This window comes from Dermacentor silvarum, chromosome 1 (genome assembly GCF_013339745.2).
Source record: "Dermacentor silvarum isolate Dsil-2018 chromosome 1, BIME_Dsil_1.4, whole genome shotgun sequence".
NCBI classification, from domain to species: domain Eukaryota; kingdom Metazoa; phylum Arthropoda; class Arachnida; order Ixodida; family Ixodidae; genus Dermacentor; species Dermacentor silvarum.
Window position 1 is genome coordinate 106,212,495 of NC_051154.1, and position 72,089 is coordinate 106,284,583.

The 72,089-nt window shown below is 46.2% G+C and overlaps 1 protein-coding gene across 4 annotated transcripts; it reads left to right on the forward strand.

Moving 5' to 3' along the window:
• Positions 1-3,010: 3,010 nt before the first annotated feature.
• On the forward strand, positions 3,011-53,323 carry LOC119434321 (alpha-(1,3)-fucosyltransferase C). 4 transcript variants are annotated; one of them, XM_049671832.1, is made up of 2 exons: positions 3,011-3,121; positions 50,875-53,323. In XM_049671832.1, the coding sequence occupies exons 1-2, from the start codon at positions 3,043-3,045 to the stop codon at positions 52,041-52,043; spliced, it is 1,248 nt and encodes a 415-aa protein (XP_049527789.1). In that variant the 5' UTR covers positions 3,011-3,042; the 3' UTR covers positions 52,044-53,323. The 4 variants fall into 4 exon arrangements, with proteins under 4 accessions (XP_049527789.1, XP_049527799.1, XP_049527798.1 ...); XM_049671842.1 differs by lacking the exon at positions 3,011-3,121 and adding an exon at positions 22,572-23,158; XM_049671841.1 differs by lacking the exon at positions 3,011-3,121 and adding an exon at positions 27,485-27,740.
• The last annotated feature ends 18,766 nt before the right edge of the window (positions 53,324-72,089 follow it).

The window sequence follows — 72,089 nt, forward strand, 5'->3', positions numbered from 1 at the left end:
ATTCCCTCCTCCTGAAAGAGTAGGTCTATAGGCGTTGTGCCCCTCTCGGTGGCAGTTGTCAGCTTGCTCCCTCCCTATTACGTTTATGTCGTTGTGTGTATATGTGTACAAACCAAATAATAATAATAATAATAATAATAATAATAATAATAATAATAATAATAATAATAATAATAATAATAATAATAATAATAATAATAATAATAATAATAATAATAATAATAATAATAATAATAATAATAATAATAATAATAATAATTGTTGTGTATGACAAGCAAAATAGTTCTTCAGGTTATGTAATTCCTCGTTTGAATGACAAAGATGTAGGCATCATTTTGCCAAGCATCAATGTGTTCCAGTGACTCAAACGTTGCTTCGGATGTCTGAAAGTTTGCAATTGACTTGAGACGTTACGCAGCGTTTTCCTGTATACGTGTCGACATCGGGAACGGCAGTTCCGCTGAACAGAAAGCGCCTGATAACAAATAGAATTATTTAATTATTTAAGTGATGCTTGTGAAGAAAAGTGCAGGAACCCGGATTTTTGGTAAGAATCGAGGCAAAGAGCCTAAGGGTTGGAGCGAACGTGAGAACCACCGTGTCCGTGCGCCGGGACTCCCACTCGGACTCGGAAGTTTGTTCGCGGCGGGTGACTTTGCATGCGGGATAAACGCCTTGTAGCCTAAGGTTGTCTATCAGGTCTTCGTCGGCGTACAACTTTGGCACCCCCTCTGACGATGCAAGTGCTATTCTCTCAGCCAGCTTCGAGCAAAAAGGTGTTGTATGAAGTTATGGATGGCTCCTCCGGCTTCAGGCGTCTCAGGCTCTCTTGGCTCAGTTGTAAGTCTTCGCCCAGAAAGGCCCTTCCTGCCAGGCCACTGTCTAGATGCCAGGCCACCTTCAAGTTTTTATGCAGCTCTAATTAACCACGCTTCGCCCATTAGGATCGCCCTGTGCGAGACAACAACCGTCCTGGACGTTTGAAGATATCTGCAGTTTAAACCCTCGTACTAAGACTGCCTTTCAAACAATTCTATTCTATCTGGAGAAGCAAAGTCCTTCGTTCTGGAGCACTTGACCACGACTTACTAGAATCATTGCCAAGTGTACAAAGACGGATCTATCAGAGCGAATCAGACCTCTGCGCAGCTGCGTTCTGTAAACCCTCCCTGAGAGCAACGTGGTCTGGCCGGATGTAGGCCATCTGGTCTCGTTAACGGTTGTCGTGGGCGCGGCAGTAGTTGCTGCTCTACGCAAACTAAGGACGTTGCCTGCGCAGAATGTTGTACTCCTCAGTTAAGGACTCGAAGCCATGGCATTTATTTATTTATTTATTGCTTCATACTGTCAACCCTTTGGCAGGGTTATTACAAGAGTGGGGTTCTGAAAATAGAATATTCATAAATAACAGTAATTGGCGCAAGCAAGAATACAGTTGGCCAAAGTAAAAAAAAGGAAAAAAAAAGAAGGGAGGAATAGAAGGCATGCACAATGCATAGTGTCATTGTAAGCATAGCAGTTTACACAATGCAGACATAAACAACTTTATTAATTAGAGAATAAACACAACAGTGAGCACAAATACAATAATTAGCAGCTCACCATTAAAAAAAGCATTTACAAGTGGTGGTGGTGGTGGCGGTGGGTTGTAGCAACAGGCTGGTTTAGCCTGGCGATCAAGGCTGGCAACTGCTTCGCCCGAGCGTCTCTTACAATATCACTGAGGTGTTTCACCACATGTCCATCAAACCAGTCTCCCTTAACAGTTCGATAAGGAGGCGTGAAGTTTCTTTGCGGGCTATAACTGATCCTTCGGGGAACAGAAGGTTTGCAGGAACGCATGCGGATGGTCCTTCTTCTGCAGATCTCTTGGTTACGCAAAGCATATCGATAGGGTAAACTTGAGTACAATACGCTTACAAGATCATCAGTACGTATAAACTAAACTGCTTTTTGTAACAGATCTAGAAAGTCATCTCTTGTACACTGTTGTAATATAAGCCGGTCGAGACCATTCCATTCTTGTATGGATCTAGCGGGAAAAGAATAGAATGTGCTGTTGCTGCACGAATATTCTTGAAGTGTGAAATGATGCATTGACGTGTTTGTCTTGTTTTCTTAGTTGCAACGAATCGTGTGGTATATCTACAGGGTGTTTTTTTTTTTTTTAGCTGCACCAAATTTTTTTTAAATGTCCTGTGGCAAATAGCACAATTCTAACCCTTGATCTGAATTACTCGATGAGGCGGCCATTACTTCTACGATAAATCAAAATGCGCAATTGCATAATTAATATAATTACGCTAATTAATTTTAATTAATTACGTTACGGCACATATTTCAATGTACGAATTGTAGCGAATATGCCAGGCATATCGACTTAGGACGATTTCTCAGGGCTATGCCAGTTTCGAGATATTAATTTTCAAAGTGTCCGACGAAAAGCATTGGCGTTCCAGTTACGTTTGTGCTTCAACGCATAAAACAGCGTTTTCTTTAAAAAGGTAAGTGAAACAAGAGTGCATTTTAGCGCAAGTTTGACGGTGCATATCTCGAAACCGGTGCTATCCTCAGAATTCGTCCCTCCGCCGCTTCTTCGTTCCCAGGGGCAGCGGGGAGGTCGGAGCAACATCGCTGTTACCAGACTTAATTCAGCTGGCGCACGCACGGGAGCACGAGCGGGCGAAACCGCTAAGTCCACTAAATACTGAAGCAAGCATTTGCTCCGTCACGCAGTTTTGACAGTGACGCGCTTGCCGTTGCGCGCCGCTCTTGCTGCCTCGGCGTATGCTGAAGGAAGACAATGCCGCCAGAGTTGCCAGACCTGCGAGCGAACCGCTAAACCCGGCTCCTTCGACGCCCTCCACTCGGATGGCTTCTAGCGGCCGAGCAAACACCCTACGCCAAAATTAACACCCGACCTCCTTGCGCGAGTGACTCGAACGTAATACACTCTCTTGAAGGTCCCCCATGCACAAGCTGCTCGGAGCAAACCGTCGGGTTTCTCCGCTGTGCGAATACCGCGCCTTCTGCGCACTTCGGATGTCGGGACCCTTTGGAAGGCGTATCTGGAAATGCGTGACGCATACCAAAGGCTTCACAGCTTTGCTTGTGGAAAAAGGTGAGATCCTTCACTGGACATAACGCACTGTTTCGCCAGCAAATGTACATGAGGAGGATACTATCGATACGAGTCGCGGTGATCTAGCCGCTAGGCTAGCTGAGCTCTCAAATGAACGTCGCTGTTAATCTCGCAGATCCGAGAATTTCGTTGACGGGCGGGCGGCTCATGGCGCAGCGCACGGGTGCTTGGTGGAATAGTTGGCCCCGAAAAACCAGAATTACCAGAACAGGAAGCGGAGATGAAGAAAAAGCCGAGGTCACTAAAGTTCACTGGTCGATTGGGGAAAGACTATACAAAAGAAGGGGCAAAGATTGGTGCGCAGACACATTCGCCCAGCAGTAAACAACAAAAATGGGGGAAAAAAGAAAAGGAAAGAACAAAAGCTTTGCCGTTTTGCAGCTCACTGAAAGCAAGGGTGGCTGAACGGGCGTGTTGGTAAAGTTTCATCTTTGGTTAGCAGCGCGACGATCTACATAGGAAGCGAGAGAAGGGATAGGAAAGAGCGCTCTTTCCTTGCCCTTCCCATGTATAGATCGTCGCGCTGCTAACTAAAGATGTCACTGAAAGCGCCGCTACTCACTGCAGGCATGTGATAGTACCGCAAGTATACTATATAGAGCAGGCGTGTGTGGCCACTGCTCCTGTCAAGGTTGTCCTAGAAAGGCGCTTGCGCCCTGCGCTGTAGCATTAATTTAAATTGTTGTTTAGCCAACTATATAGTAGGTTATGTGGGACCCCGTTGTGATGGGCTCCGTATTAATTTTGACCATTTGGGCTTATTTAACGTGCACCCAAAGCACGGTACAGCAGAGTTTATGCATTCCACCCCCTTCGGAATGCGGCAGCCGGGAATCGAACCCGCGAGCTCCTGCTCAGCATCAGATAGATAGATAGATAGATAGATAGATAGATAGATAGATAGATAGATAGATAGATAGATAGATAGATAGATAGATAGATAGATAGATAGATAGATAGATAGATAGATAGATAGATAGATAGATAGATAGATAGACTTTATTACAAAGATAGAGTTTTGTCTTGCCACGATGGGGCATCACTAATGGTCGGGGCCCCTAGTCCAGGGCTCCGCTGGCTCTTGCCATCTTCTCTGCTCTCTGAATCAGCTTGAGCTGGTCGTCGAGGGCTGAGCTGGACGCCAGTGCCTCCCATTGCTCCCTCGTGGTGTTCGTGTCATGGTGTTCTATGTTGTGTAGCATGCACTCCCATGCACGTAATGTGGTATAGGGTTGGTGTGGCCACACGCCACGGGCATTCGTCCCTGTAGGCTGTGGGGTGCATGCGATGTAATATGTGTAGATTCGTATAAGTGCCTGTCTGGAGGGCCAGGCAGCGGCATCCTCCGTCTTTAGTATTCGATGGGGTGGGGGATATCGCAAGCGACTCCCTCTGTGGTAGTTCAGGATTGCTGAATACTCGGGGTCAACTGGGTCAGGGTCATCTGCAGTCGGCGTGATGAGTGCTCGATTATGTGCAAATTCTCGAGCTGCTCTGTCGGCATACAGGTTACCCGTGATGGCAGCCTGGCCCGGTATCCAAATGATGGTTTGGATGGTGTTGTCGTCAGTGTCCTCCTTGGGTATTTGGGCTGGGACTTGTGCCGCAGGTCTTGCGATTCTTCCCTGTAGGAAGTTGCGGCAGGCCTGCTGGGAATCCGTGAGGATCGTCAGTGGTTTGTTTGCGTGTTGGCCTTCGCGGATGGCTAACGCGATGGCCAGCTCTTCGGCTTCCGGCGGGTCGATGCACTGGAGGTGACGTGTCCTCGGTGGTCGCAGACCACTGCCACTGCGCCCTTATTCTTCGTTCGGTGCATAGCGGCGCCCGTAAAACGGGCCGTGGTATGGAACCTGAATGTTTTCTCTATGTACTGGGCCCTTGCTTTCCTCCTTCCGGAGTGTAGGTTAGGGTCCATGTTGCATGATATTGGGGCAATGTGATACCTGTCCTGGACGGGACGAGGTATCGTGCAGGTTTCTTGGGTTCGTATATTGTGGCTTTGAAGCCTAAGGTTTGTAGGACCTGTCGGCCCGTGGGAGTCCGCGCAAGTCTCTGTTCTTGTGAGACGTGAAGGGCTTCTGTGAGTTCACTGAGGGTGTTGTGTAACCCCAGCGCCAATAATTTCTCAGTCGATGTACTCATCGGCAGGCGAAGAGCGGTCTTGAAAGCCATCCTTAAGAGCGTGTCGGCCTGTTTCGTCTCGGATTGTGTGAGGTGGTAGTAGGGCAGGCTGTATGTGATTCTGCTCACCACCAGGCTTTTGACCAGTTGGAGGGTGTTCCCTTCCTTCATGCCTCTATTCTTGGATGTTACATGGAATACCATGCGTGATATCGCCTTGACACTGGTTTTGAGGAGCGTAAGGGTGTGGGTAGCACGCTGGTTAGACTGCAGCCACATGCCCAGCACCCTGAGCAATGACGTTTCTGGTATGAGGCCCCCGTTGAGGTTTACCTCGAGTTTTCGTGTTGGGTCTGTGGGGACTGTGTGGTTACCCCGGCCTCGCCAGACTCGTATGAGTTCAGATTTCTCGGGCGATCATTGTAGTCCCCGTTGGCTGACGTATTCTTGGATGAGGTCAGCTGCAGTTTGCAGCCGTTCTTCCTTTTCAACTAGGGACCCTGTTGTGGTCCAGAGTGTTATGTCGTCTGCGTAGAAGGCGTGGCGGAGGCCTTCTACGTCCTGCAGTTTTCTTGCGAGGCCGATCATGGCGACATTGAAGAGCGTGGGTGAGATGACTGCTCCTTGTGATGTGCCCTTGTTGGGAGGGTGGTATACTGCAGTCTGGATCTCCCCAATCTTCAGCTCTTCCGTGCGGTGGCTTAGGAAGCTCTAAACGTACTTGTACGTTCGCTCGCCGCAGTTGGTGTTGACGAGCCCTTCTAGGATTCCTTGGTGGCTGATGTTGTCGAAAGCTCCTTTGATGTCGATTGCTAGGAGGGCATGTTCGCCGCTGCGGGGAACGTTGCTGAGGACTTCTTCCTTGATTTGGAGCAAAACGTCTTGTGTGGACAAGCCTGCGCGGAAACCAAACATGGTGTCTGGCAGGTCAGCATCAGAACGTCATAGCCACTGAGCCACCACTGAGACAGTGGGTCACAGTGTTGTTAAACAGAGCGGGTTCTTTTGCGTCTGTGCGATGGAATGTCGACTTCAGGCACCGTAGGAGAGAGACGAAAGGAGTGGAACGGTCGGAGGTGTGGGACAGTTCAAATATCTTTAACAACATTTTTGCTACGCATTTCAGGAAAACCGTTAAAAAGTGCGTCACCGTATACATACGTTTTCCGCATTAATTTGTCGCCACTTCGCTATGGAGACGTGCGAGTCAACAAAAAATCACAGTTCCTACTGCACAATGCAAGTAAATAGAAGTTTTGTTGTTACCCCTCCGAAGCCAAAACAGCAGTGCAGATTTGTTGCTTAATCAACGGCTCTTCCACACGGAAAGTGATTTCGATCTGTCATACGTCCTTGAAAATAATATTACAGCATAAAGGAGGGAGAAGTTGGGCGCCTGCTACGTTACGTTAATCGCAGAACCACTTTCTAAATTTGTTTTCTTGCATATTTATAACTTTCTCCTAAATTCCTTTTAGAATGCAATTACTACATGTAAGCATGAACATTACGGGATAAACGAAATGACCCAGGAATCGCGGCGAAGAAATAAGGCGTGGGAAAGGAATGTAGACGTTCAAAATAGAGCTATCACATCTAGTGACAAGTTAATTTTCTGACGTTTAAATAAAACCGAGATGAACAGTGCCTCCTTGCAAATGAGCTTCAGAGCCACCCAGCAATCAAATTTCAGGGGATCCCGTGAAAGTTAAGAAAACATTACGTTTTTTTTTTTTTTTGCGATTGTGCGTTTGCGATTTTGCGATTTGCGATTTTGCGATTTTTTTGCGATTTGCGTTTTTACGATTTTTCAGAAAAATACCAGTCATCTCTTTTTAAGGGCAAGGTCAAGAGCACTGATGGCATGTATATAGAATATCATTAAAAGATGAGGAGAAACATGGACACTCTTCTTTCCTGCCCGTCCCGGCGTATGTTAAGTATCAAGCAAAAAGATCGTGCCAGAGCTGCGAGAGCGACAACTTGGCAAGGAGCAACAAAAGACTTTGGTCCTTGTTTGTATTAGTGTTGACCTGCTCGTGTATAAGGTCGCATATACAAATTTTATGATTATATATGTAATATGTCTCCTTCCTCCAGCGTGATGTCCCACTCCTCCCAATAGAAAGGGTGGAACGGGACATAATTCGTTGTTAGTATTTTTTTTTCTACTAAGCGTCCAGAACGTCCTTGAAGAAATAGTTTTCGTGTTATTGTAGCGAAATGTTTGGCGTAAATTTAGAGCTGTTCAGCCTTGTATCTATCTGACAAATAAATTCGGGAAGAAAATTCAGATGTAAAAACTGTCCCGTTCCTCCCGCCTCTCCCCTAATTTTCCGAGATATAAAAACAGATAAGAGGAACCGCAGGAAGGGTTTCCTTAACTTGGCGAATTATTTAGCTTTGTGGAAGTGGTCCACAATAACCAGTTTCGACAGCAACGTAGACATTGGTTACGTCGTAATATGAGCGCTTTCTAACATTTTTTCTTACTCAACATTACTCAACGTATGGTTGCTTCACTGAAACGCACACCTGCATACGTTCTTTAAGCGCGTTCGTTGAAGATATTGGAAATGATGGCAACTCTAGTCGCCAGCTTTTTCACAATACTTGTGAAAAAGCTGGAGTGTTTTATGAGCAGACAGAAATAATATTATGAAATGCTAAAATGTTTAAAAAGAAACACATGCAAACACAGACGCGCACGCCCGCACTCTAAATGACGAGCGAGCTAAAAACCGATTATGAATGCGGAATGCGCGGATAAGACGGGAAAAAATATATCCGTGGTGATGACGAAGGTGAAGCGACAAAATCGCTACCTTTGCATTAGCACACGACAGCTTAAAGTGAAAGTCGCGCTTCGTCATCTATGCAGTACATGCAAGCAATTTATACGGATACTATAGACGCTTTTAGCTGACCGTCGCTTACGGACAGCTCCATTCAAATTTCGCGCGCTGAGGGCCGGGCTGCCTATCAGAGTTGCCAGATTGGGCTATTAGTAGCCCAATCTATGCAGGTTGGCGTCGAATATTCTTAGTTGGCTACATGGCTATTTTTGTCTGAAGGACTTACGAGTCACGAGGACCACGTCAACACTTCGGGAACGCCGGTTTATGAAAACTCAAAGCTCATTGCTGCTTCAAAATTATGTAAGTAATTTCGAATGCTGTGTTTTTAGGCAATGTCGGCGATGGGATGATGGTGTTAAGTCATGGCTGCCATGTTTATACGTTATTCCAGCGCTAAGCTCTCTTCTTTTTGTTTTGGTTTCGGCGCCATCTGCTGCCGGTTCACGCGTGGTTCAGTATATGAAAAACGGTGGGGCTGACAGCAGTCGAGTACGTGTTCCGTTCGGGCTGCTATACAGCAAAGTATTATGTGGACTTACACAAAAAAGCTGGAGTATTCGCACGCAAGTCGTGGCGCGTCATTTTCGCCCGTGGTCCTTCAATGTTTATCAAGGGTTCGTCGAAGCCTGTTGCTTGGTTTTCCCGCAGATAACCGCGTTATCTATTTATTCAGTAACTTTACGAAAAAAAATTCCCAAGTCGTTTTAAACGAGAAATGCGACCGTTAGAGTCTTTATGTACAGTTGCAGCGGAAAAAAGATTAGCACAAGTGACCGATCACCCGATCAGATAAATTGCGGCACGCAACGCTGTTGTTACCTAGCGCGCCGAAAACGAGTGTGCCAGGCACCCCCTCTTTGAAACTTGAATCATGTGGCACTTTAGACCCTTTAGATACTAGTGTGCACGGGAACAAGAGCGCCGCGTACCGCAGTTTACCTGCTCCGGTCATCGGCCACTTGTGCTAATCTTTTTCCGCTGCAGCTGTACATGCTCAGCGAAGCGCAGTATAGTCTCGACTGTCGATCAAAACGAAATATTCTGCTCTAGTTGTGGTCTGCATGTTCGCGAGAGCACTGCATGAACATGGTCTTCGAGTGAGAACACTGGCAGCTTTTGATGGGGAAAGCTTCTCTCAACAGAGAGCAGTGCGCTGCGTAAAGCACGGTAGCGCGCTGCATCATGGCTTCCACTACGTGATAGCGCTAACAGCCAATCAATAAGGCGCGTGCCTCATCAGATATTCTGGTTCAAACAAGCGTTGCGCATTCTGGTGGGAGTTATAGCCACATGTGAGTTGGAGGGCACGAACGTGTTCTGGCTGCTGTAGCCGTCTGGCTCAGAAATCTGAGAAGAAAAACCTTCTAGCCTTCTCAAAACTCAGCATATGGGCAAGTGGGCGAAGTACAGCCGTGCATGCAAGAAGGAATGGGAGGAGTCTCCCCTTTTTTTTAAGATAAACTTTACTTTATGCGCGTCTTTGGTTTTAAAAGGGTCTGCTGCTGCTGCGTAATTTCACAATGGAGTAAGAAACTCGCCTAGTTTCTTACTCCATTCCATATTTCCCAAATTAATCCTGCACTGGAAATTGATCTTTCATCTTCGATGCACAAAACCATTCAAAATCTAAAATATTTCAGTTGAGAATGAGGATGTTTTAAGGTAGAGTCAAGGTCTTGTGTGGGGCTCCCACATAATCACGAAATATTTTGCCCGACTGTTATAGAAAATGCCTCGGGGTAAAGCGAGACGGGACCTAAAGTGAGCTCAGAACATGGCTCAGTAAATACCGATAACGTCATGGGTAAATCGGAAAAGAACTCTTTCGGCTCACTGTAACAATAAGTTGTGTCCAAATCCACGTCTGAGTGCACGGCAGCTCTCACTAGAATTTACGCAGATCTTGAGGCCAGTGTTGTGCTGGTTGCATGCGGCGGAAGTAATTTTGGGGCCGGAAATACGCGGTGAGGGCCGGAAATACTCGGTGCTATAAACGAATGAAATTCCCTCCCTGTTCATGCATTACAATCAAGGAACTTCACAAAAGTGTTGGAAAACCATTTGTCCCATAAATTAGCACAACCTTAAGCAGTGTTTGCAACTATTTCAGCGTTCTTATGTGAAATTTCTTGTATTTTGTTATGTTTAGTGCCATATTTTTGTTTGGCACAGCTTTTTTCATTCACGTGTAATTTCATATGTGTGGTCCTTCTTTTTTATTCTAGTTACTGTACCAAGACCAGAATTTAGATGTTTTGTAACATGGCTATAGGCTGCATCCTTTTCATGCGTTTTTATATTTAAATTGCTTTTTTTTGTATTGTCATTACCTTGTCACTGTATTGCCCCTCCTTCATGGGCCAGCATCTTGGCCTGCAGTATGAATAAATAAATTAAATTAATAAAGAAGTATGCGCTATCTAAGCCTCTATAGGCTTTCCATGTTTTTCTCTGGCTTTGTTCTAAGGCAGGTGCACTTACGTCCTGTCACTTACATGGCGTTACATGGCTCACAGCAGAGAAATAAATGTTCCTTCCACAAGAACAACTCACAAGATTGGGCTACGCTGCACGATCTTTGGACTAAGATACATTCCTGCGCAAACGCAGGGCGCACACTAAGTGCAGTTCAGTTCGGTGATTCCTGCTTCACGTGAAATGCGTAATCGCAGAAAAACGTCTTGTCAGGTGTTTCTTGCTCATATAAACGTTCAGGTTCCTTCTTCGTCACAGCATAAATAATATGGGCAATGAGCTTCGTCGCAGTTCGTAAAAACACTACTAGTGACTTTGTGCGAAAGTGGAACGAAATAGATCGCGTGTTTTGGGATGCTAGCGTGCCTCGTGTTGACAATTTCTCGCTGTGTGTGTGTGCGCTGTCTTCGAACACGTTGCCTCTACGCTACTATCGAATCTTGTATACATGTTACAGAAAAACAAACCAATTCTGATTACAATTATGATTACTTTGTTCACAAATGTAATTGATTTCAGAAGTCAATTACCGCCTAAATGTAACTGCAACGATTCCTGAAAAGTAATCGCTTACTTATCCAGTTACTTTCGGCATCCTAAATGTGGGCAAGTTGGTACTGAATCCTGTTTAGAGAGCGTCGCGAAAATTAAGACAGAACGAAAGAAAAATACAAAACAAATCATTTGACGAAATTTATTGAAGGAAATAATTTTGTTTAGTGGTCACATGATATCTTACCGCGCACAATTCACAAATGCCGGTAAAGAGGACGAGCACGTGGTATACGCACATGCATAAGCAGAAAAAGCTCTTTTGCGTTGCTGGGACTATCAAAGGTTCAAAAGGGCAATTAATACACTATATTTACGATGGCAACTATTAATTGACTCATACAATCGGCTTCATTATTTCTTCACAAAGAAAGCCTCCGCAATTTTGTCATGCAGTAGGGCGCATGCACGTGTTATATAGCACAGTAGCTGCGCTCTCTCGAATTGGGGTTGGCATGTGTAGTTCTGATAATGCACTGCCAGATGTAAGCGGGCGGCAAGTCAGCATTTAGGCTTGTCGTGTTGAGTCTTTCTTTCGTCCTGCCTTAATTTTCGCGCTGCTCTCTATCAACATATTTGGTAAAATGTCATAGCATTTCGAGTTGACTTCCATCGTACAATGCCAAAAGTCTGAGTGAACCGGTGATTCCGTGAGAAGAGCTATTTTCCTGAACTTCACTTTGCCAAGCTGCTAAGAGTAGCGTTTTGTCTAGGCGAACGTCCATACATTGAAAAAATAAAATTTAGGTTACTTTAATTGACCTTAACTGAACTGAGTGAAATCGAGTGAGTATGAATCCATGACCCCATAGTGAGCTGCCTGAGTGAGTGAGCCTGCCTGTGTGATTTTGGGAGCCTAAGTCCGAATGAGCCTCGCAATTCTTGGTTAGTTTGAGCGCGAGTGAGCCAGGCTGGGTATGATTTTGTGAGTGAGTGAGTTTTCTTTTGCCTACCAAAGGCATTAGTCATCTTGCTTAACATTACCCTAATTTTGAAGGAAAAAGCTCAAACACTGCACAATGAGATCATTAATATTATTTGTACGCTTCATTTCTTTTTAACTAGTCTACAACCAAACAAAACAAATATTTACTGATGATAGTTTGGCCACCTACATGAAAATTTGCTTTCTATAGCAACTATAGGAACGATAGGAACTCGCTATGCCAGCGAACATCCGACATCCTAGGAAATTGAAAAGAAAGAAAGCCTCCTCGAACCTTCCACATAGCGCCCGGAACCTAAAGCCCAGAGAACCGTGGCCCAGAGTATGTTCCGTAGTGGTTCCGTAGTACACTAAAGGAGAAGCATAATCGAAAGCTGAATGAGTTGGCTCGACTGCATGATGTGAACTTGGCGCAGACAACACGGAAGTAAAGACGAAAGGCGCAAATGGATGCGCACTCCCAACTAAAGTTTATTGAAGAAAAAAGCAGACATGTATATACCGGGGAAAAAAGGCACCAGCCAAGACGCACGTGTGGAAAAGTTCAGACATACTGTATGACAAGCAGGAATAATTACTTAAAAAAAGCAGAAAGAGCACGTATTATCATCCATATACACTTATCTTGTGCACCAAGTCAAATAATACACTTTAAGTACGTGACAGATTTTTGTATCAGTGATGTCGAAATACAACGCAATGATCCCTGTGTTGGGACAGCCTTTATGACCAGGATATCGCACTTTAGCTGCTCACCTGCAGGTCGCTCTGAGCTATCGCACGAGTCGTCGAAACAAGCACACGGCAAGTGCACTGTGCATGTGTGTGGGAAAGTGTATGTAGACGTATAGTGACTGGAAACAGGGCTCTGTTTTAAGTGCTTGAACTGTTGAAAGTTGGCTCGTTTTGGAACCATGCTTGGTCATATTAATTAGTGGACACCAGCGCATTGGACGGCATATGGTCTTCGTAACCTTTTCTCTACGTTGGCCCTTCAGTCCAAAGTGTGTCCTGGGTTGAAGTCGTTTTCTTCGATTCCAAAGTTTTACAAACAATAATTTCATAATTCGTAAAACAAGCATAATTTTCAAAAAAAAAATGACGTGAGTTCGTGCGCCAGAGACAGGGCGATATATCGAAGCTTGTATATAAAATGAGCCTGAATATCGACGGCTGGATATTTCGTCTTGTTGGATATTCCGTCTCGTTGAATATAGACCTTTTGCAGTGGTTAGATTGCGGAACGCAAAAAAAAAAAAACGCAGTGCCGTTTCCCACGCCATATGACGCCTTCTGAGTGCAGCCGAATGTCTGAATCGCAGCAAAAGAGGAATGGGATTGTGCTAACTTTATTGAGGGGATATGATAACAATAATGCACGTATGGAGCAAAGTGTGGCTTGGTACACCTGAAAAGAGATTCTACGACACTATGCGATATCAGGGTATCCTGCATAACCGACAATGGGGAAGCGCGAGTTGGCCCGTTGCGCGGACAGTATACCTTCTAGCAGATAATGCCTGTCATAGAAGAATGAGTATTTCCACAGATTAGGCTAATGAGCTTAAATAAAAATGATGTTTAGCTCGGATATGAATGGCAATATGAACAGCGACATGCGTGAGTGAGCGATGAATATTTGAGTGTCCTTTCGTGCACTTTTGATGTCGCCTCACTGTATTGGTTCTCAATGAAGATTTCACGTTCGGTAATGCACATTTTGTTAACAGGAGAAAAAGACTAGTCAGGGCTTGTGCATGCGCTTAATCGCAGCGGACTGAACATGCAGCCGTGATCGTATACCGAGAACGTATTCCGTGTGAACATTTTTTTTTCCTTCTATACGTTGTGACAAGTAGAGGTATTAAAAAGGTGTTGTTTCACTGCAAATTTTGTATTGAGAACGTAAAACATAACGAAATGTCTTTAACCGACTGCTCTTTCGTTGAACCGCAAAACACCGAGGTACTTAGTTTGGGCGCAAATTTTAATTACTTCTATCCCTTTCTTATCCGAAGGACTAACTCGGTGCCCAATAAGCTAATATACAATAGTGTGGCTAAGGAGACAGACCTTCATGTATATATAGCTTTGACTGTTGCGCTGCTTATGCATCTCCGAACACTATCAGTCTCTCGCAAGAACCGATGGTTGCGAGAGGCAGTAAAAACAACAGCTACGTTTTTCATTACACTGAAAACAATGTTATCGTCAGATTAGAGGCACGCAACGAATGTCACGACGAATTGCATAGTACTAATGCGGTAAGAGCTATCTGCCGTTACGTGAAATATATATGGAAGAAAAGTAAGTACGCGCAATCAGGTAAATCACTTCATTGGAGGACACACACGAGCCCACTTCACTCACCGACATCAGGCTAAAATAAGGCCTTGTGTAAACTATTACAAGTTTGTGCTTTCGGTCGCAAGCGTCACATAACTGGCGAACAATAATTCACTCAGAAAGCGAAAACAGACTTTTTACGCATTTACTCAGCATGTTGGCCGCTATCGGGAAGGGGAAACCAGAAGGCGCTCAATGTAGGCGTGGTCACGTGTTCAAAGATGGCAGCGCCCATGCAGTGACGCTTTAGCCAATCGTTTGCCGATTACAGCGGAATGCACCAGCGCCTAATGCACCCACCGCTCTGAGACTGCAACTACACTGCGAGAAAAAAATTTCAAGGTGCCTAATTGACATCAGTCTAAACGCCGAATGTGCCGTCATTGCGCTAAACACACAAGACATCGATACGTGCCTGGACAGCTTCGAAGCGCTGCACGAACCTACATCGGTTTCTTTTTCTGCTTTTTTTTTAAATTGAACAGCCGTCTTTTCTACGCTGGATACTAGAGTGTACTAGAAATATTTTATTCGACACCGATCCGATTCTGCCCGCTTTCTTCTCCGTGCCTCGATATGCTTCCTCCTCGCGACTCTCAAATCTCTCTCCCCTTCCCCCCCCCCCCCCCTTATTTTACTCACTGTAAAAAATAAAACCAAAATGCAGCAGAGTAGTCGCTGCGCCGAACTATCTACGGTACGTGTGCGAGGGAAACGAACAAAGAGGTGAAAGAATTCAGGCCACACTGCTGGCATGCAGCTGCGAGCGCTGCTCGTTGTTAGTATAGCTGCTGAAAATTGCGCAGAACTCTCAGCAGTAAAACGTCTCTCTTCAGTGTACAGAGCTCTAATACGAAAACGGACGCAGGCCATCGCTTCTATAGGGGACCGCGCAACTATGAAATCATACGACGTCGAGAAACATCATGCTCTTTTGATGCTGAACAGACGGGACTAAATCAAGCATGGTACCGATGGCGCGGTCGTATCTGCGTAAGCATTTGAGCACGCATGCCATGTACTACGCGCACTTGTTTGTGTCTGTGCGTGTGCGTACGTGTGTATGTTTCGATCATACCATTTATCGCCCGTGCACTCCTAGAAAAAAAATTTAATTATGAGGCATGCCGTAGTGGGGGACTCCGGATTAATTTTTCCTACCTCGGGTTCTTTAACGCGAACCCAATGCACGGTACACGACTGCTTCTGCATTCCGGCCCATCGTAATGCGGCCGCCGTGGCCGAAAAAAAGAAGAACGAATGCAGTAAGGGGTGTTACTAAATTTACCACCCAATACTACCACTTTACTAGCTGTTTATAGCCTTAGATAATTCATATATATACTAAGTGCTGACTTAACCAAACTGCTAGTAGGTTTCACAGACAAGATAGCAAAGGTAATATACCACCGTCACCTGTGGTCTATTATGCTGTGTAGTGGCTGTCCCAATGGGAATAATAAGTAAACTATAGTTTATATCATTATGTTCGATTAATAGTTATGTACTACGTTGTGGCACACATATGTGCATACTGTACGGTGTACAAATTCATAACTTTGGTCAATTATCCAAATACATAGGTGCGCACTGGTACAACTTGTGCCAATACAGGTGATGGCTATATACATGTATACTCACAGGGTCGTTCTTAAAGCTTTGTCGCATGTAGTATCCCGATCGTTGTATAGTGCGATGCGTTGTTTCCCTTCGTCGTTAATTTCTGTGCAGTGCAGTTTGTTGCGCGGAACGTACGTTCCCGCCATGACCCTTACGTGTCATTATTCGATGTGTTTCTATAAATATTATCAAAACTATATAATAATTACTAAACTGTGTGACAATACGGCTGTCGTGTTCATTTTCTTTTTTTTTTTTTTTTTCGCGCACGTATTTACAATACACGTTTCTTGGCAATGGAAGCGCAGCAATTATAAACAAAGGCCCCACTAACTTAATTGGGTAGTCAAAGATGCCACTGTATCGGTGCCATTACTATCTATGGTTCGTAAACCGACTACTCGTGCTAGTCGTATACGCACCATCTCCTTTGGTATAGTAAATCTAACTACAAGCGCCGCTACTAACTGCCCTTACTAGAATCTTAGTCAACTTTGTGACGAGTAGTTACTATATCTTGGTTAGTAACTGAAGTGACCTTCTGTCTAAGAGTGTAGAATATAGCGCGATTTGATGTCTTCAGTTGGATTACAAATACACACACGCACGCACACGCACACGCACACGCACACGCACACGCACGCACACACACACACACACACACACACACACACACGCACACACACGCGCACACACACACGCGCACACACGGTGGCACGCCCTTGGGAAACATTTCCCTTTTATTTTTATTTTTCTAACACCTTGAGGCTTTCATGAATAAATCACGTAATCTTCACTGTATTTATGCACTTAAATTTACGCGATAAAAATAATTTGTTGCAAAAGTAAACCACTTAACATATTTAAAAAACACACACACAATGTAACAATGTCAAAAAAAGAAAAAAAGAGAGAAAAAGGTGATTCAATGTGCTTTTTCAACAGACATGCCAAATATCATATAAACATCTATGTATACTACTGATCACTCGCGCGATGGCTGAATGACTGCCGTTATGGACGTTTCACTAATAACCGTAAGTGTAACCACAGAACAGCTACAAGGTACTCGTATAACTCTACGGAGCCTATAGCCAGGTAAGTGTACCCAGAAATAAACGGAAGAAGAACGGCGGGATGGACAACCACACACGCTTCTGGTTTGCTCTCTTTTGCACAGGAAGAAGGGGGATAAGAAGAAAACTAGGAGTGAGAGAGAGAACACTCACTGTGCGCATGCGCGCACGGTTGTACATATCATGACATTTTACGCTAGAATTGTTCGTAAGAGAAAATTATAGTTAATCCGGATGTTGGACTTGGTCGTCCGCCATCGCTAATGGCGGACGACCAATTCCAAAGAGTACTTACGAACTGAAAGATTTGTGAATATGGGCCCGTGTCTATACAACCTTGATGTGCACAGCAGCGTAGGCCTAAAAATGTACATGCAAACGTTTTGAAAGGACACCTCATATGGCTTAATAACCAGGTCAAATTAATGATAGTTTCGGAATTAATTAAGAAAGCCCCTCTATTAGTCGCCAAGTCTAAAAATACACCGCGTTACTAGCAAGCTTTCTACCTACTGGGGCGGCAGCACAATGCTCGCTGATGCATGAGGCACACAGCAGTCAAGATTTGATGGATATATCGAGGAACAAAGAGCCTCCCTTCAGGCGTGAACCAAGCGGGGAGCCGCAATGCGTTATACGAGGCTATAGGCAAAGAACGCGGCCTGTCATTTTAAAGCTTAATACTATTTTTTTAGGTGCATGCTAGGATAAAAATAAACAAATACGTTCACGCTTCGGGAACTTATCAGGAATCGCTTCAGTTGGCACGCCACTATAGTTTGTTTGCGCTTTAGCGAACGTGATACTCTCTATCCGCTCGCTTTTGCGGCCAGGGATAATAAAACAAATGCGCACGCGCAAATAAAAACCCAAGTTCTCTGGCTTCCATAAAACGTCGATACTATTATAGTAATTGCGGTTATAGTAACAATTTCTGAGTGCATGACGTTTCAATATTTGCGGCATGGTTTAGTGTTAACCGTGGTTGCCATGCGCTTTCGTCACCCGCCAGTCTCAGCGCGCGCGCGAAAGTCGGGTCGTCCATGCACACGTTTATTTGTTGCGTTACTAAAAGTACCAAACGCTGCTCACATGTGAGCTCCCCGCATAATTGTTGTTTCTAGCAGTTGTATAAACTACAAAAAAAAAAAGAAATAACTGAAGGCGAAATGGAAGACGCAGAAACGTAGCTGCAGGGAAATAGAGAGAACGTACGGAAACAAATACCAAGTTTACTATAGGTTTACGTATGCATGCGCACACGCACGCTCGCACGCGCACACACACACGTTTGGTTCAAGTTAAGGTGTATTTCTGAATATGGAGGTATTTTCAACCCCAAATGTGTGTCGTAATGAGCAGCCGTGCTATATATATATATATATATATATATATATATATATAGTCATTAGACAGGAATATGGAAACCCTTATTCATCGATTAAGGCTAGCCACTGCCTACACAAAACATTTCTTACATAGAATTGGCCGTGCGGAAACCCCCGAATGTGATTGTGGATTTGTAAATAAAGATATACAGCACCTCCTTTTAGACTGCCCACATCACGACACACCAAGACGCCGACTTAAATCAACTCTAATGACATTAGACCGCAGACCTTTCAGTTTAAGGAAACTTTTGGGCCCTTGGTCAACAACGGCCTTGCAAAAGAGCGCTTTAAAAGCGTTAACAACATTTCTCGAAGAGAGCGGCATTGTTGGCCGTTATTAACCCTTATAATGTTCCTTTTATTTCAACGTCGCTGTATATGTGTATGTGTTTGTGGATTATGTTATGTTTGGTATTCTGTTCTGACTATATGTGATAATGCATTTACACGTACGATGTGCAGCAGCACCCGCTGATTAGAGACTGTATTGTAAGGTGACATTGTTATTTGCATTTTTTAGACTTTTAGCTGCAGTGCCGTGGAGTTATTGAACTTCTTCATTGTATGTATACCACGTTTTTTTTTCTTTTTTTTTTGTCGTGTTGCTGTGAAAACGTTGGTCGAGAGGTATTTCTTTATGTTATAACGCTTGTATGAGAAGGTTATTTGACATGTATTCTTGTATGTTGAACCCTGTATGTTGTGGGTTAGACCCATTCAAGAGCTAAGGAGTAGCCGGTGCCTTATTTGTGCCTCAACATCTCCTTATATCATATCAATAAAAAAAAAAAAACAGAGCCCAACTCAGTGGACGCAATAAAATTCTAAGAAGCAGGAAGCACCTGCAAACTAAGGCTGCAGGGTGATTGACATATGTTGTATCGCCCCGTCCTACGCTCGTACATACGTATAACCATCGGAACATCCGATAGCGTAGTAATTGCAGGCCGTACGTCAACGAAACTGTCACTGCGGCGCTTCAGGCTCGCGTACACTTGGCGAGTAAATACTCCATGGAAGTCCTCATCTGTGATTTTGTGCTTGGAAGCATATACGCTTCCAAGCGCATCACCTGATCATGTCGCCTTGTATACATATCCAAACACAACATGATCAATGACAGACGTAGCTGTCGCCGCTCGCCGTGTCTCTCACGTGGCGCGGTGCGTGAGGTGAGGTATAAAAGAGCAATACCAGCACAAGGTTAGTATATACGAATATGTAATACACGCCGCGATGCCCTCTGCTGCTGAACGCGAGGTAGCGGGTTCGATTCCCGACCGCGCCGACTATATTTCGATGGAGCGAAATGCAAGAACACTCGTGTATAGCGTCTGCCGTGGTCTTCTCCGATGGCACTCCGAGACAAGAGGTTCGTGTGAGTTCAGCTTTACGTTTAAGAACCCCGGGTCGTCAGCATCAATCCGGAGCCCTCCACCACGGCGTCCCTCATAATCCATAGTGCAGTTTTGGCACGTTAAAGCTCACATTTTAGTATGAACGGAATGCACTTAGCACGGGCAGGTAGAGTGTAGCACGAAATACTTTTGATTTAACGGAAACAAGGGAATCTACAGTACATTCTATCCGTATTCAAGTAGGCCTATATACCGTCAAGTTCTCAATCTATCGGCTCGACACGAGGATCACCCGCTTCAAAACAAGCTACGGGTCTGCGATGTTGCAGTGCGAGCGCATCAGATAAATCTGCCCCAGTTTCGTCATCCTCTGCGCCCTGTTTCCCAACACCCTCCTTGGAGACTTTCCCGAGCCTTCTGTAACTTTCACCTTTCCGGGCATTCACAACAATCATCTACTCATCCCCTGGAAGCGAAATGCATAACACTTCTTCAAATGAGTCGTCAGCAATATTGCTTTACGTTTGTTTTCACACACGGTTCAAGAACAAGTGAAAGTTGGACGGATGCGTTTCACGTCTCTAAAGAAGGTGCGAGCAAAATTTACCGATTGTCTCACCAGACGCACTCTTCAGTTATTCCAAGCGGCGAAGTTCATATCAGAAAGTGTTTATGGGTAGCCTACTATGACCCGAAGAGGACTGCGCAGACGCAAACTCCATAGCCCTATAACGATGATAGTTGTTTACTACTTCATGGAATCTCAAAAATAGTACAGATTGCATCTTTGGCTTGACATCAAGTCCGTTGTCCGTGGATTCTGTACCACGTCGGCATTGAAGGAAAGAAGGTGGCTAACAGATTGGGAACCACGACGCGTAATTTGGACACCTTGGCCCCTGTTGAATATTACATAGCAAATGACAAGCATTTCTTATCTATACCGCGACACAAACTTAGTCAAGCGACGCGGTTCGAGGGCTAGGCAAAGTCATTTATGCTACTCAGGAATGACCACAACTGTCGCCTGCACGGATGGTACCATGCTCCAGGTTTACCTTCGTTTTCTTCGTCACGTGCTACGCATATACACTGGCTACGACACTATGTCCCCTGTATTGTGTACAAGGAACCCGTAAGGGTTGCGTAACGTCTGTAATTTTGACTTGGCAAGTGATCGTAATTTTTCGCTTTTTGTAAGACTGACACCCTTTTGCACTTCAAAACACGCGAGTTTCAAGGCATTGATCACGCCTTTGATAGGCTGATATATCGTCTACGCCTGGCGGTGGCCTACACGCCTTGCTTACTACATAGAATCAAGAGGAGGTGGTCCGCAGCTTGAATCCACAGTAACACGCCGGATGCGTCTGTAGAGCACCTATATACTCAAGTGGCCGCAATACAAGCGGCAGCGAGAGACCTTGCACAGCCGCTTGAACCAACTTTTATCCGTGGCCAAGGTCGGGGCAGTAGTGCACTGCCCTGACTAACAGTGCGCTGACTAACAAGGACACGCTGTTAGAATACTTCGTGGCTTTCTTGTAGATAGTGACCCCATACAGCCTCTTTTAAGGACAATCTATCTTGATTCTTGAATGTGTTCAGAATTTGACTTCGTGCGTGCATGCTCAAGTGAACTTGCACCAATCTTCTCTCTCTCTTTTAAATTATTAATTTTGAAAACGAATATTTTCTGTCTTTGGTGAACTTCCTTGTCGATGCATGCCTTACGTGCAGTATCTTTATAGTGATGGGATTTGTTCTGCGCTGTGTATACGTAATTTTTTTTATTATTTTGTTCGTGTACTGAACAGATGTTCCGATGATGTGCGCTGACGATTACGGGATGTCGATATATCGCGTTCTGACTATGCATATAGCATAGCGCGCTACGGCTTAGTTGTTGCTCTGATATCTATATATATATATATATATATATATATATATATATATATATATATATATTGTAATGAAGAAGAAGAACACAAGTACAAGGCCAAGGCCAGCCAGATCGGCTGTTCAATGCCTCCAGTGCAACCAGTGGGCCAGCCGGATCGCCAGTGCTTAGCACGAATGTGAGCCGTTCGGGCAACCAGCTGTTCCTGCTCTGCGTCACCTACCTGCTCGGTCACGAACAGACGCTACCCTCTGAATTGTTCAGCACACCCCTTTACAATATATATATTTTCTTCGTGACATTTCGAATTCACTGGGGTTTAGTCATTTTTTTATGTTTGGGATAGCCGGTGGCAGGATTCTCATCATTTATTAAAGAAAAACAAAAATTACGACAATTAATGAATTAATTATATCACCACGAAAACGAAATTTACATTGTACTACATATCAGGAGCTTCATCAGAGGCTCTGTCAAGCCACGTGAGAAATAAAATCCATTGTCACTGTTGGCTTTGACGGACAGTTTTTGACAGACAGTACAAATACATTTTTGTAAGCAAAATGGGGACAGTGGCATATTCATGAAAATATGCCCTCCCGAACTCCTGCGCCGCTGAACTCAGAGATGCCGTCCGTAACTATTGTCGCCTGCCACGAGAGTAGAAATCGATGAGGAATTCCGCAAAGCACGAAGTTGTCATCTCTCGTCCTTGCCTTTCCTTACTTTTCGAGCTTGGTGGATTCAGTCTTCGCGTATGCCGAATCCCTTCCACAAACACTTCGTCCCAGCAGATGCGCAGTCGCGGCGTTCTCGGGCGGCTTTCATTTCAGGAGCTCGGCGCCTGCCACATCGGCAGCAGTTGGCGCGGGGCGCAACAGGAACTACTCAGCTTTACGAAGCGACACTTTCGGTGGAGGCGGCAATCAAGGAGGCAGCTGCGCGGGTGGCTTGCCGCTGTCACGCATCAAAAGAACGTGCGTCGGAGCGGGCGTACAGGGGGCGTCCGCGCGTTCTCCTCCCATCGATAGAAGGTCCGCTCATTTTTAGGGCCGCCGCGCGGGCCCACCACGTGACTATGTTGACCACGAGACAAGGCAGTGCGAGCAGTCCACCGCGTCCTCTGGAGTGCCGTCGAGCTCCTGTTTTCTCTCCCGCTCCGGAGAAGAGCCGCGTGCCCACGACTGGGCACGAGCGTATCGCCTCGAACTGACGGTGCGACATGCAGCACCCCGAGTAAAGAGCGTCAGCCTGCTACCAGTCCCCGCAGCCCGTACACGCCCTACGAAAATTTTCTGAGATGCGCGTCCACGGCAGCGACGCATGACCGCTGCTGCTCTCAGGACACCTCTGCAACCCACCTGCCTTGAAATGTAAGTCTCACTGCGACACGGTTTCATTTTGTTGCTTGCAGATACTAGCTACGGGCATTCGGTACTGCATGGTTCGGTTGCGACAGCCCCAATCGCCATTCTTATTGATGTTTGCGCATCCCACGCGCAAATTTAGTAGCGGAGAGGCGGAACCCCGTTAGAAGGGAGAGATGGGAATTCTGTCCGCAAGACTGGCTAGAGTGCGGACAACTGTCGTCTGCTAGCAAACGCATCCGCCGCTCGCCGCCCTGGGCAGCGCGCGCTCGAGTGTCTGCATGACGCATACGGAGGAAAGCAACTGCGTGACTTTAAAGGTCACACTAAAATCGGAAAGCCGACTAGGAATGGAATTCAGAGCGCAAAACTTTGATTTCGGCGTCATCCGATGCCTTAGACGCATATTCGTTTGACTCGCCGCTGTGATTTTTCCAAGGTTGATTTTACCTCATCAACGTTCGTAATTGGCATAGCAGAGGAGGCGTTACAGTGCGTAAGCTTCATAATCAGATCGTGGTTTTGGCACGTAAAACCCCACAATTTATTTATTTTTTAGTGCGTAAGCTTGGTGCAGTTCCTTAAGTTGATCTTTCATATGAGACAGGTTTGCTGACAGACAGAGAATGGCTGCTGGCAGGCACGTTAGTGTTCGCTGGCCACTCCTGCCACCGTCTACATGCCATGCGTTCAGGTGGCGCACGTGCAGCTCCGCGCCCTGGTGAGAGGCCTGAAAGGTATCGCCACCTGGCCTTCGTACATGAAACTACAAAACTGCCGCTTCTTCAGTTCCATTCGTCAGTGGTCTGCAGCCATCCGATACCGCGAAACGGTTGACCTGATTTTCTTGGACGACGCATTAAGTACCGTACATGCATTACTCCAGGTAGTTGTATAGGCTGTTAAGAATTTTGCCATCGATACTAGTATGTAATAATTTTGTTAGACAGAGTTCTTTCCGAGTGGGTACGCTTAAAGTTGGCTTTCTTTACCTCTTTTTCTGGGCTGCATTGATTCATGGTGTTCAACGGGTTTGACGTCCCAAATCAACACACTTACCATGAGGGATGCTGTAGTGAAATGCTCCGGATTAATTTTTATCCCCCGTGGTTATATAACGTGCACCGAAAGCTCGATGCACGAGCGCTTTTCTTTCTTTCTTTCTTTCTTTCTTTCTTTCTTTCTTCTTTCTTTCTTTCTTTCTTTCTTTCTTTCTTGCATTCTGCCCCCATCTGAGTGCGGCCGCCGCGGCTAGTATTCGAACCCGTCACCTCGTGCTCATCGCTCATTCATCCGCAAAACGCCACAACCACTGATCCACCACGGAGGTATTAATGAGCCGGAAAGAGGAAGAAAAAAGAAAAAGAAACGTTAACTTCGTGCCTCCTCCATGTGCTTGTTAATACGAACTACTTTATATTTGTGCTCAAATTTTCTGTCACGGTTTATCGTTGTTTTTAATATTTTCTTAGTGCTCAAACAAAGACACGCATGAAAGCGCACTTCTGCCTGCAAATGTTTATTTTACATGCAGAATTATGCAGCTGATCCTTGGTCAGCTTGATTTGTAGAAAATGCATTCGTTTTATGTACCTTTTTTTTTTTTAAGAATAAGTCTGTGAAGTCTGTGCGTGATCAGAAACATGATAAACAGCATGTGCTGACTGGTGTTCGCCATTTCGAATACAGCGCGCGGCGACTCGGTACCGCGATAGGGTGCCTCGATGCCAGCGCCGCCGTTCAGGGTGGTGCCAACCTTTGACCGCCCCCGCGCCGCCGCTTTCTCGCTGCGACGCCATATTGTGTCACAGCGAGCCGTTGCGATTGCTTGGTGCCGGTGCTGAGTTCGAGGCACAGTGCGCGCGGATGCTTCGCGGACGCTTCTACTTGCTAGACAGTGTTCAGCCGCATGACTGACAAGCTATCAAGTGCATCGTGTCGACATGACGGGCTGTTGTGTTCCCAAGTGCGCCGGATCGACGCGTAAAGGACTGCGTTGTTTTCGCTTCCCCCGGGACCCAGAGCAACGGAAGAGATGGGAAGCCCAAGTAAAGCGCGATCACTGGAAGGCAACGGATAACTCCTGCATTTGCGAGGTAAGTGTCAAGAATGTTTAGACTACCGCACCGTGTTTTTCATTTAAATAAGAAAGTATTCTCTGATCCTCGCTCACGTACCTACGTTCGCTCACGAACTAAGTAAGCACTGCACCGATGCTGTCTGAGTAGCGTATGGTTTGCGAGCGCGCGTCGCATAGGCTTTTTTCGTTTTGATGGGCGCAGTCTGTACCCTTATTTTAAGGACTGACGAAGATGCTTAGCCGCGAAATAGTCTTACATTAGCTACGAATCGTCATGTAAGCCACCTATTTTCCTTTTTCACGGGAAGCACACATCGTGTGTGTCTCTTGTTTCTTTTTTTTTTTCGGTACTGGTTATTTGGGACTAAAGAACGCAGTGCTTCGTCTGGGGAGAGCGGCTGTTTTGTACGTGGTAAGCGAAACATTGTGATTTTCTCTGATTTCTCAGGAGATATCTTGCGGACCTCAGGGTGTTACGTTACATAGCTGATTTTTTAGACTTGTACATATTTGTAGCGTGGTGATCGTAAGCCGATGGTCATTCGTGCTCACTCCCGATCGTAGTGGGTACTGTGACGGTCTTTAAATGCCTGTGCACGGTATGCCCAGGTGTAGTAGAGTTAAGGGGCATCATAAGACCAAAATGTTTCGGCGCTTTCTGGCATGGTGTCTGTTGTAGCCTGTGCATTTCTTCGAAACGTGTGAAGCGAGGTAATACAGCATTGCTTCTGCTAAAATTTATTTTTAAGCACTGTAATGGGTTCTTTGTATTTACAAGGCAACGTTTCATATCAATAATCACTTTTGTTGTTTTACCTGTACTTAGAAACACTTTGAAGAGGACCAGTACGAGGGAAATCGACAGGATGGGCGCCGTCTGTTAAAGTCAACAGCCCTACATCATCATGGACTATATTTTCGAAGTGAAAAACATTGCTAATCTGTATTTGACTGTCTTAGTTTCATTTACGGTTTTTGTACGTGATATGTATGCAGTGTTGTTTATTTTTTCAATGTAGTTATCAGTGTTCTAATGGTTATTTATGAAATGTTCTGTACTCGCCATCGATGTGTTTGGCTGATGCGACGTATTCGATGGTAGCTGATCTATGTATTCTGGCTGGATATCTTGATTAATATTACCCGCGGTTGCGTTTTCTTGTTTGCATTCTTGTTTTCGATTTATATTGTGTGTAATAAGGTTGATGTACTCACTTGAAACCCCCATGTAATGAATAAATAAAAAAAAAACTCTCTCTATGCCGAATTGTTGTCGAGCCTACCTTGCGAATTTTTCTTATCTCGTCTTTCAACATAACCTTCAGGCGCCACACAGTACATATAATTTTTCATGTACATATCTCTTTCATGATTGATTGTACTAGACATTATAAGTAAATGTATTTTGTGCATCGTTTGATTTCTTGTGTGTACTACGCAAGATTGACACAGACAAGTTACGTTACATTTTTCTCTACAGCACTAACTAAACCTTATTTTCACATCACAGTTATTTTTACACCAGCTTAATCCTGTCAGCACACAGTTTTGTGGGGAAAAAAAAGCAAAAATTGCGCGTAGATATCGTCAAATAATTGCAACGAACGCGAAGAGCACGCGCAACGCAAGGGAAACTAACCGCCGTGCGCGAGTGGCTGGCTACGGTAAAGGAGGCGTGACGTGTAAACCAAAATACAACAGCGAAAAAGAAAAACTTCCACACACAGGGGGTCGCAAACCTTATATACCAAGCATCAAAGCGCAAAAAAAAAAAAAAATAGTGCGTATTTTAAACATACACACGGCATATTAAATGTGATTGAATTAGGCAACTTGGGGCATGTTCCCGGCGCCATACATTTACGTCTTCGACCTTCGACGAGTTAACGGCTATTGGTTATAAAGATATGCAGATGGGACACCGATAAAAAAATCCTCATCAAGGCAAAGCACTTGGAAGCGCGCCGCGAGTAACACTTTATGAACGCAAGCGTAGCTGAGTCTCAGCTCGTGTGACACAATATGGCGGCGCCAGCGGGGTTGTCTCCACCCTGGACGGCGGCGCTGGGAATCGAGGCACCCTAGTACCGCGATTTCACTGTGCGCCATCTATCGTAGGACCGCCACGTTACAGAGCCACTTGGACGGTCTGGCGGCGCGTTCTTTCCCCACGGTGCCGCTGTTGACATGCACCACGTGAGGGCGCAAAGGTGGGAAAGGAGGATGGGCCGCTCGCGGCTCATGGCCCTCGCTAGGGGGCAAACTTTTTCTTGGGACAGTTCGGCAGCGCTAGTGCGGCGATGCGGTGCTGTTGCGCGCAGATTCGAGAGGCTGTTGCCCATCGTCCGATTTTGAGTCTGGACTCGCGGGGCAGGTTATGAGTGTCTCCCCTGTATTTTCAACGCCACGAAAAGTGTGCCGACACACCGACCCACTGGACGCGCCGAGCGGCCCGTGCTGGCATTTGATGAACTCGGCGGGCCGCTGGCTTCCTCTGCGGGCTGACGGGTAAGTGCGGCTTTTTTTCGGCCAGGTTAACGGACTGCCAGGCTGCGCGCACCCGTATCAAGCGACCCGGAACGCACATATATTTTTGGGAGCGCCTGTTCGCTGCGCTGGTGCACTCTTAGCGTCGCACCCTGCAGCCGCGCATGAAAGATTGAACGATTCTCGATAGTTTGCACGCGTACCAGACAAAGCTCGTAAATGAAAGACAGCAAACTGATTAATCCGCTAAGTGTCGCACATGTCCGAGATATAGGTGGGCCTGCGTATTCGAACATGACCTGTCACAGTATACGGTATTCTGTACTAATGATCGACGTTTGAGAACAAAGCAGGTCTTCCAATGTGAGCAGCGCGATCATACATCGGGATCTGATGTGTATTTGATCTCTTCTGTAGAGCATGCCTGCCGTCGTCTGACGTAATCGAGCGTTGGAGTCGCGTGACAGGCTTTTTTGATTTCTCGTGCGAACTGCTGTTCAGGGCAAATCGTTTTCTGAAGCGCTTCGGCCTGAACCGCAATCAGTGGCGGCGTATCATTCCGTCCGGGGCCGCAAACGCGGCTCTTTATGTAGTAATAAGTGGAGCCTGCAGCGGTACGTGTGGAAGCTACTCGAGATGTCGCCAGCTCTTGTCACAATCGCTGCTGTGGGCAACTTCCACACCACACTGCTGGGAGGGGTTGCAAGGTAGCACGACTGCGGTAGTGTGGTCTGCAGGCGCGCCCTGTTGCTGCCGCCAATTAGCGCGCGCCGTCAACATGCCGGTTGCATGCAGACTGGGCACAGGCGGCCCAGGTAACGTTGATGGATTACTTGATTGGACTAGAGTGTGCTGCTTGGACACAGGTTTGCGGACCCTGCACTGCCGACGGTCAACTGCATAGTTAAGACCACAGTGCATGAAGTAGCCGCGGAATTCGCTGCCAAGCTGAGGTGTTTAAGTGGTACAGTTTCGTAACCACAGGAAGTGAAAATTCTTCTACTCCCTGTGTTTATGTGAAGAAAGAAAATGGTGTCATATTAGTGCGAGGTGTATGAAAAAGCAACAAAGAAGCGAACATTGTGGTCGCCTTTCAAAGTCACGGCTTCGATCCCGGCCACGGCGGCCGCATTCCGATGGCAGCAGAATTCAAAAATGCTCGTGTACTGTGCATTGGGTGCACATAAAGAACCCCCTAGTGAAAGTGAATCCGGAAATCCCCCACTATGGGCTTGCCTTACAATCAGATCGTGGTTTTCGCACGTAACACCCACAATTCAATTCATGTATGCGCCTCTAAGATTTTACGTTGCTGTGAACACTCGCTTTTCAAGGCATGAAAGAGACTGGTCCAAGCATCCGAGTTAGTTATCCAAGTTACGTCCAAGTTAACGCATATAGCTGCTGCTTCTTCTTTCTGGGGTTTTACGTCCTAAAACCAGTTCTGATTATGAGGCACGCCGTAGTGAAGGGCTCCGGATTAATTTTGACCACCTGGGGTTCTTTAACGTGCACCACAACGCCAGCACACGGGCGTTTTTTGCATTTCGCCTCCATCGAAATGCGGCCGGGATTCGATCCGGCGACCTCGTGCTCAGCAGCGCAACGCCTTAGCTAACTGAGCCACCGCGGCGGGTAGAGCATATAGCTGCATGCTGCCGTGTCGCTTCCGGAACCTCGCAAGAAGCTGCTTCCGGCTAGTTGCTGTAACATCGCTAGCGTACTGTGCGGTGGAGACTGCAATACGAAGGACATTTGGCTAGCGATGCACGCAGTTTAATTTTTTTTTTAATATTGGTTCACGTAATGGTGACAATTTTTGACAAATATTGTCAATGAGTGTATTAATTTGCGACTTCCTGTCAAGGTTTAAAGGCTGAAAGGAACAAGTACGCATAAAAACAAAATAAAAAAGAATCAAGGCATTAGCATACTGTTGGTATGTGAGTAAAACAAAGATCAGGGAGAACAAGTTGAGAAGCAATATACACAAGAAATGAAAAAAAAGGAAAGCATAGTAAAAAAAAAAATACCAATGTGTAAGTACCTACAGATGTAAGTCAAGCGTGAACTACATGCACATAAAAAGAATGTACCAGAATTGCACGTATTGGATTACTTGTATTCTTTGGTAAACTTGTAATTTAACAATTACTTTGTTTACTCGATAATGCTCACTGTAATTCAATTACTTTTTCAGTAACCAATTACATGCAACCAGTTACATTTTTTCAGCTATGAGCACTTCAATTTTGCGGGAGCTATACAGTGTTCAAAGGGAAGAAGAGATGTGCATGGGTTACCTTCTTCCCACATTGAGTGTCCTGCAACTGCGCTTTAATCACCTAAACATGGCAGGCTTCAATATCTGCACACATCTCTTAGAAGTCCGACCTCTGAGCTTTTCTCTTATAATAAAATCTTTCTCACTCTCTCTCGCTCCTGGGAGCACTTTTAAGCGGCATTGAAAGGCGGTAAGAACTGCTGCTCAAGTCATCTTCACTTAGTGCACCTATGACTTCTCTGATAGAGACAGTTCTTACCCGTTCAACACGTTTCTATCTGTTTGATATATATGTGACTTATTACACCTATTTTTGCTATTGTAACACACGAACAGTATCGTTAGGGCTGAATACTACATAGCTATGTATTAAATTACCTTACAAATTTGGCCACCTTTTCAAGGAGCGTGAACGTTTGCTGGCATCTGTTACAATTAGTAGTTTAAATTTGAATAGCTCACGATTGAAGGGTGCTGGGAGGAGGTCCACGAGATGTTAGCCAACAAATTGAAACGGCGCTTCTATTATAGGGCATCTGTTATTAGATCGGAGCAGTTCTTTTGCATTAGCATTCTAAGAGCTGTACGTTAGTGCTCTGATGGGCTTGATGTTGAACGACCTGCCTGCCGCGAGCTGATATGAGTTGTATCTGTAAAATATTTGGCCCTGTTTTGTACACGCGCTTAAAGATATTTACATGGCTGTTGCTGGGATTCTATTGCGCCTCCCAGGCGTAATAGCTCGAACCCGCGACCTCGAGCTCAGCAGCGCAACGCCATAGCCACTCGGCTACCGCGACGGATCTACAACCAGGTAGGCTCAAATAGTTACCTTTTAATTCCATTATAATTGAATATCTGAAAAACAATTGAATATCTCAAATAAAATGAATCGTGCACCCCTACAAACTATCGACCGTAGTGCCTGACGTAGCAGTTCGCTCGTCATGCTCTCCATCAAGGCGTTTAGTCCTGGCATTACGTGCAAACCTTTTCCGCGGGCTTTTTAAAGTTTCTGCACGAATCGAACTTCTAAGAGTAGCAGTCATACAAAACCCGGTGTATGACTGCTGGGGGAGCGGATCAATATAAAACAACGTTTCCCCGAGAACGGGCTCACTTTCGATTGGTGCCGCCACGCGCCTTGTTACATCGTTGCTGCAAGCTCTGTATAATAGCATTATCGTAAAGTATACGTAGAACAAGGCAGCAGCAGGGCTACCTTCCTTGTCGGCGAACAGGGTACATTCGGGTCCACAATGCTCGAAGTAATGAAATATAACACCGCCAGAAAGTGCAGCCGCCTGTTCACAGGCCGACAATAAAAATAGCATCGACGCCGGCGCTTCTGAAAAACAACGGAGCCGGTACGAAGCCGCTATTGCAAGAGTGAGCTGCTGTTGAGAGAGCACCGTGCTTCTTATCTGGGAAGCGAAAACAGAGACCGCCGAGGCGCTGCTTCCCCTTCTCACGCATTGTTGAGCGGAAAACATTTCCTTATTCGTCCTGCCCGTGTGGCCAGCATTTAGCGTTGCTTACCACGCCTTTTCAGTGTTCAGAATGAGGTGCGAGCTCTTAATAATTTGGTGGATGTCATGGTCGAAAGCGGGGCTATAAGACAGGCCGTAGCAGAAAGCTTTGACCACCTGCGCTTCTTTAATGCGCCCATGCAAAAGATATGTCCGCAAGCTTCTTTTTATCGCTCCATCTACACGGGCATTCGGAAATCAAACTCGCGACGTTGTCTTCGGAAGCAGAACGTCATTGTCGCTAAGCACACCTTGGCCTGAAGCAAGTGTTCCCCCAAATAATGCCTGTTTGCGTGTCAGTGCATATAACCGAGTTAAATTTTCCCTACCAACAGAGAGTTGCGTTCAACAACTCTCTGTTGGTAGGGAAAATTCAACAGATAGTGTTCGTTTTACAGTGAAGCTGTTAGCCTCTAGTTGTTCGGGATTTTTCGTGGCCGCGTCCGCAGTGCTCACGCAAAAATGTGGGCCGATCCCGAAGACAGTGCAAAGCGGCATGCGCACAATGTGCTGCTTCTCCAAGAGGCATCACATGACGTCATCAGGTGACATCATCACTTGACGATGACGTCATTGTGTGATGTCACGTTTGAGGTGATGGCGTGATCACATGACGTCATCAGGCGATATCGTGACTCGACGATGCCGTTAATACGTAACGTTGGCGTCATGTCATCACGCGACGTTTGAGATGATGACGCAATCATGTTTAGTCATCATGTCAAACGTGACGTCACCCTTTGGTCATATTGGTTTTGGTACCATCGGATGTTAACGCGGCATTTTTCCTTTCTTGGCCCATATAATGATTTCTTATTTATAAAGAATACCCCCCTCAGCAGTTGTGGCGGTTTTCCACAGCTTCGCTGGACATCCTTTTTCGTAGGGCCGGGATGACGAGTGATTTTTTTCTTTCTTCCTCGACAGCGAATTCCAGGGAAACGTAACTGTAATTTATTTATTTATTTATTATTTATTTATTTATTATTTATTTATTATTTATTTATTTATTTATTACAAACTGATAGCATTATCTGCAAGTATGTAGCAGAATCGGGACACAAATACAACTATGACAGGCGGTTTAAAACAAAGTATGAACGAGAAATTTCTTTTAATAAGAGTACAAAATATTGCAAACTGTTCTAGAAACCCCCAAAAAAGAAAAAAATTCAGGGTGCAAGCACTTTTAAATAAAACATGTAAATAACGTTATTAATGCAAACAAATTAGCACAAGCAGCTATTAGAGTGCATGCAACTAAACCAATATATACAATCCGCTATTTTCCCTAAGGTGGTTGGGCAGTAGAATTTGTTAAGTTAAAAATAAAAATGTCAGTTGAACTACTGTTAACAATGTACTCGCGTTATGCATTTGAACCTCTCATTGTCTGCTTGAAGAATTGAGCATGCAAGTGTGTCGTTGTGGAACCGAAATTCTGTTACGTGTATGTCATATTGTGTTCTCATGTTTCTGGTTCTAACATGTAAAGTCGGAAAGGAATTGGTGGCTACAGCCGATAACTTCATTATTTTAAAGGAGAAACGGACACTTGAGACGCAAAGGCCTCGTCCACTTTTTTATTCTGAGAAGACCTGCTTTCTCAATTAGCTCAGAAGGCGAATCGTGACGTCGATATTTGTCGCAAATAAACATAATTGCTTTCCTTTGTGCTGCCTCTATCTTTTTTCAATACAACTTTTCGTGTGATGAAACCAACTTATAATACCATATTCCAGAACCGAATGAACTAACTAGTTGCTTGGCAAGTTTTGTGGAGAAGCTTGGAGAGTTTCAGAGCGCGGAGATCAGTGTGCGCCGCTTTCCTAATGAAACTCGCTTTCCTGTCACGCATACTTAAAAAGATTTAGTGGCGCAGTTCAGGTCGGACGATCTGCCTGTGAACGTGCTTGCATCGCTCATCTCATGAGCAGCGGCTTCTCACAAAATCACGAAAAGAAGCTGAGTAATATTCTCATTATCGAATGCGTCTTACCCGTACTGCAGAAAGATGACCGCATGGACCAAACATCACATTTGCTACGTTGCTCATGGGCAGCATGTATTAAAACAAAAAGAACGGTACCAATGTGCGCAATTATTACACAACAAATAAAGCACGGTATATGTACAATCCATGGAGGTGCGGATCACTATATAAAGATGATTCCACTTGTGGATTTCATGTATATAGTATCGCATTTTCGACAGACGTCACCAAGCTTACCTTTACAGTTTCCAGTTGGCCTTGTTGGTTATTCATCGTTACAAGAGAACAGCGCAGAAATGTGACGAAGACCACGAGCGGCACACACATTCGTATTTTCCGTATTTTCACGGAATGTCGCGCAACCTTAAGAATGTCAGTCAGCGGGCGCAAGTGGATTTTTTTTTTTCTGCACCATGAAAAACTCGCATCGTTGTGCAGACAAACTTGTGCAGTTTTCGAAGAAGGGGCCGAATCCAAAACCAAGCACAGACAGCGCTTCACGCTATGTGCGTGATACCTATCTCACGTGGTAAAATTTACATCGGGCAAACTCTTCGATGTATAAACGACCAGCTTAGAGGGCGCGTCTTATAATGTCGACCGCGCAATTCAGGGCCACCTTGATGAGCACTGCTGTGATTTTCGGCTGCAAACCCGTCTTCGATAAATGTAAGATTACTTCTATATAGAACAAATCAGTGCTTACCAGAGAATCTATATCGAGGCTGCCGAAGTAGCATGTGATAGAAAGCGTGTGAGCTGTGGTTCTGTCGGCTTGTGCGAAAAAGGGTTGGCGTTCTTTAAAAACACCGCCAGTGTGCGATATAGTGATATGAGAAACAGTATCTATACATTTTTCTTTTCGTTTTGTTGAGGTTTTTCCGTTTTGTCGAAAGTATATACAGGGTGTTCAAAATTAAGCTTCGCGTAATTTTTTTAAATCGCCTTTGGCAGGTATCGTAATTCTTATGGTTGAGCTGGGTTATTCGAAGAGGCGGACATTAGTATCACGAGAAATCGAAACACATATTCAACTAATTAACAAAAATTGACTAATGAACTTCTTAGTTAACTACTTTACGAGACATTGCAATTTACGAAGCCGGTGAGTTTGCAAGACGCATCCACTTGGAATGAATTTCCAGGATGACACCAGTTTCGAGATATTATTTCCCAAAGTGTGGGACGGAATACATGGGCGTTCCAGTTACTTTTGTGCTTCAGTGTATAAAACAGCATTTTGGTAAAGCAAGTCGAACAACAGTGCATTTTTACGGCGAGTTTGATGGCGCTATCTCCAAACTGTTGTCATTCTGGAAATTCATTACAAGTGGATACGCCTGACAAGCTCACCGGCTACAATTCGTAAATTGCAATATGTGTCATAAATTAATTAACGAAAAAGTTAATTAGTGATTTTTGTTAATTAGTTGAATATGTGTTTCGATTTCTTGTGCTACTAATGTCCGCCTCTTCGAATAAGCCAGCTCAACAATAAGCATTATGCTACCTGCCACAGGCGATCTTTAAAAATTCCGGAAAGCTTAATTTTGAACACCCGGTATATTCAGCTGTAGCTTCTCCGTCAGATTTCCGCGCTGTTCTCCTGTAACGTTGCATTTACCGAATCGGGCTGAACGTGGCGGGAGGGTGAACTGGGCTGCGAACCACTAAATACGGCAGTCCGAGTCTCTCCAGTGCGCTCATAAAATGTCTGAAGCCATTGCAAACGTCGCAGACTGTCTGTGCAGGTTGCGTTAAATTTACGTTCCCGCTCGAACGTTTCTCTGCTTCAAGGCGCGCTAAGCGCGTGCGTTCAGCGAATAACCGAAGCTAAAGCAGATCTCGGGTGGCAGCCGTAGAGGCGCCGCCGTTGTCCCTCGGCACCCGGGGCGGGAAGCAGCGGGCGAAGGACATCCTCTAGACCCTTGCGCCTTCGCCGGCGGTTTGTGCCTGACGCAGCTAACGCAGTGGAGGATTTCCGTCGGTGCACCTTGAGTCTCATCAGTCTACAACCGCCGCATGCCCTCTCGCTCTACTTGCGGCGCCATTCACGGGTGTTCACGGAAACATGCTATCGTCTCGCCATCTTCCTTCCCGCCTGCGTTTTTACCCTTTTTTTACGTTTTTTTTTTTCTTCATTTTCATTCATGTTGCCTATATCTTTCGGCGAGCGTGGCCTTGCGTAAACGTAGTTGGTTATTTATGCGAGTATATGTATTTTTGCAATCCGATCAATATAGTTGTACCAAGCGTCGAAAGTGACACGATACCGCCAGTGTCGTTATAAAGGGGATTCTCATATGAAGACCCCCCCCCCATAATTTATGTGCAAGTTACGTCGGCGGTGTGGTCGGGAGGTCAAGACAACGGCGTTCCCACCTGCAGGACTCGCGTTCTGATTTTATGGCTTGATCTTTTTTTATACTGACAATGTATCGCGTGACGATCTGCGTTACGCTCGTCTGTAACAGCTCACATAGGCCAAAAAGCCGCGAAGTGACTGACCCCTCTTGCAGATATCGTTGCAAAATATCCGTAACGTGCGCCGCTGCTCAGCCGGTGGTAGTCGACGTGGAAAACTGAAGCAACGCAGCATTTACTATTCCGATGGTCGTCGTCGTAATCGTGTATACTTGCCAAGCGCACTACATAGCGTCTGGAGCGGCAGCTGGCGCTTTGGCTCTTCGCGTTCCGTCTCTCCTGATAAGGCGTGACAGCTATAGGTGCGGTTACCTTAGCGCCGCCGACGAGGGACTTCTGAAAACCACGCGAGGGGGGGCGACGACGACGACACGAGTATGCAGGCGTCGCCTTATCACCGCACGACCAGCCACTTTCCTATCGCGATCGCTGGATTCTCCCACGGCGGGCCGTGTATCGGGGCTCCGGAATCAAAGTCCGGGGTAAGTTGATGTAGATTTTTCGTCCACTTCAAGCACGGGCATACTTTTTTTTTTATATGCTGCTTGTAATACTGCGACTGGTGTCCGAATTCTGCGATCGCGGATGGTAGGCAAAAATTCCTAAATGTGTACTGCAGTCTTTGACTCTTAACGTGAAAAAATACACGGCCGCGGCGTGCTCGTTGCGATGGAGCTTGTATTGTGTGCTCTACTGCGGTCTGAGTGGAGTGTTGGGAATCTCCGTTAAGGGACGTGCGTTGTATCTGAGTTGTGGAGTAGAATGCAGGAGTGTCTATAGATGTACCGACTCTCACCACTCAGAGCGGTGATACGTCGCGGCCGAACATATAGCGAAGCGCGCGTTACCGCTCTGAGTGGAGACAATTTCAATTTCGCCTGCATCGGCGCCATTTCGGGAGGGCTGAATTATCGCTAGAGCGCGTTTACGTGGAGCAACCTTGCCCTTTAATGTTTGTAGCCGACGTTTCACCGGTCATTTACAAAAAGACAGGCATATAGCGTGATCTGGGAACTGTTCTGGCCCCCTGGCAGCTGGGCGGTGCGATTGCGTTGTCATGAGTGTAACTTAGGTGATGTTGTGATTCATATAGTAAACTATGAAACCGTAACTAGATTGATCTCAGAAGCAGCAATTGAAGTGGGAGGTAAGGCACCAAGCAACCAGTAGGTAAGCTCTCCCAAGGAACAAAGGACCTAATAAAGAAACGGCAAAACATGAAAGTGTCAAACTCGAGAGGTCAGATAGAATTCGCTGAACTGTCGGAACTGATCGACAAGAAGAAAGTAAGGGATATCCGAAATTATAACGTGGAAAAAATTGAGGAAGCAGTAAAATATGGACACAGCATGAAATCAGTGAGAAGAAAACTAGGCATAGGACAAGGGAAAATGTATGCACTGAAAGATAAGCAGGGTAATATCATCAGCAATTTCGATGACATTGTAAAAGCAGCGGAATAATTCTATACTGACCTGTACAGTGCCCAGAGCAGCCAAGCTACTCTCATTCGAAGTAGTCATGAACAGGATATAGGGGCGCCTTCTATAACTAGCGATGAAGTTAGAAGGCCCTTGAAAGACATGACCAGGGGAAAAGCTGCCGGAGAAGATGCAATAACAGTCTGTTTAATCAAAGATGGAGGATATATCATGATTGAAAAGCTTGCAGCCCTTTACACGCAATGCTTCACGTGTACCAGAAAACTGGAAGAACGCCAACATTATACTAATCCATAAGAAGGGAGACGTTAAAGAATTGAAGAATTATAGACCCCTTAGCTTGCTTTCAGTATTGTATAAAATGTTCACGACGATAATTTCGAATAGAATCAAGGCAACACTTGACTTCAGCCAACCAAGAGTGGAAAAGCTTAGGAAGGGATATTCTACGATGGATCATATCAATGTCATCAATCAGGTAATAGAGAAATCTGCAGACTACAATCAACCTCTATATATGGCTTTCATAGATTATGAAAAAGCATTCGATTCAGTAGAGATACCAACAGTCATAGAGGCACTGCGAAATCAACGAGTACATGGAAGCATACGTGAATATCTTCGTAAATATCTACAAGGATTGCACAGCAACCTTAGTTCTCCACAAGAAAAGTAGAAAGATACCTATCAAGAAAGGGGTCAGGCAAGGAGACACAATCTCTCCAATGCTATTCACTACATGCTTAGAAGAAGTATTCAAGCTCTTAGACTGGGAAGGCTTAGGAGTGAGGATCAACGGCGAATATCTCAGCAACCTTCGGTTTGCAGATGACATTGTCCGATTCAGCAACAATGGAGACGAATTACAGCAAATGATTGAGGACCTTAATCGAGAAAGTGTAAGAATTGGGTTCAAGATGAATATGCAGAAGACAAAGATAATGTTAAATAGCCTGGCAATAGAACAAGAATTCAGGATCACCAGTCAGCCTCTAGAGTCTGTAAAGGAGTACGTTTATCTAGGTCAATTACTCAGAGGACCCTGATCATGAGAAAGAAATTTACAGAAGAATAAAATTGGGTTGGAGTGCATACGGCAGGCATTGCCAAATCCTGACTGGGAGCTTGCCACTGTCGTTGAAGAGAAAAGTGTACAATCATTGCATTCTACCGGTACTGACATATGGGGCAGAAACTTGGAGGTTAACAAAGAAGCTCAAGAACACGTTAAGGACCGCACAAAGAGCGATGGAACGAAAAATGTTAGGCCTAACGTTAAGAGACAAGAAGAGAGCGGTGTGGATCAGAGAACAAACGGTGATAGCCGATATTCTAGTTGACATTAAGCGGAAAAAATGGAGCTGGGCAGGCCATGTAATGCGTAGGATGGATAACCGGTGGACCATTAGAGTTACAGAATTGATACCAAGAGAAGGGAAGCGCTGTCGAGGACGGCAGAAAACTAGGTGGGGTGATGAAGTTAGGAAATTTGCAGGCGCAAGCTGGGAATCAGCTAGCGCAAGACAGGGGTAATTGGAGATCGCAGGCAGCGGCCTTCGTCCTGCAGTGTACATAAATATAGGTTGATGATGATGGTAGTAAACTTGCAAAAGCGCGTTACGAACGGGACAGAGGGTTTGGGTTTGGATAGAAGCGCGTTACGAGCGTGTGTGCTTACCTGTTTCGTTGCCTCTGCTCCGTTCGTAACGCGGTTTTGCAAGTTTACTGTATAGTCAGTGTTTCTCACTGAAAAGCCCACTAAAGCAGCGCATTACGGATTGCTCTCATGACCTGTCCTCCTCATTTCTATCTCTGTTCGAGGTGCTGTGCGTGATCTCTCTGCGAACGCGGATGTATGCCCACCGCACGGAAGTTATGTCTGCGTCGTTTGTTTGTCGTGCATATTACATGGGGGCTAATGGTTGGCTCAGCTGAAAGAAATCCCTTTCCGGTTGAACAGTACACGCACTCACAAAAGTGGGGAGTTGTATGGACTTCTGTGAAATCGCTGACGGCCCTTTTGACCCTGATCACTTACTTATTCAAGCACGCAGACAGCAAAGTTTGCGCTTGTTTCTTTTCTTTTTTCTTTCCATCTCGCTCTTTCCTGATACTGCGTATAATACAGCACTTGTTCCCTTCGGCCGATAAAAGATAACACTGGGATCGACAGCTGTGACTTGCGATAGCAGGGCACGAGGCGCATCCGTCGCAAAAGCTGCATGGTTAGCCATTTGTACTACGAGAAGCGTATATGATTAATGCGAACCAAATTTCCACTTTTACAATTTTCAATGTTGTACATACGAGTACAGATGTAAAATTTTCGTAAAATTTGAAGGCTCAAATAGCAACCAAGAAAAAGCTTACTCCTGAAAGTGACCTCTTTTTTATTTATTTTTTCTCTTTCTGTTATGTACAGTACTGTGGCGTGAAAGAAGCCCGGGCATACATGCAAAATTGCCGCGCGACTGGTCGCTCGAGGCACTCTGGGTGTTTTAGCGGGCTTCTTTCACACTCGGAAAAACACTTTTATGTAGCACGTATTGAGCAACAGAAATCTGTAGCGGGAGCTTTTCAAATTGCTCTACAATTTTCTCATTGACACTTTTCATCTAATTATAATATTTGAGAAATTGAATAATTAAGACTAATTATGCAATTAGATGGAATGCAAAAAATTATCTGAGTATCTCCAAGCGACGGCAAACAACGTTACCTTGGTTCTGTCCAGCTACGTGGCATTTTCATATTTTAAAATCTTGGTGCATGATAGTTGGAACACCCTGCATTTAGAGGGTGTTTCTTGAGCTGCCCCAAATTCTTAAAAATTTCCTGTGGCAGATAGCACAATTCTAACCCTTGATCTAAATTACTCAATGAGCCGGTCATAACTTCTACGAGAGATCAAAATACTGTATTGAAGAATTAGCAAATTTCAGCTAATTAGCTTTTTAATTAAACATTTTACGGCACATATTTTAATCTACGAATTGTGTAGCAAGTGAGTTCGCAAGGCGTATCCACTTGGAACGAATTCTCTGGACTGCACCAGTTTAGAGATAATTTTCAAAGTGTCCGACGAAATGCGTTGGCATTCCAGTTACTTTTTTAGAGAAAATGCTGCTGCATGCACTGAAGCACGAAAGTATCTGGATCATTAATGCATTTCATCGGACAATATCTCCAAACTGGTGCAGTCCAGAGAATTCCTTCCAAGTGGATACGCCTTGCGAACTCACTTGCTACACAATTCGTAGATTAAAATATGTGCCGTAAAATGTTTAATTGAAAAGCTAATTAGCTTAAATTTTCTAATTATTCAATTAAATATTTTGATGTCTCGTAGAAGTAATGGCTGCCTCATTGAGTCAATTAGATCAAGGGTTAGAATTGTGCTGTCTGTCGCAGGCAATTCTAAAAAAAAAAATTGGTGCAGCTAAAAAAAAAAAAAGCACCCTGTATATAGGGCCAAACACTATAAGACCCAAGGGACGTTCAGCGGCGCCGTTGAAAGACTGCCTGTATCCTTTCAACGTATACGCATGAAGTGCTCGAGGAAGGAATAACCATGCATGGCATTTGGAACTGTGCCTCGCAGCCGCGCGCACGTTTGCTGTGCACCGAGAGGAAACAGAGCGGCTCCCTTCCTTTTCACCTGTTCATTCAAAGCGCGTAAAAGGAGGCACCGTGGTAGGTCTTGCACGCGTTCGAAAAGCCGACGTTCGGTTGCGCCTCACGCGATTGGCCTAGCTTGGCCTAGGCCGCGACATCGGCGTTGCCTGGACAATCGCGTGAGACGAAACCGAACGTCGGCTTTTCGAACGCGTACAAGATAGCGGGTCTACTCTTTCACTGTTGCGCATAGCGCTTTAACGCTTGCAAAGACAGGTATATGCAGTCCCCACTGTTACGACCTATCGTTTCGACGCTCAAAACGTCACGTGCGCGCATGCGTGTCCACGCCTGGCAAATAGTCGCCCGGCCGTAGTGTTGTGCTTCTTCATCGCGTGGCGGCGCTAGGCTCTGACACTGTCATAAAAACACTAATGAGAGGTATAGAAGAATGCTATAGATAAAGAACATGCATGGTATACCTGATTAAATCAAGCAGGCTAGGTGACTATTTGTCCCCGGCCCGTTTCCAAGGGGATGCCATTAAATCATCATCATCGTCTAGGGTGCCTCGAGCGCTGATATCGAGGCACCCTAACACTGTCTCGCGCGGCCTTTCAATTGGTCGGAACGGCCCGCACCAGAGAGCGGTACGCAGCGCATGCTTCTAGCTCAACATTTAGGGCATTAAAGTTATTTTTTAAATAAAATTAATGCTTCTTCCTGTTGCCTTCATGCACCTCCGTTATAATGCATCTCCGAGCTGCATCCGCATTGCGGTCTCGAGTTCGAGCACGTCTTTTCTCGCTCAGAAACCGTCAAAACTCTCTTTCAGTCTGTGCTTGTATATACTGTATATGCACCTGTTTTCCAGTACGCTTTGGCTTGGCCTCGCTTCGCGCTCATATCTCCGCAGCGTCATACGTGTAGACATGACACGCACATGGGTCTCCGCATGACGTGTGTGTACTGTTAACTGTGTTACAAAGAATGTGTGAAAAGGCGAAGGGTTCAAAACGTCGCCTCGACGTGCACACAGAAGTAATCAAGGGCAGTCGTTAATGAGCGGTTGCCTCATTTTAGCCGCATATACATTACATGCTGCACGCTTGGCCATACGACTGCCTTGGCATGTGGCCAGCTTGCAAAATCAACTTCTACAGCCTGAGACTCATGCCGTGACCATTTAAGTTTAGAATATATGATGTCAACATTGTAACATTTGATTGGGACGAAGTAGGAGAATGATCCACTCGTGTGAATGCGTACAAGCGAAAGAAGTTTGTGCGAAAAAAAAAAAAAAACGCGGATGGCGAAGTGTGGTAAGCCTTTTGTTGTTTTGTTGCTTCTGCAAACTATATTTTTGTCCTGAACTTGCGTGAAAGCCAAATAAACATCTCGACGGTAAAGAGCGGTTAGGGGCGCTGTTTTGGAGCGCAGTAAGAACATAAATGGCAGAGGAGTGGGCGCCATTGTCCGCTGCCGCACACATGGGCGAGAACCTGTTTTCAGTTCGCGTGCCGCAACATAGTCAAGTAGACGCGGCGAATAAGAGATGAAGGAAATTGTTCTTAAATGGGATCGGCCGTACAGTGAAGCATCATTCAGTCATTTAAGAAAATGTCTTGCCTCGGGATAAAATCTATAAAATGCTCCCCCGCCTGCTCCTCGATAAATGTTTCGTTGGACTCAGATGGTGCGCCGCGGGAACACCCTCGTCGCAGCTTTTAAAACGCGTTTCGTGAGATATTGTGGGTGTTCTGTTCATTGCGTTCTGTTGTTGATCTGCGGTTCCTTTGAGGCGGCCAGTGGCCGAATGCCGATCGAGACGAAATCCAGAAACGGTCGTGTGCTGAGATTTCAGGGCGCACTTAAATCGATGAGTTCAGAATTAGTCCGGAGTCCCTCGTAGCACTGTTGTAGATTTGGGGCGTTAAAATCAATCAGCTGATCAAACTGCTCTGTGTGGAGCCAGTTTGCCAAGAGTGCTGAGTGGTGTTTCATAATATGCGACAAACAGCCCTCCTTTGTTTAATTTTTGTTTTTTGCTTTTTTTTTTTGCCGGGGGGGGGGGGGGGGGGGGGGCTTCTTTTTCTCTCCCTCCCTCTTCTCTCTTCAGAACGGGTATCTTGTGACTAGGGGTGCGATTATTCGACATTTCGAATACGAATCGAGTAGTCCTTGCAAATTGTTAGTCGATTCGGGAATTCACTATTCGAAGTTGTCGAATATTCGTTCGGTTTGAACGCTAATGGGCAGCAACAGTCTTTGCTGTTCTACAGGAAGAAAGGCTGATGCAAGTGGTGACTCGATCTGCTGCAGAAGAACTGCGGTTGTCGCGCACACGCGGCGAGTTCCCGAGCGATCGCATAGAAGAGGTCACTTAGGCACAATAGTTACCCGTTATTAAACAAGCTTGTGTCTCGCTTAAGGCCTACGAATTTGATGTCAAGACTTAGGCAAAGCAATTTACTATTTGGCCAATCTCACCATGTTTGAATTACTTTAAAACGATGCGCAGTGCTGTATTGTAATGCACTTAGCCCCTTCAACGATCGCTACGTATATAGTGCGTCTATCTGGTGACGTGCTATTTGTTTATTAATTTCATTACAATCATTGTCACAAGCATCAGATACAGTCATCTTTCCTTTGTTTGTCGATAGGGGAACAGCGCAAAAACACGACAAGAAGACAAGAAGGGAGGCACACACCAGCGCTGACTGACGACTGAATTCTTTATTCAGAAAGGAACACATATATATACCAAAAGAAAAAGAAAGAAAAGGGTAGATCACTGCGCATGGGTAAAAATAGACACCGATCGGATTTAGATTTCCCGCGAATTATGACGGTTGCTGAGATACGTTAGTTCTGCCTCAGACAAGGCCACATACGGAGTGTTGATGCAAGACGCACCATTCCTTGCAATGGCAGCAGCCTCAAAGATTTCTCGTGCACACGCGTCATGGTAGCCTTTGCGGATCGTGCACTGTGAAGTCAAGTCCCGGATTACGGCCCAGATCACAAACACTGTAGTGTAAGGCCAACTTGCTGCCAGTACCGGAGCGAAGGCTGTAGGCGTGCTCTCTTAAACGATCGTTTAGGCAACGACCAGTCTGTCCAATATAGGAGCGTCCACAGGCAAGAGGCACCTCGTACACCACGCCTGCTTTGCACTGGCCGAATGGTGTGGCATGGTTCTTTTTACAAGCTGGTTGTTCGGATTTTTCCTGGTTGACCTGACGGCAAAGTCGATCTAGCTTGTTAGGCGCGGAGGTCACTTAGGCACAATAGGCTAAATACATACCTCCCATGTATTTTAGCCTATGTATGTGACCCTCTTTCTCGGGATCTGCTATAGGCTTAAAGGATTCATATTGGTATCATTGTATTCAGTTCTCGTTAATGAACTAGAATTATTGGTATATATAGTTTAGTTCTTTTTTGCTTTCGTTTTTAGTGGACCCTCCCAATTTCCAAGCCAAAATGAACAATAAAATTTTTTTCAGACAAAATTGCCTGCATTAATTTTCATAATTCTAGTTCAGTAGACTCTCCCTTGTGTTGTCTTGATAATGGGAAAAAATAATGCTTGTTGCTTTTGTGGTTCCAGAGAAAAAGGGTCAAACGTCGCAAAAAGTGCTGTTTTGAGATAATTGGCCTTGAAGTGATACCGGCAGCGTCTAAGTTTTGGCTACAAATGGAAAGCTCGGCAGCCTTTTGCTCCGCCGGACGAGCAATGACCATTCCGCTAAACCTATAGAAAGCCTGCGTTTTCCTTTCTGATTTTTTTTTTCAACACAAGAGAGGTACAGATCACGTATATGTGTAAAAGGGGGCGGGGCCGGACACCACCTATAGGTTTGGGCAAAGGTCATTTTCAGGGCAAATAAATCGCGCACGCGTAAATGACACAGTCAGCATTGTTCAGGAAATACTGGAAATTGCAAATTTTGAGAAATGTTGCCCTACCCTGTTCCTTAAAGGCGAAGCTTAAGTGTCCTCCAATTTGTTTTTTTTTTTTTTTATGTCGTTTGTTTTGTCTACGTGTTTGAAACCTAGCTTACCTACAACCTTACTTACAAGAGCGCAATAACATCCTGAAAACGGAAAACAGCACATGGGACGTTACAGGTTTTGAAGTCTGTTCTTATTACCTACCGGTATGTTTCGACCGTGAAAAGCCCTTATTAACCCCCCCTCACCCCTCACCCCCCCCCCTTTTTTTTTTTAATACCACGATTTGATGCTGAGAGTAGTATGTCCGTGTAAGCGGACAAAGTGACCGTCTCTTCATGCTTATTTTTGGTAAAAGTCGCTTTTCTTTGCCTCAATACAAAGAAGATGAAACATCGTATGGTGCACTTGCATGGCTTGGCATGTTAGGGCTGCATCCCGGATTTTCATCTTGCCATATTCGAAACGCACTTCACGGACCCGTGCTTTTCGTCGTCTGTGACGAAAAAGAGGTTTAGATCAAATTACTGTCAATTTTGTCCAAAGCTGACGGAAACAATAATAACCTCATCCATCCAGTTCTGCATCTACCAGACTTCATATCCGGGATGGATATTCTACGTAATCGCTTCCGTGTTAATTCTGAAAAGAATTGAAGGCAGTGTGCACAAGAGGCAGTGTACGTGTGGGCCTCCATGTTACACCTGCATCCGAAATGCAGATGCGACGTCATTCATTGTGATACAGCTGCGCTTTCTTTTTGAAAAGGACAGGGTAGCCCAAGACAGCGTTGTCATTTTGTTTCTATTCGTGATGCTTCATGGGTACGCAGATAATCCAGCCGAACCTCACATGTGTTGGCATATATTTCCTCCCCATGTGAAACAAGCGTGTCAAAAAGCGCAAGCAAGGAAAGACATCCAGGCCGTGCACCTCTGGAATGGTTCACCCAGTCGTACTCCTGGCGTGCTATATTTTAGCAGCAAACACAATCGAATGTTTATTGGGCTGAGCAATTCCAATGGCACTTGTATTGCTTTAACTGAAATGTTCCCGAGACAAAATTTGGCCATACTTCCACATCAGCCGCTGACGTTGCAACCCTTCACCCGGAATCGTCTCCCGTCATCTCGGCCATGGGTGAGCGGCAGCTGCGGCGGACACGAGGGAACCGGTCCGCGGCCTTGACTAACAGCCTCCCTTGAGAACGGGTGTCATGAGAACAAAACTAACCCCCGCGCGCATATCAGGGTGACAACGTGCCTCGCGAGCGGCATGCTGCTTTTTTTTTTTTTTTTTTTCCCCGCAGAAAAATGTCGTTGGCACCGTGCAACCGGTTCTTGGGAAGACGCCGGGGCAGCCACCCGTGCAAACGCGACAAAACACGGGGCAGGCATTGAACATTTATTTTTGCGAAGGTCACAACCGGCTCACACGACGAGTTCCGAGCGAATGTGTACGTTTGAGGAGCGTGTGTGGACGTTCGTGGTGTCGTGTCAGTACATGATTAGGTCAACGCAGTCTTTTGTGCGTGGATTCCGCCTTCTGCATGTCCTTCTGCATGCAGAAGGTATACAGGTTCGCTGGAACACGCAGCTTACAAATTCGTATCTCTGCACCAAAAACAGACATCGCGGTTCTGTAAAGTGCAACCGTTAGATCATCTAACGCGGACAAATTTGGTATGTGACCCAGGGGGGGGGGGGGGGGGGGGGGGGGGGGCTTCAAACCCTCTGCCAAATTTGCCTTCTGCATGTCCCGACTGCGCATGCGCTCTACCCTAGCGGCGAGCGCCGAAAACGTTTTGTACGGCTTTGGTGGTTCGTGCAGCAGACGACGCACGCGTATGCAATAGCGCGTGCAGCCTGTAGCATAGTCGACGAGGACGCGAACTTGTATATTGTCGGCGCAGTGCCGACGACGCGGTATTTGCGCGGTGTTTCTGTACAACCTTCAGCTGTTCACAACTATATTCGGTTAAGGTGGTGGTCCCACTCCGGCGGCACGAGCCACCCGTTTTCAGTACTTTTGGACTAACCGTGGAGACTCTTCTACTTAGGATATAAAGTTGTGGTATATACCATAAAAATCTTAATTATTGTAGATTCCAACTATATATAATATATTGAAATTGATTAATGTGATTCAGAAATAAATGTTCAAGAACAAGCATGAGACACATGTTTTTTGCGAACTGTGTCTCAGTTGTGACAATATTTAGAATAAACTACCGCACTTACTGCATTGCGGCTTGCTCTGTAGCTTTAGGACATATTTATCTAGTTCCTAGACGTAGCAAAATAATTTTGAATTTTTACTTTTTGGGTAATTTGCTTTTGAAAATTGCCAAATATCGCAATCTTCTGTTGTAAACAGCCCGGCAACTACATGCTCAAGGAAGCTAAATTTTGGATAAAGTAGAGTTCAAGAAATTTCCATTTAGGACGCAAAATTTCATTCATATACCTTTATTAGTTTTAAACCGCAGCTTCGTAGCTTTAGTACCTTCCCGCAAAAATGGGCAAAAATAAAACCAGAATTCCAAATATTGCTTAATTTCGGCCGCATTACTAGGAAAACTAATAAAGTTACATGAATGAAATTTTGCGTCCTAAATGGAAATTCCTTGAACTCTACTTTAATTTAATTGCTATCGCAATAAAATCGGAAACGCCAGCAATGCACCATGAATCACGAAACAAAATTCACCAAGTGCCCTTCTGGCGTCATTTATGAGATACCGTTAAGCTGCGGAAGAGTGTACATCGGACCAGTGCCTCTATTTTTTCAATGCCATCCAGATGCGGCCGATCCAACAGTTCACCACCCTCTCCGATAGCCCTTTCCTACTCTCCCCCTTCGGCTAGCGTTCGCGCCTGCTTTACGGTCGTGGGGGAGAGTACAAACTGGGTGACGTGTTGGCGCCTCACGACGGAAGTCTTAGGAAGTAATCCTGACAGACGCGTAAATCGTCTACCGCATTACTATTCTAGTACACTGTAACCGCATCTCCTCCGGAATGACAGCGGCGCGCGCTCAGACGCACGCGTGACGCAAGCAGTCGTATCCTCTGGGTAGCATCACATAGCGGTAACTCACTGAACTAAGGTGGACCAACGGCTCCCATTGCGGAGCAAGCGATTGCACTGACATTGAAAAAAAAAAAAAAATAGAGGATGCGCTGATCGAACAAACCGGACAGTGTTTTAATGATAGAGCAAGGCAGCATGAAAACAATGTAAAAATCAAGTACGGTAGCCATTTAGCTACGCACTGCAACAAATGCGCACGTACTCCAGTGCTCAGTGACACTAGGTTTCAGACGCACGCAACGAGCAAAAAAGAAACAAATTGTACAAGCTTACTGCATTGCTAAAGCAGGAGATAACTGTGTCAGCGCAGCGTCACTCAGTCTAAAAAATATTTGAGATAATTTTTTTTTAAATAAACACCTGTACTTGTGGGCAGTACGCATGCCTTTGAACCTTTTGGTTCTTGGTGGCGCTTTTTTTTTTTTTTTTGACATGTTGTGAAGCTGGTTGTTCCTTCAATAAAATTTTCAGTTGGCAGATAAGCGCTCGTCTTAATGTTTGTTTTCGATTCCTGGCCTCGACTTCGCGCTGCTTCCAAGTTATACCCCGAAACATACAGCGACGTTGAAACAAGCCACCATTTCCCGGACAATGCAGACTTCTATATATCGAAGCTTCGCTACCAGTTTCTCATCCAATTCCTGCAGACTATTTTCTACACGCTTAGAAAAAAGGCTGTAAAAAGGTAAATAACGCCGCTCGCTTCATGCGTTGCTTTCCCACTGATGCGTAAAATATACGTAGTGTACTTCGCAGTCCCCACTGGTTACTTATAGACAGTTGTACCAATCATCACCCGCCGTGGTTACTCAGTGGCGATGGTGTTGGGCTGATGAGCACGAGGTCTTGGGATCGAATCCCGGCCACGGCGGCCGCATTTCGATGGGGGCGAAATGCGAAAACACCCGTGTACTTAGATTTAGGTGCACGTTAAAGAACCCCAGGTGGTCCAAATTTCCGGAGTCCCCCACTACGGCGTGCCTCATAATCAGATCGTTGTTTTTGCACGTAAAACCCCATATTTTTTTTCCAATCATCGAACACATTCAACTCATGAGAGGTTGCAAGTATTCGCGTGGTCTGTAACGGAGGGTGAAGTACGAACAGGCGGTCTCTCGCGAGTGACGCGACCTCACCACTCTTCTAATGTTTCTTCAACCACGACATACATAAGGACTAAGAAGTATTTTATTTTTCCTTCCTCAACATAATTATGCCATGGGGGCGTTACTTTCCGAAATGTTTTAGAGCATGCATGCTGTATATACATGCGAAAGATAACGCTGTAGCTTCGTCTCGCCACTAGCTAATTTCTGCAGTAACATAGCGATAATAACTTCACGACGGGCTGCGATACATATGCCGTAATCGGTCATTCATCTGCGGCCAAGTACCGTTAGATGAATCTCGCTCGTTTGCTCTTGCACGATCTAGTGCATAAAAAGCGGCTCCACGCACGGGCACTCCTAATGCAGCGAAGGCCCGTGGACCGATGAGCCAATCAATGTTTGTGGGACCAATAACGTAGCATTTTTTCCGACGTCCTACATTTTCTTAATGAAAGCGCACCCGTCGTGGTGGCTTAGCGGGTATGGTGTTGCGCTGCTAAGCACGAGGTCGCGGGATCAAATCCTGGTCGCGGATTTGATCATCCAAAACATAATTCATTCATTCATTATTTAAAGCGCTTGTGGCTGTCAACCAGCTCCGAGTCATTGATTGCCGTCCTGCGTGGGTAATCTTGAGGCATTTAAGGTTGCCAAGCTCAAAAGAGACAAATCCAATAACCAATAAATGTCGTGCTCCCGCCTCTCTCAGCTGCTGTGCTGATACCTTCTCCAGCATCATCTCCGCAATACCACCTCCAGCGACAATGTGGCTCCTTTCATACGTGGTACGAAGTCAGTGCGAGGAGACATTCGCACAGCAGCATGCAGCAGTCGCGATGGTATAGGTAGCGTGGCGACGATCATTGTTGGTAAACCAAAGCACTCTGCGCAAGGTCTTAACAGGCTCTTACAATCATGAGCTATAGATGGCTGGCGATGTCTGTCACCACGGGAAAGTCGGTGTTCGTTCATACTTCAGTTTACATTCGTTACTATTGTTCCTTATTCGTCAACGTTGCAACAGCGATGCGCTGCTTTCGTGACGCGCTCCATAATGTACTATCGACCAAAAAAGTTTACGGACCACGGGATCTCAGAAAACGCCAAATATCCGAGCAGTCTTTAAAAGTATCCAGTAAAACTGTATACGACAATGTTGCTAGCTTATTCGAGGCCCGAAATGCATTGTGAGGCTGTGGAGTTATTCAGCTTTTTCTCAGATTTCATAGTCCGTAATATTTTGTCGCCGGCTGTATTTCTCGATACGTCAAAATATTACACGAAAACCCGAGGCGATACTACTTATTTTTTCTTAGTCCGCAGCAAGTATTGAGGTATACCAGCTGGTCGCTCTGCAACTGTCGAGTAACCAATGCAGTTATCACGTGCTCAGCTTGTAAATGTTTGATAAATGTTAATGTTTAATTTTCGGGCATTCAAATCGGACCCCTGTACATATGAATGTCCAGCATCGATATGAATTGGACGTGGTTTGTAAATGCACATTGATTTTGTTGCATATGCCTCAGGCGGCTTCGATTGTGGTGGGCTCACAATAGGGGTATATCACGTCTTATCGACTGCTATAGCACGGACACGTACATCACTGGTTGCAGGAAACAATGGTGTCGTATTAGTTTAACAAAGCCGAGTTTCGTACACCTGTGTTGAAAAGTAAACCTATTTGTGTAATCTTGTCTTTCGCAGGAGCCAGGGTGCTGCGCCGCTGCCTGCTCATCACCATGGCGGCCATCACCAAAAGTGGCTTCCTCGTCATCGTGTCCTTGGTCCTGTTCCTGTGCCTGTTCATGGTGGCGCAGAATCGACAACCCCTCTGGCGGGTGTTTGACGCCTTCAGAATGAACGAATGGTCTTACAGTCCTTTCTACTCGCCAAGCAGTGTCAATGGCACGAGCCGTTTACCCCGGATCATGATGTGGACATCGTTCTACGGTTCCTGGTACGGCTTACTGAATAACAAAAAGGTCGGTGAAGACTTCACTCGCAAATGCGCCGTCAAGTGTTCAATCACCAACGACCGGCGCCTGCTGGCGTCCAGCGACGCCATCGTCTTCCACGTGCGCGACATGGACATGAACGACCTTCCTACAAGGCGTTCCCAGTCGCAGAAGTGGGTCTTCTGGTCTATGGAGCCACCGCCGTACTCCGTTTTCGCCGGCTTCAATTATATGCACAATATGTTTAACTGGACCATGTCATACAGGCACGACTCGGACATTTACGAGCCTTACGGGAAGATTGTGCCCCGCAATGTCACCGTTGTTTACAAGAAAGACCACAGAGCTCTGTGGAAGTCCAAGCAAAAACAAGCTGTCTGGATGGTCAGTCACTGCAATACCGACAGTAAACGAGAAGAGTATGTCCAAGAGCTGAAGAGGCACCTCGACGTTGACGTGTACGGCTCTTGCGGTGACCACGTGTGCCCAAGATCCAGAGGTAGTGCCTGCTACAACGATTTCGAGCGGACCTACTTTTATATGCTTGCCTTTGAGAACTCCATATGCAACGATTATGCCACCGAGAAATTTTTTTCAGCACTTAAATATGACATGGTACCTGTGGTTTTTGGAGGTGCCAATTATAGCCAAATTGGGCCTGCTCAGTCGTACGTCGATGCGCTCGCCTTCAAATCTCCCAAGCAGCTTGCCGAACACCTTATTGTCCTGTCAAGGAACTACACGGCGTACAGCTCATATTTTAAGTGGAGAGAGACTCACCAACTGGTGACGTGGGACGTTGACTTTTGTGAGCTTTGTTCTAGGCTGCATAGCCCGCAGTTTCAGAAGACATCGTCGTACAATGACATGCGCGTGTGGTGGGAACAGCAGGGCCGCTGTCGGACGTGGGTGAAGTAAGAAAGACGCTTAACTGTGACTCCTACTTCCTGAGCTTTTGCTCTCCGTGGTTGTGTTTTGTCTGAGACGTGCGGCTGCGACTTAATCAGGGTCAAAAATACTTATTTGTGCAGGGTGCTTTTTTTTTTCCTCTCGTTTTCTGCGGGTCCTGCATCATCGCGAGTGTTCGCACATAATTTTGTGCTCCACAAAGCAGTCGGCATGTTGAGTAGAGCACTCGCGAGCACAGGTTGCGTATTGCCACAGCACTACAGTTCCTAGGTGATCACGTGCCTAGGAGCTTTCAGATTAGGCGCAACAGCCCACGGGTATATCGCTGATGACGGCGAACAAGTGCCGGGACCATATTATTGTATTCTGCGCGTTGAGATGCCAAATCATGATCAGCGTGTTGATATTGCAGACTCATTTTATAAGGTCACGCTTGAAGTCGGGGTTGGGGTTAGCCAGTTTTTCGCCGTGTCACACTGTACATGTTCATGTGCACACCCGGCCGCGAAAGCTTTCGGAGCACAAGATCTTAAAAAAATAATAATATAATGTTTCCACGTACGACCTACATATTGCTCGCCTAAATTCTAAGCTGGGTGGCGAAGTGGCGAAGAAATTAACGTTTTTGCGAATTCCCTACTTCGAAAACTTTTGCGGTCGCCTGTACGTACAACTTGGTCCGTCGACGCCTCTTACACAGCCGATTACTGCACATCTGTTCGGTGTTGCACGCTATGCCTTATTGTGGATGTTGTTATATTGTCAGCCACTCAATTGCAGCTATACGTACCTAGACTTGGTGTACACACAATTTGCCTTCGGGAAGCATTTTGCCATTTTGCCCAGTGTCTTATCGAGTGGCTTGTTGACCATTGACGTGGAAGTTATATTGTTTACTGTGGAAGTGATAGCTTTGTGCCGAGTAGAACGTTACACAGTAAGAACAGGCTGCTGTATATTCAAGAACGCAAGGTGTTGTGAACACGTATTTTTTAACCAAATGTTGTAGACGGTTCTTGTGTGTGCGTAACGCCAAGGGTGTATTGTGTTGCTAGTAAACTTGGCGAATCGGTGATGTCTGCTTGTGATATACAAGGGAGGAAAGAAAAAAAAAACACGAAAAAGACGCAATAATGTTACCTTCGTCCATATTTGCTGGTTGAAAGGGACCCTGAATCTACAGAATTGCTTGGGCGTCGTGAGAGACCACTCCACTAGAATTTCTACCGCAAGACGAGTTTTCGAAAACTTTCGATCACCGGTGGAGTCATTGGAGAATAAATTTTTTTCCTCTTCTGCTCTCGTCGGCTTGTTTCTTTCGTAGTATTCTGAATGCGATCTGTGGTCTTGGCTGCGTCTGTACGAACTAGCTGAAAGCGAGAAGGCAAGCGCGCGCGCTACGATGAGGAATGCTTGCGGAAATGCAGTGATAAGCGAAGGAAATGGACTGCTGTTGGTTCCGTGAATGCCGCTTGCTTTTACGTATCGTCACGAGCAACCATATACAGCGACATGTTTATGCTCGTAATGATACGATACGCATTCAAAGTTCACCGTGTTTGAGCAGCAGTAGCGGCCAGTTACTTCTCACTTTTCCATATCGTGTATCTTGATTTGTAACCTTTTTCGTGGGCATATTCCGAAGTTAGCGCAGTCCAAAAATTGAAGCAGTCCGAAACTCGTCCTACGTTCCCTCACGTGAGGCGTGACGCAATAGAGTGCCGTGCGCAGTGACTCCGCCAGTCTCACCCCAACTCGCTCAGGAAGACATTGGGTTTGATCGACTGCAGTTGCAGGTCGAATCGCCTTCCAACTTTATTTAGGCTGTCAATGTTTTTAAAAAAGTGTTGAAAATTGCAGACTAAAAAAAAACAATCAGCAAGTTTTCAACTCAGTAAAAACGATGTCACAACTATATAAACTTACTAAGACATCTAGAGCGTATTTGAGTGTACTTGAGAGCGGCCATCGCTCTGAAATATACCACTAATTCTGAGTAGGACTTTTGCAAAACCTTAGTAAACATTGAAACAATTTCACGCAAACTATAAGTTCACATCAGGGGCGTAGCCAGATATTTTTTCGGGGGGGGGGGGGGGGGGGGGGGGGAGGCAGGCGTCTGCTTTCCTCTGCGTGGCGTGATCGATAATACATATCAGTATGAGTTTGAGCAGACTCTATGCATGTATATCAGACATGCCCCCCCCCCCCCCCCCCTCGCGTGTGCTTGTGAAGAAATTAAGTAAAAATTAAAGTAAGCGCAGTAAAATACAGTAAGTACGACAGGTACAGTGAGCGTTTGGAGCAGCGGTCTCTCATCACGCCACTGAATGAACCAGTCTTCGAAAACGCATCATTGAGACGACCCGCCCGATCGGAGAAGACATCATTAATCGTTAATCTCCGTTAAGCGTAGATGGCGTCGTCCTCGTCCGGGCGAAGTGCGTTTCACAAGTCAAGGACGGCTATACACGTGAAAATGCACGTGTGACCAGGCTATACCTACTCCCATAGCAATAGCTTAATGGTTCGCTGCGTCTTTGCGCTAGAAAACTTAAATACGCGCAAAAACGCGTAATGCTTTTTTTTTTTTTTTCGAAGCTTTCGTCTCCCTGCTCCCTCATACGAGAGTGTTGCGTTTCCTGCGGCAAGTGCATAGGCCGCTGTGTCTTCCGCTGTGTGCGAGCGTGCAGCCATCATTTGCCTTTACGTCAACAGATTCAGAATTGTACAGAATATTTCACCGCACAGCATAGATATGGCATGTGTACGCAGTTTTAAGTAGTGCGTGCAACTCATTTCTGCTTCACTTGCGCAAAAAATTACGGGGGGGGGGGGGGGGGGGGGGGGGGCTTGAAGCTTCCCCCTGGCTACGCCCCTGGGTCACATACCAAATTTGTCCGCTTTAGATGATCTAACGGTTGCACTTTACAGAACCGCGATGTCTGTTTTTGGTGCGGAGATACGAATTTGTAAGCTGCGTGTTCCAGCGAACCTGTATACCTCTCGTTGGTCGGAAAATTTCGTGGCGTAAACACAAAACGCATACCAGCTGTACGATAGCTTCGCCGAGCTGGGGGAAAGAGAGCTGAGAGAGAGTGAAAGTAGCGTATAAAAAGGTGGAGAGGAGGAGTGAGGCATGTGGTAGTGGGTCGCGTAGAGCTGCTGCCGACGCCGATCGCGTTTCCCCGCGTTCGCGGCGAACGCGCCTTGTGTCCGTGACTGCAGCCGATGCCTCTGGCGGCGGCTCGGCAGGTTTCGAGCAGAGAACTGGACACTGGTTTCTTCCGAAAGACTGAAGCGAGAGCTAGGGAAGCTGAAACCAAGCGTCGCAGAAGAGAACATCCCGAGTTTATATTGAGGGAAGACGAGAGTTCGCGTAGGCGAAGAAATGAAGATCCGGAGCCTTGTGAACGTGGCCGGTTGAATTCATCGCGATACTGCGCAGAACATTGCGAAGAAATCCTGAGCGCCAGGAAACTAAGTGTGTGGTTTGCCACTCATCACTAAGCTTTCCCCAGCTCCGCTGGTCTCTGGTGTTTTTGGTAGCAGAGCCACGCATAATGTTTACAGCGAAGCTGTATACTTCTCGTTGGTCGGAAAATTTCGTGGCGTAAACACAAAACGCCAGGTTAACAATTGAAGGCAAACGGCATATCTTTCTTTGCAATCAGGCATACAGCATATATACATGCTGTATATATATATATATATATATATATATATATATATATATATATATACTTAGTGACGTCACCATGCTTTCATATATAAAAGGGAGACCCGTCTACCAACTCATTCAGTTCATTCTAAGACTGCCATGGGTAGACCACGGAAATTAAAGACACCAGAAGAACAGCGTGAATACAATGCTCGACCATGTGTGGTGTTTGATACAGCTTCGCTGGACAATTCACGTTCACAGGGCGGGATGGCGGCCTACTTTTTTTACCGACTTTCGGCAATTTTTGTAAATAGTATGATGTCCTAAATCTAAATTTTGCCTCCTGCGGTCGCTATAATTTAACATTCTCTCTCAACTTTCGCTCTAATCGGTCCAGCAGTTATCGCACGAGAGCCTGTCTGCATTTACATGCATTATATACGATGCATTTTTCAATGCATCGTATACATGGAAATCGGAGCTGTATTGGTAAATTACGCTTCTGCAACAGCGAAACGGCCACTCTTACCAAGGAGCTAAGCCGTGAAAATACGCGCAAACGCAAGTGTTGACGCCATCCTCAAGTATCCGCTCCAGCTCCCGTAGTTTTATGGGTTTTCTCTCGCTATTTCCTTTCTTCTTTTTCCTCCTCCTCCTCCTCCTCTCGTTATTTATATTCATTGGTACAGAAGCACTACATTGCAGACTAAACGAATTAGTAAACACTCGAACGAGCACGTTTCGAGAACTTTCCCGGCGCTAAGACAGCCGAAGTACGATAAGTGCAATGAAATCGATGGTCGATCCAAATAGACTGGTCGCGAAGCTTCGGGCGAAAAGCGGTTCGGAAGCATCACCGACATCAGCAAGGGCATGGTTATGGGCGCAGGGATTGAAGCGCGGCTATGTGAGGTGAAGCAAACATTGAGAAAGAAAAAGCGTCTTTTTAGATGCGAAGCATCTTATAACGGGGGCTTTGTCCGTCCCTCCCGCGGCGTCCCACAGCGCATGCGCGTCCCCTCCCCCTCTCTCCTCTCCTACGCTCTCCTCTTTATCGCCTCTAGGAATCCTCTACGGAGCAGCGCCCGCGTCCCACAGCGCATGCGCGTCCCCTCCCCCTCTCTCTCCTCTCCTAAGCTCCCCCCCTTTCTCTCCTCTAGGAATCCGGAGCGGCGCGCACGACAGGTGGTGCGACAGCTGCATACTCCGCTGGGGGCGCCACGGTAGTTCCGCGGTATGAAAATAAGGGAGCGCGCGCGCCTCATTCTCTCTCCTGTGCAGCGCCGCGATGAGCGCTCGGGCCGCTGCCGCGAAACTATCTCCCGCTCAAGCTAACCATCTCTCCGCTGCTTCGCATCCACACATGGTTCCCTTTAGCGGGAGATGGAGTAATTTTTTTTTAATTTAAGAGGGACACAGTTTGATTCATTCAGCCAAATTGAAATTCATAGTCAATTTTATACCGCGTGGCGAGGAAAGAAAAGACAACTCTATTTTACTCTACTATTAACGATAAATGCCTCTTTTTCAGCGCCCACTATAAAAGGGGACTTGACGCCGCAATCACTTGCAATGCAATTCAGCTCTTGAAATGTGCAGAAAGGCGCGCTCGTAAAGTTCACCTGTTACAATACGCCCCCCTCACATGTGTTGTTTTGCTTGTCAACGATTGTCTGAATTCTGGTGGCGCCGTGGTTTCATCGTATCTTAACGCCTTCAGTCAAAACTAGTGAATTACTACCGCTGGATAATTATTTACTTTACCTGTTTTCGTGCGGCTGCGCTGGCAGAGGGCTTGGCGTCTGGCAATGCGACCAGCCCTATACACCCAAAGCTTTCGTCGGCCTGCAAAGAAACGATGTTCGTGCTGGCGTGCGATTTTGACATGAAAGTTTTTCGAGCTGCAAGCCTCGAAACGCCCATCGAGTCGAATTGCAGGCATTTGAATATACAGCTTTAATGGCAGGCCACCAAAACAAATTTCGTGCCGATGCGAACAAGAATGACGTCCTTTCTGTTTTACACGGATGTGGGGTCACATTATTTTGACAGCGATGAAGCTGTTTAACCTGGGCGTTTGCCGCCAGGAACGAGTAACGCCGAAATGTGGGCCGATCCTGGTGGTAGTACAGAAAGGTTCCAAGCGCAATGGCACATACCCCTCTGAACTAGCGAAGCTATGTAAGCTTGAGGATGGTCCGTGGAGTGTACGCCACAAAACCTCCACCTGGCGATGACGTCACCATGCGTCGCCTAGCAACGCTTCGCCCCAGCTGCGCCGACTGGGCCGAGCCTCGCCACTGCTGCGTGAGCCGTGACGTCAAAGCTAACGAAAATGCCAAGTTAGAGCTAAGAGAGAACCAAGTTAAAGCTAACGAAAAGCCAAGTTAAAGCTAGGGAAGGGCTGCCAGCTTCGCTGTTTGCTCAGACTTCGCACCACTAGTGTGAAGCTGCCCCCATTTTTTTTTTCCTTCCGCCGAAAGTATTCCCTCGTCACACAGATGGCGCTAAGCCCCACGAACCGCCGATGAACCGCCATGTTTTGAACGTGTGGGCTTCTGTGGAAGCTTATCCTCGACGTCACAGTGGCGTACCGGCGCTCGGGTTTCAGTCTGGCTTTCATTCTTGCTAGTAATAAATGACTTAGGTTCTTCCACATTCAGGAAAAGGAAATTTTGAAAGAATACTGTACCAGTAGATAAACTGATTTCGTGGTACTCTTCGGTGTCTCTTTTAAGGGGCATTAAAAGAAAAAATTTGCTGCAATGAAGTTTTTTCGTGTTAAGTACGACTTTCTTTTATTGGGGCTCACTTGTATATTGCTTTCGCTAGGACTTTACGATCCTGAAATAACATTTGCAGATGTGAACATTTACTTCGTGATAGTGAAGTTCTGGTAAAAAAAAAGTAATTGTACAACACGCGAGACATTAGAGGCAGCGGAAATCGCCAAGCTCAATGAAAAACTGGCTCGCACTCACTCGACGAAATTATCTCATACGGAGCTGAAGTACTTAAAGGGACCACAAAGGAAACAAAAATGGTTGAGCTGTGTTAGTAAACGACCCGTCAGGAATACCAAAAATGCCACTTTTACCGCGACAGGAGGTTTGATAAGCCAGAAAAGATGCCAAAAACAGAATATTGGTGGCGACACCGCCTGTAAGTTCCCAGACCTGCTAGCCGCGACGTCATTGCTCATGACGAGGCACCCCACTGGACACGTTGCGCCATCTAGCGGCGCCGCCGCGAAGTCCGCGCGTGTGCGAATATACATTCGTACAAGAATATCTGAATATATCTCGTCAGTTCGATAGCGCCCGCCAGCACCAGATAAATTATAAAGGATTTGTTTTTGTCAGTGAAGAGCGGCCCATACCCAGTGCCACATGCAGTGACCCAAGTTGACGTCAAAATGGTCACTGAAGAGCGTTAGATAACCGGGGGCGCTGTAACGTAAAGCTATTCCAAGCTTTTCCATTTCTGCAAATGTCAGCCCTCCACGATTGGTCAAAAGTTTGTCGGGCCGCCCCCACTTCGCTTGTCTGTCAGTAAAACCGCGAAAACTCATCTGATATGACGTATACACACTGATTATGCATGACTATAGACCGAACAGAAGAAAAGTAATTATTTCTGATTCTGCGCCTTTTCTACCATCAGCCGTCCGCTATTCGTAAAAAGTTTTCGGGCTGCGCTCACGTCGCCTGTCTGTCACGCGACGTCACAAAGCAGCGAAAACTCGCCACGTCAATGTGACGTGTGCGCATTAAAAATGCCATTAATATGCCGAAGAAATTTGATTTTTTTTTCGGAATAGCCGGAGACTGCCCCGTTCTGAAATGAATAGATGATGGCCGCCCGCCGATCGCTCTGGCACCGGCTGCTCGGAGCTACCGGGGACGATGGATTTATTTGCGTATAATACAACTGTTTGCGTGGCAGATAACGTTACCGAGCCCTTTTGGCACGTAAACGACATCAGTCTGCTAACTTTATTATGCTGAGAGTCTGTTTCAACGGCATTTTTATCCCGTTGCACGCCGCAGCGATTTTCTACCAGACAGCAAAAGCTAAGCAAAGGGAAGCGGGCCAATCGCTGATGCCTCCTCATCCGGTTTGTATACTTTCACTGCGAAAGCTCGCCCCCACCGAAACCCTTTCCACTTCTGCGTGCTCCTCGCCTCTGGTCACCCAAGTTAGATAAGAAAAACGATTCAACTTAGGCAATGTTATTCGCTTTGAAAGCAAACAAACGTGGCCTATAAACGAGGAGAGCGTTTGATTCAAACTGGCTATTCAAATAACGCTGTGGGTTGCCGCCCGATGCTTGCGTCGGCGGTTACGTTAATTTGACGTCAGGACATTAGAATAAAAAAAAACAGATTGGCATAGCTTTTTGTTATAGGCCCCCAGCGTCACATACCCAGTGAATAAAATTGGTCTGATGGTTGGTTTCGAAACCGGTTCCTTCAGCACAGCATGCAGCCCGATGTTCTACGGTCTACCCATTAGACCATGGACGACTACCCAGTGACCCAAGTTGGTGATAAAACAGTTAGCTAGAGACGCAGACAGACAGACAGACAGACAGACAGACAGACAGACAGACAGACAGACAGACAGACAGACAGACAGACAGACAGACAGACAGACAGACAGACAGACAGACAGACGGACGGACGGACGGACGGACGGACGGACGGACGGACGGACGGACGGACGGACGGACGGACGGACGGACGGACGGACGGACGGACGGACGGACGGACGGACGGACGGACGGACGGACGGACGGACGGACGGACGGACGGACGGGACGGGACGGGACGGGACGGGACGGGACGCATGTGGCGTTCGTTGGTCGAAGGCGCCATTTACGAGCTGCACTTTCTTATCTGGTGAAAAGCAGATGGCTGGGAGGAGAAGCAAACGTCAGAGTGAGTAGTTCGGTGGAGCATGTGTCCGATGTCACAAAATAAGACCCAAGGTCAACAAGGAGGAGGGTGTACCTCGCCCTGGCGTTGCAAGGAATGTGAACGGGCGCCAAATTATGAAAGACCTGGGACAACTGGCCGAGTTTCGAATGCATTTACGCGCCTAATGATGGTGGCTTGTACTTATCAATGTCTGTGCGCATCAAGGATGTGTAAAGAATTTGAAGTTGGCCTCAGAAGTTTACGAGGCGTTGCTTCAGCGAAAAAGTTGAATTTTTGCCCGCAGCCAGCAAAACGGTACAACACTGTGGCAGTCGCATGTACTAGCTCACACTGACAATCCGAGTACCAGGAAGCTTTTTCTTATATTCTGCGCCCCGCGATCTTTTGATGCCCTGCTGTACCCCTCTTGCCTCTACGTCCACTAAAAAGGAAGTGAGTACAACCAACTTGACCAACATTTTAGTTTATTGCAAAACCGCTTGCCAAAACTGTTTTATGGGCGATTAAATGCGGTGCAGCGCAATGCGCTAGAAGCGCTTTTGCTTCCACGGTCGCCGCGGTCACTTTTGCTAATCCTTTTCCGTTACCCCTGTGCACATATCGTTTCTGTGAAAAATTCCCACGCCAGTGCTCACCCACGCAAGATAGATGCTGAGCCGTCTGGTGGAATTCGTGCGGCAGTCGTGGTAGTTAAAAACTGCGAAGTGCGAGCACTACAGCTCTTGTGACATTTCAAAGAGGTTGCAACGCTAAGTGCATAATAAACATTTTTATACCTCTGACACACGGTCAATCTAAAGGACTTTGGACTATGGGACATCTACGGAGAAAGGCGTTCACGCGGGATATGACATACTACAAAAGGCCCTTTGGCGGAAAGGGAGATATTCAAACTCATTTATGGGTCTAAAGAGATAATCTCGTGCGCAGTTCTTAAACAGACAACTCCACAAAACACAATGGTGCCTTAATAATAACTGTAGTGCTTGAGAAAACGATTTTATACTTAGCAATGACGCTGTTTGCATGCCTCGCAGTGAACTTTTCTACTACAGCAATATAATCAAACCGTCGTACCCGTTTCCACAGTTATGACCACCATTGTCGACTCATGTTGGCCTTCAGCAGCTTCGCCACTCTATGGATTCGTCCACATGCGGCTTACACGAGCCAGCATGCATGATTCGTACGGTTCCAGCTGATGCGAGCGGAACGGTGCGTAAGCGACGCTCAATCATAAACTTTGCCTCAACCAGATGAACTATTTTTTTTTTCGAAGTTCTTTTCAGTTTCAATTTAAAGAAGCAGCGCCATGTGTTTTGCTGCGTCATTTACTGAAAGCATATAACGGAGACGGCGCTGTACCGTGTGTCAGCGGCGAAACTCCCTTTGGTAAAGGGTCCTTCAGCTTAACGGAAAGGGGTTTACTTCAAACTACTTCAGTTCGCTGTACGTCAAGGGCATTAGAATATAGCGTACCGATACTTCCGTGCGTTGTTACGGTGTGCATGAAGCAACCCCACTGCACACGCGTGTAATGGCGTTGGGAACATATCTGACTAGGACGCCACACCCATCCATGGTTGGAAGATAACCTCAGCTTTTATCCAAGCGGCCGCGCACGTGAGCGCGTAATGTTTGAACTGCAATCGCAAGACAGACGTCATACGATTGTTTTGCGGTCATGTGCTCATCAGTTTGCCGTAGCGCCTACGCGAGCGCATCTCATCCTCTTTCTCCAATTACTCTTAATGTAGGAGGTGGAATTGTAGCGTGGCCGATTGGAAATCTGTCATCCGAACTGTATCCGGTGTTCGTTCCCAATGCGCGCAAGGTGCTTGGTGTTAAGACGAGATTATCACGGCATTACAGTACCCTCATTTCAAATGCTCTCTATGTATGTCTTGTGAGATGTAAAGTTTTAGTCGGAACCATCTAAAACGCGGAAGCAACAAACCATCCGAACAAATCCCAGGAAAAAAAAAAAGAAACAGGAAGGAGAGAAAGGCAGTACAGCACTGACTATCAATGAACTTTTTTTTTTCTTTGAAGAGAACAGAATCCATAAGCAATTCAACATGGTGGCGACTACATTCATTGTGTAGCTTTCCTGTCCGCTACCAATTTGCCTAACTTTCAACTTTGAAAGAAACTAAATCCTTCCTTACCGCAGTTTCATCAACACATGCCTCTGCAAGTGCACTGAGGGCAGACACTGGACTGGTAGAATTACGCGGTAAAAATAAGTCTGCTGGACCATGACACGATACATTAGCATGCGGTGCTAAACAATGGTCATTTATGTTGCAGGGTCTCCCGTTGTCACGGATGCACTGACACACGATTATTCGCCAAGTTTATCCGGCGGTTATATGTTTTCGTTTAGAAAGGAGCTCACAAAACTGTCGCGCTTGAGTTCTCGGAACGCTTGCGACCCCTCATCAAACACCGTCCGCAAGTAACCTCCTTCCTTAATTCCTTTTATTAGGAACCCAAGCCGCGTTGCACGCGTAAATGTGAACAGCGATGGGGGAATGCAGCAATCGGTTTATTAGTCCGCTTTCGCGTTGTCTTACATAATGCAAACTCAAGTGAAATGCGTCCTTTAGTATTGCTCAATTCATACGTAAGCATTCCACTTTCTTTTCTTAATTGACTTTTCGGTCAAATACACAGACGAACGTTGTCTGCAGCACATATCACTAATACACTGCGCAAACCATTCCGGCAGCTTGCTCAGTCTGTAAAACCTGCCTCTATGCAATCATTTTCGCCCCAAAATACAGAGTATTCTGCGAAACGAAAAGAAAAAAGAAAGTTGCAAGGCGTTTCAACCTCTAGTTGAAGTCGATCATAGACGTCTTCCTGGCCGAGCTGAGAGTGAGAGTATGAACCGTACAATTTATTGTGAGAGCCGCGCTGGTGCGACAACGTTTGATCGACGTCAACTAGAAGTTGAATCGCGTTCCAACTTTTTTGCTTTTGTGGGCACAGGTTCGCCCAATAAAGAGTTAGTTTCGTGATTCACCGTAATTAAAAAGTGACAATATACATATTACCCCTGAAATTATGTCTATTATGCAGAGTGTATTATTAGTTTTGGCCACAAGATAGAAGGCGATACGGCGAGACAAACGGCGATCTAAACCTTTGGCCGCCGCAAAGAAAGCGTTATCGTACACGGCCTTCCAACTAGTTTTGTGTCACCGAAGCTGTAATGTTGGGGTTCAGCAGATATGATTGTATCAAGTCAGCAAATACATCCGTCTCATTAAAATGCATGATTAAATCAATCTTTGTTAAAAAATCAAGTATTTTACAGCGAAGCTGTGAAGGGCTCAGTCTTCGATGGTCGTGTCCGCGTGTAGAAAAAGACTCTCATTGGCCGTATGCTGTATGTGCGAGTGAAAGCGCGCGAAGGACGTGCGCTTTCACGGGGAGCGAACGCACGGCGGAGAGCAAACGCGACTTCTTCCGTCGCGCGAAAGGCCGTGGGGGACGGGAAGGAGGGAGGAGAGGCGGCGTTTAGCTGCGGCACCAAATGCGTATCTTGCGACCGGGCGCAAGGGGAACTGGCGACTCAATCACAGTCTGAGAAGATTTAACATAAAAGGCATGCGCTGCCGGTGTTTTGTTTCATGACATTTGTTTATGGGCTGTCATTCTCAAAATTCTGAGGAGCTGTATAAACTTGGACATGTAGCAGCACCAGCAACGCGCAGAACTGTTGTCGACGGCGTAGGCGTTTTGCCCGCGTTCGCACCGAACACGCGCGGCGTTGGTGACGTGTTTATGAAGAACGTGCCAACCTTTGCCGTACACCTCATGGCGGTGTACCGTAGCGACCATAAGGCCACGGTCCCTGTGGTCACTAAATAAATGAAAACCACCCAATCATATATATTTCTCATTCTTTAATAGTTCAAATAACCAATCACACCATCACATCTCAATAGTCATAATTGGAAATACATAATTCCCACCCTAGTACAGCTTCGCTGGTCTTCTATCTCCACCCCAGGGGAAGGGTTACAGTGTTTTTTTTTTCGTAGCTCTCTATGCTGTGTTTAATGTATTTTAAGTAAATAAAATGGAGATGTATCTGCGTCATTGCAATAACTAAATTTTCAGAGGGCTTATAAAAGTGGAAGGTGGGGGACATGGTACGAGGGTTGTTCAATATTTTTCCCCGACCTACTTCACTTTGGCGTGCCCTCAGCAATGGCCTGCGAACTGTAGTGCCGTTCTCTAGACCGTACATGACATGCCTCCTGTCGGAATTAATGAGGAGTGCGACGAGAAGATACTGGGCCCAGCCAGACGCTCATCACATCCGCCTTAAAAGGCTGGATCGCGATATGCAATTTTCTGTTCTGCGTGGAATTCCACGCCCTCATACCTGCCAGGTACACAGACTGCGATTAGGCGTCGCTTTCACGCGCAAATACTTGCGCATCATTGGACGGGCAGACTCCCCGGACTATTCAGTGTGTGGCGTTGTAGAGAGTATAGACCATGTGCTCGTGGTATGCCCTGTGTACGCGCCCGAAAGACTGACACTGGCAGCTACATTGAGGCATTAAGACAATAGACCACTGTCGAAGGACCTCCTGCTAGGCGCATGGCCACAGATTTGGCAGACGATAGAGACAATACTTGCTCTTTCACGTTTCTTAAGCGACACGGGCCTGGACTCATGATTGTGATAACATTTATGCAATGTGTTCTTTCACCTCGTTTCTCCCATTTCCCCATTGTGACCCTCTTTCTTCCCCTCTTCCCCTTCCCTTACGTAGAGTAGCAGGCCAGATACTCCATTTCCCGGTCGACCTCTCTACATTTTCCCATCAATAAACTACTTCTTCTTCAGCTCATTCCTAATACCTATTTTTGTTTCACCGGTCTGATGATTGAGGAAGTTGGGAGCGTGGAGCTAGTGGAGTACAGGGCAGTTAATACCTTTATAAATCTTAAAGGCAACACACCCCAACAAATTTTTCAACAAATAACGACGGTGTATGATACAGATGTCCCATCGTATGGCATCCTTCAGTACTGGTATCGGCACTTCAAACGTGGACGGAAGTTGGGCGAAACGCCACCGACTCCCGGTCGACCTCATTCAGTCATTGATGGGGACACTGTTACAAAGGGGAGACAGTCATTGGAAGGATCACCGCAAACCGATTCAAGAACTAGCTAAAAAGTTCCAAGACCAGTGTCTTGAACTATCAAGGTGATGCTGACAGTTTTCTTAGATCAGCAAGAAGTGGTGATGACAGATTTCCTGCGGAAAGGTGTCAACGTAACGGGGACTTATTATGCTAAATTGCTCACATAATTAAGGGAAGCCATCAAAATCAGCAGGCGTGGCATGCTGTCAAAAGGTGTCCTGCTTTTGCAAGACAATGCTCCTGCTCACAACTCGCACGTTGCACAAATGGAAGCATGCTCCTGTGGAATGAAATTCTTCGCCATCCCTCGTACTCTCCCGACCTCGCGCCCTAAAATTTCCACCTCTTTCGATGCAAGAAGCTATTTTTGAAAACCAGGCAGTTTCCTGGTGATAAAACGCTCATCGCCGAAGTCATGGCTCCAAGACCAACCTGAGGACTTCTGCAAGAGTGGTACCCACAGCTGCGTGAAGCAATGGCAGAAGTGTGTGGCTCTCGGTGGCAGCTATGTAAAAAAAGGGAAACAAATATACCAACTTTCGTGCTCATCAACCCAAAGACAGTGAGTCAGGGGAAATTTTTATTAAATGCGCCTTGTAGGTTTGGCACTACTAAAAGGGGTCAAGTGCTGGAAAAGATTGAGAAATACCCCAGTCACACGGGCACTTTCAATAACCTTTGAACCCAAAGATCCTTTACTTCAAGGGAGATTGCGCGCTGTCACACGAGCGCACCAAAGGAGGCCTTCTCGAAGGGAGCTTTGAGTCAAAGGAGGCCGCATTCGTCCTTTGAAATCTCAAGGGAATACTCTCGAGCCTAGAGGGTGTCCGATAGCAGAAATAACAATGTTTATAAATACGGAAGTTTAATTTTGACCTGTTTTGAACAAGCTTCTAAGTACTAAATACTAGTAATAAAATCCTAAACATTTTTGGGACACCCGCAATCTCGATCATGAACGCCGGTACAGCAGCGTCGGCACGGCCTGTCATCAGCGGCAACACATTACAATAAATACCTCAGTATTTGGTAAAGTAACGACCTTACTACGCGTATATTTTGTTTTGATGTTTCAATGTAATAGAAAAAGTAAATATTGCAGAAAAAATACTGCATAAATGTATTGTAAGACGCATTCGGGCCCATATTCTTTATTACTTTTGAGGCGACGGCAGCGCTAAGGACACGTTGCGGTTTCTGTTTAAAGCTTAAACGGAGACCGTGTAGCACTGACACATATCCCTTGAACTAATGTTCCTTTGAAATCTCTATGCTTCTTAACTTCAAAGGACCTTTGGCACGCCCGTGTGACTGGGGTAAAACACTGATTTAGTAGGAAGAGCGTCGGACTTTAAACTGCACTGCCTTCGGGATCGGCCCACATTTTTAGACTGCACTATCTCCGAGATCAGGCCACGAAAAATGCTATAAGTTAAAAACATACATGCTAGAAGTTAAAAACATACATGTCTTCGAGCTGCCGTGAGGCCACCTTTGACCGACCGACTGAACAGGCAGCTTGCATTTGCGTCATGGCGCTGCGCTGGTGTACGTGTTCAAGTGGCACGTTGACGTGATTGGAAAAGGTGAGGGGATGTTATTGAAGTGCTGGGATCTCGGCGCTGTGTCGGCTCGACTACCTTGGGCCATATTGCGCGCTGCGACTACAGAAATATCACTTTGGGTCTGTGTACGTGCTCTGAAAGCAGCTGCAGTGACAATCTTCTACGCATAAACTGTTGTAGCGGTTTCACTCGCGCGGTCGCTGTGTATACGCATGAAGCAATGCATCTTGGGGTGGTTGTAGCAGTTTTGCACAGGTGTTTGCCGCGTACTGCCCGCCCAAGTGTACGTAGAGCGCAGGCAGCATCCTATTTTTAAATTGACATGGCTGTTTGTGTCGCATTCCTCAGCGGTCGATGCCCGACTGTCGAAACCTCAGCAAGTAGCACATTGGAAACCAAAATCATATTTTAATAGGCATGCACATATCTTACAAGAAAAAGAAAGAGAGAAAATGTTGCAGAAAGAGCCAAGGTTCCATGATCCGGGGCTGTACGGCTACCTGCTGCATTATTTACAAGTATATAGAGAAACAAAAAAAAAGAGGAAAGGAAACACGTTAAGGAGTACGTACACTATATGACAGACGGTACTCTACAAACACTGCTCAAAAGTTCTAAAGAACCATGCTGTCATTTTAGAGCGCAGCTCTTAGGCGCCCGTTCCTGCGGCGAGCGTCGGCGTCGTCCCTCGGCGTCCCTTGTAACCGAGCGAACGAGCACAGCGAATGATGAAAGAGTAAACGCGGAGCGCGAATGAAAGATGGCGAAAGCGAAGACAGCTCGAGGAGGAAAGCAACGGAGGAGTGTATGGTGAAAGCGTGAGAAGAAAAGCGTACTTTGCGGCGGCGACGGCTACGAGTTGGCGCCAGAGTAGCGCGCGTCAGGCATATGGAAACAAAGCGATGCATGAGTATAGGTCTGTCTGCGGCGGCGGCTGTGAATCGCGCCCACGCGTCACCCACGCGCTGCCTGTCGTGATCTCCCGATTAGCGAGGCAGTCACACCACATTTCGCTCCGTTTGCAATGTGCCGCACGAGACAGATTGTCCGCGCGAGTCAATATATCGCGAAATGAAAACACGTATAGAACTGCGCTCAAATTTCGCATTGGGGAGTATCGTAATCGTCGGTGAATTTTTTTCGCCGCCCATGTCAGCAATGAAGTTCATCGTTCCAACGTTTATAAACCAAGATTCTACAAATGTTGATCACGACGGCGCATAGACGCCAACAATTTCGTTCATGGTAATAAAGCCATGACCAAAAGCGCGTGCACCCCATCAGAGATCTGGGGAAACGGTGGAGTTGTCGCTCCTCTGTCGCCCTCGCGCACCTGTGTCAGATGCCAGCCTCGAAATGTTGCCATAAACGTAACGCGGAATGAAGAAACGAAAGGAGCGGTATAGGCAGGAAAATGGCCATGTTTTGAGGCCACAACAACAACAACACTGCTATCAGCGCCGCCCCAGTTGAGAGGAACCGATGTGTTGAGGTGAAATGGGGAAATTAAAGATTGCACTGTTTATATCACTGTTCATATAAGGTCCTTTTAAAAGTATTTTTTGGGAAACCATCTTCATTGATAGGCGTAACATTCATTCGAGCGCGTTTCTCAGGTTTCAAGAAAAGTACCCCGGTGCGCTTTAAGTACCCAGCTGTCGTGAGAGCGATAATCGAACTCGACCTATCTGGTCTATCACTGTCGAAGGTAGGTCGCAGAGTTGCACGATGGGTTGTGCATGTAATAACAATTTCATATATATATATATATATATATATATATATATATATATATATATATATATATATAGAGAGAGAGAGAGAGAGAGAGAGATGGCGTCAGTGGTGCTGAGAAACAGTGCGTCAACGATGCGCGCCCCGCTGCTACGCAACAGTCCAGGCATATCACCAGTCTCAATGAGTCGAACAGCTCATCATATATATAGACGGTTTCAGTGTTTACAAACAAACCTCGCTTGCCGCTGATTGGTTGCCCCATCGGAACTTCCGGCAGGAGAGCTAGAAGCACTTCCGGCTGTGTTGTTTGAAGGCATGCGCGACGTGAGGACGGCGTGTCGATGTTTGCACTGCTTGGTGGAATCTGTGATTAGCTGATTCTACATCGTGAATATTGTCGAGATGACGAGCGACTGCTTTAAGGCGCTTAGCACCGAAGCAAAAGATAGGTATCGCCAAAAGCTGATGTTTAGAGGCAGAGTGCTGCCCGATCCGCTGGACGATGATGTCGAGCGATTTTCGTTTTCGCCGGGCTCCAAACACCTTCCCTCAGTTACAACCCCAGAGCAACAAGCGCAGCATCTTATTAGTGAGGACATGCAATGAACGCAGACTGTTGTCTTCAAGGCAGGTAATGGGACTGCCGAAAACTAGAAAAAATTTAATGGCACTTTTTTCTTCTTTCTGGGGTTTTACGTGCCAAAACCAGTTCTGATTATGAGGCTCGCCGTAGTGGAGGGTTTTGGATTAATTTTGACCACCTGGGGCTCTTTAACGTGCCCGACAACACAAGCACACGGGCGTTTTTGCATTTCGCAATGGAACTTTTATTGCTGCAAGATGGAGGATATGAAGTGGTAAGCTGTGCATGTGTACATGCACATGTTTTCTGCGGCATATGCCTTGTTTCTGCTTTTCAGTATGCATTCACAAATAACTGTACATTCTCAAAAGTCATTTAGTGCAAGAAACCTAGGTCGACTGAAATGGGACTAACTTAAATGCTCACGAATTTACCACACTTCAAACAAAATGAAACCTGTAGTGTTGGGCACGAGATTGCAATCCATAATTGGCCTCCGTTAATTCGTAAATGCTTTTAGAATGTGGCCGAAGCTTCCTACATGCATGCACGGAAATCGCTAGCTTTTCTGCGATTCTGCTCTGCGATACCGATACGAATGCTCACATGCCGCCGCGATGGCTCAGCGGTTACGGTGCCCGGTTGCTGACCCGAAAGACGCCGTTTGGGCCGCGGCCATCGCATTTTGATCGAGGCGAAAGGCTAGAGGTCCGCGTACTGTGCGATGTCAGTGCACGTTAAAGAACCACAGGTGGCCGAAATTATCCGGAGCCCTCCACTGCGGCGTCCGTCATAGCCGGAGTTGCTTTAGGACGTTAAACATGATAAACCAATGCGCACATGTACCTAGGTAGTAAAGCTGCAGAAGTGCACTTGTGCCCCAGATACGAAAAACATTAATATAAAACGGCGGCAGCATGGCACTCGCTAAACAATAATTTAAACTCGTGTTCGTAGCATGGCGATCCACGCCGAGGCAAGAAACTGGACGAGCGGGCAAACTCGGGGCGAGAGTCGAGCTGCTCTCGCGTGAGTTACACGACATACGGCCAGAACAATCGCTCAGTAGCACTTTTATTATTCAGCATTATAGCAGTCCGGCTACTCCACGTAGTAACGTACCTTGGATGAAGTGAGCAGAGCAAATCTGGGAGCTCTTGGTAGGCTCCCAGATTTGAAAAACACCGTTGACGAGTAAACGTAATGAAAACAGTCGATGCTAAAAGAGCTACTCGCCGTCACGCAACACACTGAATGCCACAAGTCGCACTTATATCGATATACCCGGAAAATAACACAGAATATCCGCAGGACGAGCGCGCGAGCGAACAAATATACCAGCAAAAACGAGCAAAAGGAACGGCTACCGAAAGTTTCCTAAGGGCGCCGGATGCCGGCGCACAGCGTTGCCAGAGCGCGGTGGCGCTGGATGAAAACGTCTATAGTTTTGGCACATACGTGTTCTCGCATCGGGATGTATTATCGAAGTTCCGACAGCGTTCAACGTGTGTTGACTCTTCTGCACGAGTACGGTCGCCTTCGTAAACATGCACCCGGATTTCCATGCCGAACGTCGCCGATCTCGTGCAAGCGCGCTACAACAGCGATATGGCGGTCAACCCATGTAACATATATATGTGTAGACGGGGCTACGCACCCCCGTCGCCAAGTCCACACGGTCAGCGTGGTCGACCACACCTAGCAAGAGCTAACGTCGGCCTCGTTTAAGTTCACCACCATCAATGCGGCTGAAGAGGTGGCCATTGCCCTTGACATCGCTTCTACATCTATAGACCAGACCAAGAACATGATCTCCGATTCCCAAGCTGCTTGTCGCAGCTTCATCCGAGGCCGACTCTCCTCAGCCGCCCACCGCATCACTTGCCTAGCCACCGTCATGCCACCCAGCATCAGCCTCGTATGGACCCCAGGCCACAAGTTTATTCGCGGAAACCAGCGAGCCCACGCTGTCGTCCGAGCCTATGTAAGCCGGACGCCGCACTAAATAGTGGACCGTGACGGAGTCCATACTCCTCCACTTAACACATCCTCCTCCAACATTATCGCCTATACCGCCTACTGTAACCCCCTCCTAACCCAACCCTCTCCACAGAAGCAGCCGTAGCGTACGGCATTTACAGACCAATCTTTACTAGCACCTAAGCCTATATCAGGCATGCTATTCATCCCACCCTCTACTCCTACAATTGCCCCGACTGGGGCAAGTATGCATCACTTTACTGTATGCACCTGGGCATGCTGAAACACGCCCTCCACACCGCCAATAAAAAATCCGACCTCTGAACAGTGGGATCCCGTGCTGTCCAGTTCGGACCCGCGTGACCAGTAACAGCTGGTGTGGTGGGCCCAGCAGGCAGCAAAGTCCGTACGT

Excerpts from the sequence above, each read along its gene's own strand:
- LOC119434321 (XM_049671832.1), top strand. The coding sequence starts at position 3,043 with ATGTCGGGACCCTTTGGAAGGCGTATCTGGAAATGCGTGACGCATACC. Across the intron at positions 3,122-50,874 it reads AGCTTTGCTTGTGGAAAAAG|GAGCCAGGGTGCTGCGCCGC; the intron begins GTGAGATCCTTC and ends TGTCTTTCGCAG.